At 34.6% G+C, this 72,089-nt stretch overlaps 5 protein-coding genes and 1 non-coding gene across 7 annotated transcripts; 2 read left to right on the top strand and 4 right to left on the bottom strand.

The window, feature by feature from the left end:
* Positions 1-14,687: 14,687 nt before the first annotated feature.
* Positions 14,688-15,143, bottom strand: LOC126704232 (uncharacterized). Its single transcript, XM_050403249.1, has one exon. It carries the CDS (start codon positions 15,141-15,143, stop codon positions 14,688-14,690), a length of 456 nt encoding a protein of 151 aa, XP_050259206.1.
* Positions 15,144-21,109: 5,966 nt separating this feature from the next.
* Positions 21,110-24,663, top strand: LOC126704231 (zinc finger BED domain-containing protein RICESLEEPER 2-like). Its single transcript, XM_050403247.1, has 5 exons — positions 21,110-21,912; positions 22,422-22,493; positions 22,676-24,110; positions 24,303-24,597; positions 24,645-24,663. The coding sequence occupies exons 3-5, from the start codon at positions 22,679-22,681 to the stop codon at positions 24,661-24,663; spliced, it is 1,746 nt and encodes a 581-aa protein (XP_050259204.1). The 5' UTR covers positions 21,110-21,912; positions 22,422-22,493; positions 22,676-22,678.
* Positions 24,664-45,194: 20,531 nt separating this feature from the next.
* On the top strand, positions 45,195-48,309 carry LOC126703264 (pentatricopeptide repeat-containing protein At2g03380, mitochondrial-like). Its single transcript, XM_050402227.1, has one exon. The coding sequence runs from the start codon at positions 45,435-45,437 to the stop codon at positions 47,961-47,963; it is 2,529 nt and encodes an 842-aa protein (XP_050258184.1). The 5' UTR covers positions 45,195-45,434; the 3' UTR covers positions 47,964-48,309.
* Positions 48,310-51,565: 3,256 nt separating this feature from the next.
* Positions 51,566-55,708, bottom strand: LOC126703265 (protein KINESIN LIGHT CHAIN-RELATED 3). Its single transcript, XM_050402228.1, has 3 exons — positions 55,363-55,708; positions 52,665-54,707; positions 51,566-52,054 (listed from the first exon to the last, which is right to left on the bottom strand). The coding sequence occupies exons 2-3, from the start codon at positions 54,659-54,661 to the stop codon at positions 51,841-51,843; spliced, it is 2,211 nt and encodes a 736-aa protein (XP_050258185.1). The 5' UTR covers positions 54,662-54,707; positions 55,363-55,708; the 3' UTR covers positions 51,566-51,840.
* A 5,231-nt stretch (positions 55,709-60,939) lies between these two features.
* On the bottom strand, positions 60,940-61,019 carry TRNAL-UAG (transfer RNA leucine (anticodon UAG)). The gene has a single exon. It is a non-coding gene; the product is annotated as a tRNA-Leu (tRNA).
* An 856-nt stretch (positions 61,020-61,875) lies between these two features.
* On the bottom strand, positions 61,876-67,620 carry LOC126701760 (serine/threonine/tyrosine-protein kinase HT1-like). Of its 2 annotated transcripts, XM_050400111.1 has the most exons (4): positions 66,525-67,620; positions 65,102-65,557; positions 62,781-62,913; positions 62,142-62,287 (listed from the first exon to the last, which is right to left on the bottom strand). In XM_050400111.1, the coding sequence occupies exons 1-3, from the start codon at positions 66,882-66,884 to the stop codon at positions 62,821-62,823; spliced, it is 909 nt and encodes a 302-aa protein (XP_050256068.1). In that variant the 5' UTR covers positions 66,885-67,620; the 3' UTR covers positions 62,142-62,287; positions 62,781-62,820. The 2 variants fall into 2 exon arrangements, with proteins under 2 accessions (XP_050256067.1, XP_050256068.1); XM_050400110.1 differs by lacking the exon at positions 62,781-62,913 and having other exon boundaries at positions 61,876-62,287; positions 66,525-67,611.
* Between the last annotated feature and the right edge of the window lie 4,469 nt (positions 67,621-72,089).

Here is a 72,089-nt window from a genome sequence, read left to right as displayed (position 1 = left end):
AAGACAACAATGGAAGCCTCCCCCACAGAATATGTTCAAGCTGAATTTTGATGCAACCGTGTTCAGGAATCAGCAATGTTTAAGGTTTAGAGCAATAATTCAAAATGCACAAGGGGAAGTGATGGCTGGGATGTCGGTTAAAGGGCCCTATGTGAGAAACAGTGAAGAGGCAGAAGCTTTGGTGTGTCGAAAAGCAGTGATATTTGCCATGGAAGCTGGATTTTCAGAGCTTGTAGTTAAAGGTGATAACGTCACAACGTCACAGTGATGAGAGCTATCTCAGATTTGTCTTGCCATAACTCCTTACTTGGACATATTTATGAGGATATTTGTTGTTACCTTAGTGGGATGCAGCATGCCTCAGTTAGTTGTATTAAAATGAGGGGAGGGGGGGGGGGGGGAATATGGTGGCACATTCATTAGCTAGGTATGCAAAAAATATTAGTGATGAAATGTATTGGTTAGAGGATTCACCACCACCAGCGGTGGAGGCTTTGTACCAAGACTCCTTACATATTATTGAATGAATGAATGCATTGTTTTCAAATAATAATAATAATAAATAAAACGTTTAAGATGATCAAAATACCCCAAACTTCCAATAAAAAAAAATACCCAAACTTATAAAATGACCCCAATGTTCCTAAAATCTAAAAAACTTGACCAAAATACCCCCAAAAATTTCTAAAACAATCAATATCCGCCTAAACCTCTAAAATGACCCAAATTGTCTTGAAAAGTTTAAAACGACCATAATATCCTAAAATCTCTAAAATGACCAAAATATTCCTTAACCTCTAAAATCACAAAAAAATATACTAAAACCTCTCAAATAACCAAAATATCCCAAAAACCTCTAAGATGACCAAAACTACTCCAAAACAATCTATTTTTTGGTCATCTTAGAGGTTTTGGGGGGTATTTTGGCCATTTTAGATGTTTCAAAGCATTTTTGCTCATTCTAGAGGATTTGAGGGCATTTTGGTCATTTTAGCAATTTTAGAGGTATTTAAATTGTTTAGAGGTTTTGGGATATTATGGTTGTTGATGCCCATTTTTTGGCAAAAGAAGCCCAACAATATGAAAAAGGCGAAAAAGAAAACAGCAAAGTAAAGACCATTGGGCCAAAATAGCAGGAATAATGGTCCACAGACCCACCAATAATAAAGTGGCTCCAAAGAAAGCAAACAAACTAAGGAAACCCTAAAGAATGAAGTAGTTAGCACATGGAAATCATGGGGAATAGAAAGAAAGCAAAGATTGGGCCGGAGGAGCCCAAAGAAAGGAATTGGTAAATGAGATTGGTTCGAAGGCCAATAACCCAAAGGAAAAGAATGTGGCAATTGGGCAAGGAAAGCCCAAAGAATTTAGCAAAAGCCCACAGGATTGTAAAAAGTAGGAAAGAACGAAATGGGCTGAGAACACCCAAAGAATGAAATGAGCTGAGGACGCCCGACGAATAAAATGGGCAGGGAAGCTTGAGATATTGTGTAAACTGGCCTAGCAGGAATGTTGGGCAATAGAGACTAAAGGGAGGAATAACACATGAAGTTGGGATGGCAGGCACTTTAGCCCGCAAGCCCAGAAGTAGTAAAGTAAACAAGGTTAAATGATATTATGGCAGAAGCAACGCAATGGCGTGGTAAGAGCACTAACCAGCCCACAGACAAGGGATGAAAGGAGACATAAACCGAATTAAAGAAGAGAAAGCCTACACTCAAGCAATGTCCAACCCGAAGAAGGGATGAGATACAAAGAATAAAGAACCAAGAGCTCACCCACGCCACAAAAGTTAAACAAGCCCTAGAGCGTGTAGCAGGGTCAGACAAACCTGTAGGCAATGAGAAATGCATGAACGCTAGAACAACAATGGACTCATATGGGAGTGGAACACGCACACAAGCTCAGGCATCACCTACTTGTACCCAGCCAATACAAGAAAGGTGGGCCATGGGTCAGAGGTAAGAGAGGGTGTGGTTTGGTAATGAGGAGAAAAGGGAGTCTATTTTAGGGCTCTCGCTCGAGCTTTTTTGGGGGAAATGTCCTGCTGGAATCACTAAGTGCATGTTATAAAGGTTGATAAGAGAGAATCACAGGTCTTATCCAGATGGGAGTACCAAAGGAAGTTAAAAAAAAAAAAAAAAAAAAAAAAAAAAAAAAAAAAAAAAAAAAAAACTACTTTTGTCTGGGTATGAGACATGGCATTGCCAACATAGTGTAGTAGTGGGGGCTGAGCAGTCGGTAGACTAGTGGGCAATCCTGGAAGGATACCCACAACATGCCAAAAGTAGTTGAGGGGTAAAAATGGTAAATCTTGTTACGGTTGGTAGTATAAAAGGCCATAGATGTGTGCAGTAAACAACAACACGGGGGGAATAGCAGAGAGGGATGAGGGATAACAACGGAAAAGAAAGAAAACAAGAAAAACAAGTAAGGAAACAAAGAAAACAAGGAAATTGAGAGTAAGGAAGAAAAATATGAGTGATAGGAGTAAAAGCATGCACCAATATACCACATACTTCTCTCCTTCTCAATAGCCCACTCTCTAGTAAGTCAAGAATTTGAAATCAAGCCACTTAGGTCCATTTTCCAAAGTGAGTAACCTCTACAGTAGGATTCCCCTCTGAGGTTACCCACATTAAAGGTTGGTTCCCTTCTTGGACTTGAATCTACTAGAGGGTCAAACCCATTCTTTTAGCAGACTAATCTTCTTTTCTTTTGCCATGGCTGATTTACTAGCATGACTTCTTTTTGCTATTAATCTATTCTTGCTGTAATCACATTACCATACTCCTCCTTTGTGGAACTGTCCAAGTATTATTGTTGTTAGTAGGAATATGTTAGTTAAAGTATTTTAGTTATCCTGTTATATTGTGTTTTTCTTGCTATAATGCTTTGTAATAGTATTTCCTGCTATGGGCACACGACACGCTCAAGATTCCTGCCAGGGCTTTAACTTGCGCACAAGTTGGTTTAAGGTGTGTTTCTGTTAGGCCAGTCTTGACTCTCCTACCCTAGAATCATAGGGTCGTAGTACGGCAGGAGCGATCTAGCCCAAGATAGAAAAAGGCCCACCACAATGGTCGTATTAGAGGTTTCAAGGTATTTTTAGTCATTTTAGAGGTTTCAAGAGTATTTTAATCATTCTAGTGGTTTCAGGTGTATTTTGGTAATTCTAGTGGTTTTAGCCTTTTAGGAGTATTTTGGTTATTTTAAGGATTTTAGAGGGTTTTGTTGTTGTTGTTGTTGTTTTAGAGTTTTTTGGGGTATTTTTTTTTTCATTTTAGGGTTTCGTGATATTTTGGTCAATTTAGAGTTTTCAATGGTATTTTGGTTATTTGAAAGGTTTTGAGTTTATTTTGGTAATTTTTGAGGTATGTGTGTATTTTGGTCATTTAGATGTTTCATTGCTTTTTTTTTTTTCATTGTAGAGGTTTCAACATATTTTTGCTCATTTTAGAGGTTTCTGGAACATTTTAGTCATTTGAGAAGTTTCTAAACTATTTTAGTCATTTTCAAGGTTTCGAGGTTATTTTAGTAATTTTTTAGGATTGGGGGTATTTTATTAATTTTAGAGGTTTCGTGGAAATTTTGGTATTTTTAGAGTTTCTGGGTATTTTTTGTCATTTTAAAGATTTTGGAGGTATTTTGGTCATTTTTTAGGTTGTGGGTTTTTTACATCATTTTAAAGGCTTTAGGGGTATTGTGGTCATTTTGGAGGTTTTAAGGGTATTTGAGCATTCTTAGTGCATTTTAGTCATTTTTGTGGATTCAAGTGTATTTTGAACAAATTAGAGACTTTGTGGTATTTTAGAGGTTTTTTGAGAAATTCCTAAATGCTCTGGGACTACAAGGTCAGCTACTCGGAACCAATAAAAAAAGAACAACTCACATAAAATGCTGACATCACTTAACAGGAAACCAAATCAGCGACCATGGTTAATGACTTTATTTTAATGTTATTCCGTTAAAGTTTGAATTAAAATCTCAGGCCTTAAGTTAATCTAATAAGGTTAGAGACACATCATTAATTGGTGTGAAATGATAAAACCCCTATTCTCTAATAAAAGTTCAGTCATGCATATGTGGCTTCCCTTTTCAATTTAAGTTGTAACATTGTTTTCTCTTGTAATGTTGTTTCAAAATTTTTTTAAAAAAAATTATAAGAAAAGCATAAATTATTGAACAATGGAAAAATCAATATGATTTTGCAGAAGTTAAGAAAAAAGGACATGAAAATTACAACATATAATACACGCAGTGGTATTTTTTAAAAGCACCTATCACGTTTAGCTTGTATTTTTAGAACTACTAAATGGCTGATGTCCTATCAATAAATAAATAATAATGGTTGATGTTAGTGCTTTAGAGCGTTTCCAGCAGAATCTCCAAAATTTTGTACTATTAGAAGAATGAACAGTGACTTTTACCTTTTAGTTACCCACTTTTTCAAATATATTTTCAATAGATTTTTTATCTCATTCTCTATCTCATTTAAATATTATTTCTTCCTTCATTATTTATTCTTTTTTTAACAACTACACATCTTCCAATATTTTTTTATTCAATACCTAATTATTATAATAAGAAAAAAGCATTTGAAGAGTAAACAGTAGCTCATCAAACTTGATGAGCTACTATTTATGAGACAAAAAAAAAAAGTCTAGGAATAGAGAGTCCATTGGAGTGCTTTTTTTGGGTTTCATTCTCCATTAACGGAACTCTTATTAACCTAAAAGTGAACAAATGTTAAGTAGGAAGTTTGTAGGCAGAGTCCAATCAAGCCTTTCAACCTTAGCTTTCAAATGTTCAAAGAGTTCAAGGTTCATTTGAAAGTTTAATTTAAAAGGCATAACACAAGGTTGAATCTTGTAACACAGATAAAGAATTACTCAAGACAACAATGTGATTTAAAAGAAAAGAACTTTGAGTGAAGATTTATTTTTTTGGGGTGTAGTTTGGGTACGTAGTCTTCTGCTACGATATGAATGTTGCACATTTTCAAATGGAAAATGTGCAAAATCTATTCTTGTAGAATTGGAGAAATGGATAGTTAATGGTATAGAGGAGGTACCTTAGGCTAAAATTCTATTATACAAGTTAATTCTTACTGTGGTAAAATTTTATGCGTCCTGAATCTTTTTGAACTTGAGTATGCATGAACATCTTGGCATGAGCTAAATTATATTTTAGACAAGATATTGAATTTCTGGCATTCTCCAGAATCTAAAATTTCTTGCTTGCGTTCAACTTTTAACTTATCCAAGTTTAATCTTTGTCAATTTTTTTGTTAAATGATAATGGTTTCCTTAACTTTTGTGTCATTCTCTTTATTTAACTATCTTCATTCTTCTCTCTTTGTAGCATTCCCATTCTTTACAAAAGACATAGATATTGTGATTTCTAGTATTGATATTTCAAATATTGAACTTCTTAGCATTCTTGATCAAGTATCCCTGTGCATAGTTTCTCCTTCAGCATCAAAAGTAATTAACTTGTGCTGGCTTCAAACATCAACAAATCTGCAATCAGAATTTAGTGATTAGATCAAGTGAGACTAAGGGTTGGTTTTCTTGGTTCCATGTTGAACATTTCTTTAAATTGATAGGTATTTCCCCATCCTAATGCATTGGGAATTCTTGAGCTTTAGGGAATTCTTGAGGATAAGTTAACTGCTATGTGTCCAATTTATGGTCTTTGCAATAGATTTGTTCATCTTCCACTTGAAAGTTTGCTTGTAGTTTTACTGGAGCAAGAATAGTCTAATCAAGAAAGTATGGGTGCGCCGTTTTGTTCGGCGCACCTGTGTCGAACTCGACAAGACGCGCCATGCGGCTTGGACGCAGCTGCACACGCTTTCCCTAACAATTTTCTTTTTCAATGCGGCCTTATACAGTTCGATTCAGTCCAATTCGGACCGAAATGATCTGATATGAGTCCAATTCAATCCAAAGCAGTCCAAAATAGGACCCGATATGGGCCGAAATATTTTAAAAAAAAAAGTTAATTTCAAACTTTTCATGTAATGGTTATATATGTATTTTATTATCTACTATTACTCTTAAATTGATATATTTACCATTATATGGAAAAATATGCTTAGCAATATATAGAAAATATAAATAAAAATATATTTAATAATTAATTAATAAACGTATTCCACCGCACCCATGTCCTACTTTTTAAAAAATTGCCATGTCGCTGCACTGCACCCACACCCGTACTTCCTAGAGTCTAATCCTATTGGTAGCACGTGCACATGGAGATTGTTCAGTTTGATTAGTCCTCTCAAATAGATCGTATTTGATATTATGTTAGATTGCTGAAAAGCAAATTCATGATCAATGAATTCCCACACCAAGTAAAAGGCAATTAAAAAAGCCTAATTAGTCAATACCCATGTAAACAATTGTGACAATTACAAGGATGTTAACAAATTCGAAATGAGTAAGCAATTGGAACTACTTGCCTTGTTACACTTCAAGACATTTATGTGTGTGTGGTGTGAGTGGGGAACAAACATTGTAATATTTATTTTTGTAATTAGAAAGATTACTTATAGAATAAATATGTTTATTTTGTTATATTAATTATTTTAAGTATAATGAAATTTTCTTTCTCAAAAAAAAAAAAGTATAATGAAATTTTAATATCATTTTCTAAGATTTATATGAGAAACAATTCATTTTTTTTAATTTTTTATGTGAGAAACAATATATTTGAAATATGGTATTCTTACTCAAATTTATTTGTTTTTACAACAATTGATACAATGTCCAACAAGAAGGAAAAGTAAAAATAAATTTAGTAACACACAATCAAGAATGTAAATAATAACAATAACAACAACAACAATAATAATTGAAGGATATTTGCATGTTTTTTGGCCGGCATGAAAAATGCCTATCAATATTAGCCATTATATCATGCAATTTTCAGTTTGTAAACACATATATAGTATGATCAAATTACTACACTACTCTTAATTAATTAATTAATTTTTTTTTTTTTTTTTTTTTGTCTATAAAAACCAAATATTGCAATTTTTTACAAGGAAATTATTGAAATAAATTTTTTTTTATTCATCAATTGTTGGGGGTGAGAATTTAAACCTTGAATGTCTCTGTTGGAAATATTATTAGGTGCAACTAGTTAAACTACAAGATTTTTGGCAATAATTATTGAAATATTGAAGAAAACTAATAATAAATGAGAAATGCTACGTCCACAACAATTTTACAACATTTTTACAACATTTCCTACCTATCACTGCCAAGTCACAAAACACAACTTAAAATAATCTGACTAGGAAAACAAAACAAAGAAAATCAAATAAAATTCAAAACAAGATAAAAATATTAAGAAAACAAAACAAAAGTTCAAAAACACCAGCATATTTTAGTGAAGAGGGAAAGGAAGGGGTTCTGGAGAAGAATCTTGCTCTCACACACCGAAGGCAGAGGCGAAGGTGGAGGCAGAGGCAAGAGGGCAAAGGGCAGAGGCAAAGGCAGAGGCAGAGGTAGAGGCACTCGACATCTTCTCCCTGTCGTCGCCCATCATCACTTCTCTATCTTCCTCAAAACGGTGAGACCCACATCTCTCTACATTTCTCAAATTTTGCTTCTTATTGTAATTACTGAGTTGTGATTGTAATTTTATTGTTTCTTGCTTTGTAACCTTTCATTCTCATTGAAAGAAAGCTTGACTTCTCCGCATTCACACAAATTTTTTTAAAAAAAAAAAAAAAAAAATCAAATTGATGCTTGAGGTGGGAGGATTGGAATTTGAGGTATAAATGATGCTCCCAAAGTGTTTGATACAATGCCTGAAAGAAATCTTGACCATACTATTATACTTACTGTTATACTTGACCATGATTTAATAGAAATCTTGACCATGCTTTAATAGATAAGTATAATACTATTATACTTTGTTTTAAAATATTGTGCATTATATAATTTATATGGCAGACACAAGGAAGAAGAAATCACAAGTGGTTCTAGGCTTGTAGAGTTGAATGAGCACAATAGTGATAATAAAATGGAGGATACAGTGGAATTTCAATGCACTTGGAGGGTCTTGTGTGCTTCTCTCTTCAATCTTTTTAAAACAATAATACCGATTTATGTTTCTAATTGATGAGCTTTCTCTTTTCATTCATAAGTGATTTGGGTCTTGCTTTTGGAGTTGTGTGCATTGTAAAACAATATATAGTGATTATGAATCCATGAGACATTCAAATATTTCCTTAATTGTATTTAAATGACGTAAGTTTTTTTTATTAGTAAGTTGTACATGCAGTTAGTGGGTCCTCCACTCTTCTTGTAGGAGGAAAAAGTGTAATTTGTGTTAAAGCGAATTGGCTTGAGTATTGTGAATTTCTTAATTTTTTTTTCTTCTCCTTTTAGAATCTAGCTATAATAAAACATTGTCAATTATTGAACTTTAAGTGAAATACTTATGATATAGTATTTTGCCAAGTATTGATAATTTTGGACTTTTTACTAGCTTGGACTTTTAATAATGCCAATGTAAATTGGGCTTTTAATATTACCAATTAAAATTGGGCTTTTGAAATATTTCCAAGCATAAGTAACCTTCGGCTTTAGAAAAGAATGTGATGTGTGAATTCGGCTCGTAGGGCCAGTTTTGGGCTTAGCTAAATAATGATACTAAAATTAGATAATATATGAGTTTTTTGGGCTTTTTGTGATAGTTTATATCGTGACCCAATTTAAAAAATAAGATATGAAATATTTGTGGTTAACATAATAACAGGGCAAAAAATATTTTGGAAAGCCCAATAACTTATTAGTGGTGTTTGAAAATAAATAGGTGTTATTTAAATAAAATTAGGTGTAAAAAAATGTACCCTAACAATCATTTTCTTCTAACCATTTTTATTATGCATTATATTTTCATAATTTCTTTTGGTACAATTAAAATTTTTAAGTTTCAGAGTTATTATTCAAATTCTCATTCTCTTCAGGAAATTATTATGATAACCAAAACTTATCATATAATTATAATTGATATTACTCAAATAATTAATAGTACTCTCAACGCAAACTTGTATTTTGCCATTCTTAAGTAGGTACACCGAAGTGGTTTAAAATGGACCGAATAGACCGAAGTGGCCGAATGAACCAAATTTGACCGAATAGACCTAAGTGGACTATATGGACTGAATAGATTAAAGTGGATTGAATTAACTAAGTGGGCCAAATTGGACTGAAGTAGACTGAATTGGACTTAATGAACCAAAATCGACCGAATAAACCGTATTGGACCAAAATTGACGGAAGTGGACTGAAGTAGACTAAACCGTACCGAATTGATGAAGTGGACCGAATGCCGATATGTTATTAGCATAATTGTGTTTTGATATAAACTCAAATTCTTACCTCCAAAATAATCAAGTATTAACTCAAAAAATCAAACTAACCAAAACTATAAAGAGAGAGTTATACTACTTGTAATGGGGAACTAAAAATACAACAGCAAAATGTTTGAACCTAAAATAAAGTTTTAAAAATCATAATGATTCATCAATATAAAGTAGAGTTACAAAAAAGAAAAAAAAAAAAAAAAAAAGTAACTACTTTCCAAGAGAAAATAGTATGGGAATAAAAAAAGTAAAAAAATATATACATATATTATAATAAATACTAAATTATCCAAGCTATGTTATGTCACGTAACTTCAGCTTTTAGATATATAAATATATATATATATATATATATATATGATCGCATTATAAGTAACTCAGCTCCTAGGGGTAGATTCTTCTTTAGCTGCTTGGCACATTCTCTAGCACGCTCTCTAGTACCGGCATTATTATTCTCAGTCTCCCAAGGGGCTCCCAAAACCAATGGAGGACAAGGATTAATAATAATCTTCTGAAGCTTGGTAGAACTTTCGAGTAAGTAAACAAGAAGTTCAATGTCTATCGCACGCCCAACAAATCCCACTATTTCCACCTCTTTGAGGTACTCATTGGGATATTTCATCACCTTCCTTAACTCTTGTTCTATCTTGGGTCCAACCCATATCATCTGCAGTGGGGAAAAAGAAAATAAGAACCATATCATGCATGCAAGGGAACATGTTAAAGTAGATATAATAAGCTAAGTTTATCCAAGTGGATACTGCTTATTGCTGAAAACTGAAAACTTATTATTGAAAACACTGTAGTAAAATAATTTTTAAACTATGAATAGTGCTTGTAGGACCCAGTTTTTAAGTTACATTTGCGTTTTTCCGTACTTGCTAGTCCGTGAAGAGTGCGCGGGACCCACGGAAAAACGCAAAGCATCTGCCACATTTGCTACGCAAACGCACACTAAGTATGCCTAATAATCCTAATGCACAAACCTCCCACTTAATTTGAACCAATTATCTTCTAAGATTGAATCATTATACAATTGCACAAAATTCATAAGTTAAGAGTTTCATATTCTACATAGGCTACTTCAATTTTAAAAAGCATATATATGATTCTCTGGTGCAAGAAACAGCTAAACCTTAAAAGAGTGATCCCCAAAAGGACTAGGCATTTATTTCAACACTTATACTCCACACACACACACACAAATAAGATGATGCCTCCAATAGATCTATGGAAAATAACAAGTCGAGTTCAAACAATATTTAGAAGATGAAAATGTTAGGACATATGCGGAACATGTTAAGAACATATGTCATATAGAATTGGCTAATTCTTTGACAAAATGCACTTTACTTGTAATTTGATACATCTAGAATGTGTTTAATACTTCAAAGAACAAGAGTTCAAGTCCATATGTTGAAGCCATGTAAATCTGTCCAAGAATCAAGTGAGAAGTGTTGTTCATTAAAACTCGACAGATAGCTCAACGAATGTATCTATTGAGATTTAATATTTGAAGCTCGACAAATGTATATATCAAGAATTACAAAATTTAGATTTCCAGATCTACTTTTCACGCATATCCAAGTAATTTGTGTAGGGTTTTTTTTTCCTCACAGCCCTAGACATATATAAAGATTATTTTAAGGGCCATCTCAATTGATGCAAAGGTTGTTGCAATTGTTGTTGTACTCATATTGTGACCGGAGACAAAAATTGCCCTAGTTCATCTTTCTCTTGAAGAAGTTGCTACGTTTGTACACCGTAGGATTTTTTAACCAAGGAGCTTCTTGATCTTCATCGTGTGGATGAACTGAAGAACTTTGCAGCCAACATCCTTCTCAAGTTGGTGTGTTAGTCACGTACTGGAATCCATGCATCGATCAGTTAGTCACGTACTCGGAGCCGTACATTGAAAAGAGAGATTGTCACTACATTACAAGTCCAATTATGTATTAGGGTAAAGATTCAATTGTAGGTTAGTATAAGGTACTAAAATTCCTTTACTTGTAACCACTTGTTTTGATAATAGTAGATTTTCGGGAGTGGTGACCTTAAATTCACTCAGTGGGGTTTTGCTTCGGTGATTTTTTCCATTCATAAACAAATCACCTGTGTCAAATTTAATTTCCGCTGCATTTAATTATTTGGTGATTTGTTTGTGCTATCACGCTTATTGCATGTTAGTTGACTTAATTAATTCACTTGACTAATTAATTGGTTAATTTACCTAAGGAGTCAATACATTCTTGGTCTATTAAAAAAAAAAAAAAATCCCATGATCCAACAGTTAATGTGCAAATTGCATCTCCTAAATTAAAGAATAAAAGCTATTAGTATGCTCAAGTGGCAAGACATGAAAGTGAGAAGTTAGAACAATCACCTCCAAGGTAAATTTATGTAACATTGGTGCCGCTTCTATCATAGATATTAATCCAACGAGGCTTTCTCGATCATGTATAGCAATTCTCCATTTAAGGTATCTAAGATTGGTTAAAGTTTGAAATTTTGGGACTTCTGAGTTATCCTGAAAAGAACAAACTAGCGATGAGAGAACAATGCTTAAAACCATATAAACATAAACACAAGAGATTGCAAAAGAATTGAGAGTGCTTACATAGAGGCAAATGTCGAGACTCAAACTCACTAGCCGAGGAAGGTAACTTAGCAGAGGGCACAATGCAGAACTCAGAGGTACGCTAGAATGTCCACCAATACGTACATCTAGAAGACGGGGGGGTGCATAGTTAATATGCAATTCCAGTCTATGACCAAGATGGCCAAAATACTCAAGATTTGGAGCAGAAATCTCAATACTTTTAAATTTATAACAATGCGATATGTGTAAGTACTTCTACTTCAGTGATGAACCGCAAATCTTCAGATTCCCTAGATCTTCAGAACTATCAACATGCAACCTTTCAAGCAAGGGACAATTGGAAAGGAAGTGCTCGAACTGGTTACATGTACGTATTTTAGAGTGAGGGAAGTCAAGGACTTGATGCTTTTGACGCATATAAACGGTAAACCACTCATGTGGAAATGTATAAGCCATTTTACTTGGGCTTGTCAATGTTGGTGTGAAGTCCAATTCAAGCCTCTTAACTCGCTTTGACATTGCAAGGTCAATCCATCCATAAATGAGACGTTTAGAATGTTTGTTTTAAGTCAAAACAAACTCTCAACTCGTCTATAGGTGAGCCTTGATGTAATTTTAGAATACGATTCACGCTTTTAACAAATTTATTCCTTTCGAATATCAATGTTTTCTTTTCGTCCTCGATGTCCCAAATTGTATTTGGATCTTCAAAGTTCAAACTACCAGTAAAGAATGGCCACAGATGTTTCCATCTATGCGAAAGAACACAAGTTCTGATTGCTTCTTTCAATGTCAAGAAAGACATAATAGAGATGAGCGTGTCATCTGGCAACTCACTTATCGGATCCTCCAAATTCTCATCCTTCCACTTGCACTAGAGATTTCAAACACCATATATGCACAAGAAAAGAAAATAATAATCAGCAAAGCAGAACAAATTAAAGGATTTAACTTCAGAAACTATAGAAACTATATGTTCTAATATTAGAGTGCACAAATTGAAAAGGGTCACTGAGCAAGCTCAGAGGGGATAGTTTTTTACGAGTTTGGAATTTACTAAAGGCATGTTTGGTAGACTGTAATAGATGTTGTAATGTAATGGTTATTCCTATAGTTTAGTTATTCTTTAGTTTGGTTATGTTTTTATTATAATAAATAATCATTTCTTATGAATAACTATTCTTCAAAATGCGGAATAACTATTCTTCTTTAAAATGTTGTATTAGCTATTCCTTAGTAAATGCAATAATTTCAAAACTTAATATATTTCCAAATAAAAAAACTTTCTATATACATCTAACAATTATAAAAATAAAAAATCATAAAAAATAACACATATCTCTCTTAAATTTAAAAATAACAATTTTTAAGGAGATATAATTGTATGAGTAAGAAATTTCCTAAAATAAATGTTAAGTTTCATTCTAATGTTATAACTCACAACCAAACTAATGAATAGGTTTAGTTATTACATTACAACACATTTTATACCTAGTAATAAAAATTACAATTCCTATCGTAATCCTCATTCAGTATACCAAACATACCCTAAAAAAAAGTTTCTTTCTGTCATACTCCTCTTACATTTTTTTTTATTAAATATGAATTTTAAAAATCTAACCATTAAGTTATATGTTCATATTATATAATTCATACTTTCAAAATTTTAAGAAGATTAAAGATTAATAATTATGTCATCAATCAAATATTTGAATTTCAAGCTTTTGTAGTATAAAATTATACGTGAAAATATAAGTTATTGATTGAATAGAAATAACATTCGATTTCAATGAAATTTGACATGCATATATATATATATACATAAAAAATATGCAATCAAATATTTTCAAAATTCATATTCAATAAAAGAATATAGAAGAAATTTGAAAGGTTACCTTGCCCCTAAAATACCACTAAAAAAAAGTGAAAACTAAAAGAGGTAACTTATATTGAGCAACAAAAGAATTCCCTCCCCTTAAAACCGATGATATCATTAGAAAATGATTACAAAAAATATATATTTTTAACTAGATTTACCAAAAGTAGTAACAACTATGGTTTCTGATTTCTTTGAAAAATTAGACACTGTTTGGTAACATTGTTCTAATAACGTTATTTATATTTTTTGAAAATACATGTGGATGAAAAAAATGTATGGAAATACATGTAATATTGTTTAAAAACTGAAAAGTATTACTTAAACTACCATACCAAACGGCCCCTTAATGTCTGAGACAATAAATGGACAACAAAATTTATAAGTGACAAAAAAAAAAAACAAAAAAACAAAAACAAAAACAAAAACGATAGAGCTCTGTGAGTGTTCCAACATGACCACATCCAAGCCTTTTTAATTGATTTGACTTTGATAGATAAGCTAGAGAGTAGTTGATTTTATGAGCCGAAACCAATTGGTCCAAATTCCAATACGACTTCAATTAGTAATAGCCTAATAAGAGTATCCACATCAGTCTGTGGAAATTTGCTATCTATTTTACACGAAAAAACCTACTTTTTCTATTTTACACGTTCATTTTTACAAAACAGCTATATCAGTTTATCTATTCTACACATTTATTCAATAAAATATTCATTATTTTACAATTTTTTATTATTCACTCCCTCACTGCCCCTCTCTCTCATAGACCCACAGCCACCATCACCACCATCATCACCACCCAGCCTCCATCACCACCATCATCAGAAACCAAAATCCATTAAATCAGACAACACTGGTCTTAAAATCCCACAAACCCCACTAGAAAAACCAAACTCCACCACGAAAATCAAGCTTAAACCCACCACCAATTTCACAAACCAAACCTTCCAAACCCACTCTTTTTCGCTCTTCTCCATCCTCTCCATCGGATTTGATCTCACACTCGATTTGAGAACCGGAGAGGCCAAAACAAGGTGAGAACTCGATTTGGGTGTGGACAAAATCGAAGCATTGAAAGAGATGGGAGTGCGTTCGACATCGTTGTTTCGGGCACGAGAAGATGAGAGCTTTGTGAGTGTGGTTTTGTGGACATTGACGGGCATGAGATCAAGCGTGGCATTGATGCTAGCCAAGCAAATCTCACAGTTGCAATTTGCATCTTTTCTACACCCAGGGTAGTAGCAACTGTCTCGAGTTTCAGACCTCTCGTCTTCCATGGCTATGGCTGTGGCTGTGGTGGTGCTTGCTCGACCTCGTTCTCATCGGCAGCAATGGCGATCAGCGGTACCTAGAGGAAGAAAAATGGACGAGATGAGACAAAGGGAGAGCTGTGCGCCTGAGAGAGAGAGAGAGAGAGAGAGAGAGAGAGAGAGAGAGAGAGAGAAAAAAATTATTAAAAAACTAAATACACATGCTACAGTACCCATGTAAATTTACACGGGTACTGTAGCTCATTGAAAATTTTAGATAAGTTTACACATTTTTAAACGAGCTGATGTAGGTGTATTTTTTGCTTAAAAGGTGTAAAATTGGTCAAAATGTGTATTTTACACATTTATAAAACAACTGATGTGGTTGCTCTAAGTACCCTAATTTCAATTCCAATGAAGTTAGGATTAGGAAACCCTAATATCAATCCCAATCCCAATCCTAATCCTAATTCTAATTAAAGTAGGATTAGGAAATCTCAATTTAGCTTAGATTTAGAATATTTCTCAAAAATTCAATTAAATTCTAAATTAAACTCTCTTTTTTTAACTTAAATTAAGGAATTGATTACCTGAAATATTGTTTCTTTCAAAAGGCAATGAAGTAATTTTACTTGATTAAAAATAGTGGGAAAACCAGAAATTCAGTTGAAGGAGGCAAGGTTTAAAGATGATATTAAAAATAAACAACCTAAAAACATTATCAATATGATAACAAAATAAACAAATAATTGTACGTAAATAACTATAATTACCATACAAAATTATAAACATGAACTATAATTTATTTTTTCATATTTGGTCTAATTTTCTCAATAGCCCTTGTTTTTAATAACTGCAAATTATCCGATCCTCCAAATTCTCATCTTTCCACTTGCACTAAAGATTTCAAAACACCAAATACGCACAAGAAAAGCAGAACAAAGGATTTAACTTTAGAAACGACTTGTTCTAATATTAGAATGCACAAATTAAAAAGGGTCATTTAGCAAGCCTAGAATTGTTTTTTACGAGTTTGGAATACCAAAAAACAAAAAGAGGTAACTTTTTTTTTCCTGAAAGATATGATTTACCTTGTTGGAATGGCAGAGGCCAGAACTTTCTTCTCCATGTATCCTAGAATTTGAATTTTCCTCCCGACTCACCGAAGATGAGTAATACAAGTAATTGAATTACAGGGGAGAGAGAGAATATAGAAGAGAAAGGGATAATTAAGATTAGATGAGTTTGGTTAGTATAAATAAAGGGAAAACAACACCGACCTCTTAGGGGAAAGAATTTGTTTTCATTTTCCGAGTAGGAGTAGATTTTATAATATATATATATATATATATATTAAAATACTAAATAATCTAATAATATCATATAAAAACTATTATCAATAGTTTACGCTATATTTTTTTTCTCTAAAAAGAATTTAATTTGTTTTTGAGTAAAAATAGGTTACTCTCTATAAATTTTATTACTTAAATTTCAAGAATTTTAGAATTCTATTTCAACTAAAACAAAGAAATCAAATGGCCAAAGGAAGAAAATGACTCCACCTCACTTCGTAAAGCCGAAATAATCATCTTTGAATCTCACTCGACAATAACAAAGGGTAGATGGAGTTCAAGAGCAAAAGAGATAGCTCTAACAACTGCCATCGCTTCCACTTCATCTGAGGAAGATGGTAACCTGATTTTTTCGGACATGGAGGCCATCACCCTTCCTAGGTGTAGTGGCGGAGCCACATTGGGACCCAAGCGGGCCTTGGCCCCCCCAAAATATTTGAAAAATTAGTATATATATATATATATATATATATAGTAGAGTTATTTTAATAAAGAAATGCTATATTCACAATATTTTTACTATAAATCTTAAGTGACAAGTTATTATTAACTGTTATGTGTACGCAAAAAAGTTATTTAGTTGTGGATTAAAATTAGAACTAATAATAACATACCACTTGAAATTTATTGTGAAATTGTTGTAAAAATATTGTAGAAGTAGCACTTAAATAATTTTCCTCCACTACATAACCATGTGTGTGGTTAAAATACTCCCTGCAAAAGCAATTGTGTAGCTGTGTAGGCTACTCTCACTTTCTCATATTTTTATTTGTTCTTAAAATATTAAAATAATCAATGTATCATAACATCATAAATGTATATGATTAAAATATATTATTTTTATCATTTTATTTATATATAAAATAATATAACATGTATTTGGTTGTAGTTATAACTATTTTTTTTTTATATTGAAATTTGAATGATTGTTTGCCTTTTATTTAAAAATCTTTAAATTATTAGTATTTTTTTTAAATTTTAGTCATCATATTTAATAGGTGATAATTTAATTTGAAAAATCTAGGTTCATGGACAAGTTTAGGAGTTGGTAATTCAGAAATAATACACTTTTGGGTTTTGTTTATTAAATTGTATGTACATTACTATTAGTATGGATATAATTAATTAATATATACACAAAAATAATTAATTGTCTAATTTTATGTTTGGCCCCCCAAATATAAATTTCTGGCTCCGCCACTGCCTAGGTGGTCACGAACAACTATTCCCAGTCCAATTTCGTCTATCTCGCGGAACACGACACGATCAAAGTTGACCTTGAGGATCATCGACGGTGGTGGAGTCCAACTGACTCATTGTTTAGGCAAAGTGCATGACTGCATTTTTGGGATCAATAAGGCTTGGGTAAAATTCTGAAGGGTTTGTGAGGCTGACAAGGCCGCTTGAGAAAGTGGGAATGGCTTATTGCTGGTCCGAAGTGTATTACAACGGGACCAAATAGTCCAGACCAAGGTAGCAAAGAGTTCCAGGTTTTTATTCTCCTCTAACACGTAACTTACCAGCTTTAGGAAATTCGAAAATTTCTTAGTTCTTCAACACAACCATAGCGAGTTAGCCTCCCAAATGGCCGATAGTTCTTGACAATCCCACAATGCATGATGGACATCTTCAGTGGCTACTTGGCAATGGCAGCATACATCCTCGGCAATTACCCTTCGAGCAACCAGGTTCTTCTACACAGGAATCGCTTCTCTACTTGCTTTCCACAGGAAGTTTTTAACCTTATTCGGCATCGAGAGGCTCCAGAGCTTTTTCCATATGCTTCGACCATCACCTTGAGGAAAGGAAACCAACGAAGGCAAGGATTTTTCTTTAGCTAGGAAGTTATACCCAGATTTAACCGAATAGATGCCATTTGCCGTATGGGACCAGAAAATTTTGTCCTTGACATAGTTAGGGCTGAGTGGAATCTTAAGAATGAGGTCTACCTCCAACAGGGCAAAAAAGCCTTTAAGGATATCTACATCCCAAGATCTAGATTGTTGGTCAATAAGGGTGTCCACTGTAGCTTCTTGCATGCCTTCAAGAATAGGTGACAAAATTCTTGGGTGGTTAAGCGAAGGGAGCCACGGGGTATCCCAGATTTTAATTGAATCACCCCACCCTACTCTCCAACGTGCACCTTGTTTGAGGACCTCCCTACCTTGGAGTATACTACTCCATGCATAAGACCCACTGGAGCACTCCGGGCATCCATGAAGGAACATGTAGGGAAAAACCTGCTCTTGAAAATTTTGTGAAAAAGGGATTGCTTATTTTGTAGGAGATGCCAAGCTTGCTTGGCTAAAAGGGCATCATTAAAGAGAGCCAAGTCCTTAAATCCCATACCTCCATTAGCCTTTGGTTGACAAAGCGAGTCCCACTTCACCCAATGAATCTTACGTCTCTCTCCTTGTTGTCCCCACCAAAACTTTCGAATAAGGCTTTCAATATCATTGCACAAACCCAAAGGAAGTTTGAAGCAACTCATCGTATAAATGGGTATTGTTTGAACCACGGCTTTGATTAAAATCTCCCTACCTGCTTGTGATAATAATTTTTCCTCCCACCCTTGCATCTTCCTCCACACTTTTTCCTTTATGAAATTAAAGCTTGCCTTTTTCCTCCTCCCCAAAAAAGATGGTAGGCCCAAGTACTTTTCATATTGCTTTATTTCTGGTACCCCCAAAACCTATTTAATGTGTTCTCTTTTCTCCTCAAAAGTATTCCTGCTAAAGAAGATGGTGGTTTTGTTTCTGTTGATATGTTGTCCGAAACATCCACCATAGACTTCTACGATATCAAGAATTTTTTAACATTCCTGTTCCATGGCCCAATAAAATAAAAGACTATCATCTGGAAAAAGGAGATGCGTTAGTCTTAGGCTATTTCTGCAAAGAGCATAACCCTTAATATCATCCTGGCTAGCTACTTGTGAGATAAGGCCATGAAGCCCTTCAGTGCATAACAAGAAGAGAAAATGAGATAAAGGATCTCCTTGTCTAATACCACGAGATGGTGTGATCATGCCTTTTGGTTCTCCGTTGATTAAGATGGAGTAAGATACTGTTGTAACACAAATCATCATCAATCTCACCCATCGATCATCAAAACCCATCTTCCTCATAACTGCCTCCAGATGGGGCCACTCCACTCTGTCATAAGCTTTATTCATATCAAGCTTAATAGCCATATAATCATCTTTTCCTGTGTGCCTCTACATACTGTGTAAGGATTCAAAAGCTACCAAAATATTATATGAGATTAGGCAACTTTTAGTAAAAGCACTTTGATGTTCAGTAATAATATTTGGAAAAATCCTTTTAAGCCTATTTGCTAACACCTTAGAAAAAATTTTGTACAGCACATTACAAAGGGGTCGGAAATTCATTACAAAATTTTTTGGTAAAATCCTTTTTCTTGTATTTCTTTTTCGCACACCTGTAGGTCAGGCAATTCTCTAGCTCATAATCTAGCTCAATACGCTAGACATATTAATGCACTCACAGTGTGGATGAAGGATGTTCCATCACAACTTCATCATGTTCTTGTAACCGGCTTTGGATGATTTTGAATAAAAAAATTTTTGAGGTTTTGATTCTCAAAAAAAAAAAAACTAATACAAAGAAAAAACCTTATAAAAAGTTTCAATTTTTATTATTTACTAGTATTATGCCTATGCGATGCACGACTTAATCAAAAATCATGTTTATACTAAAGAAAATATTTTATTTATTTAATAAAAATTAAATTAAATTAGTTAATAAAACTAAAGTAAAGTTTTTCTATTAAAAAATCATACATAAGTTCAAAATTAATTTAATGGAAGATGGTAGATAATTATGTAACTAATATAAAAGGAGATGCCAAATCGAAAATAACTTCATTAGCATTTAGATATGAAGAAAATTAAGAAGTGATATTGTAGGGTTAAGGGCCCAAATTATATATTGGGCCTTGGGCCTTGGCTGAGAGCGTGAGTGGTCCGAGGAGGGATGAATGATAATGAACGGTTCAAGCTTAGAATTTAATGAGCAAGATACAAATAGGAAGGTTGTCTAAGGAGGAATATCTCCTCGGATATGATAAGTGCAGCTCAAATATGTATTCCAATGATCAGAGTGACCTCTCATGAAGCTCCAGTAATAGGGACGTGTATCATGAACATACGAGAAGGAGGGGAACCCAAAAATAGCTAAAGGAAAGCTGCTACCATGGCATTGAATGCACTACAGCTACTTTTCTAATCGCATTTATGTGGAGAAGACCTCTGAACAGTGCTACCTTGACTAGGCCTGTCCAGCGACCCGTGTAATCCGACCCGCCCGACCGTATCCGCCCAACCCGAAGGCCCACGGGTGAATCCGAGTGCATATACTGGTCGGATACGGTTTTTATTTTAAGAGAAACCGAATAGTCGGTTCGGGTTTCGGGTTATACAATAAAAATCCGAATAACCCGACCCGACCGAATATTTGAAAACATAAAATAATAAATCACTGTTACTGTTAGTCTGCTGCCACTCAGTTTCGGTCAGCTCCAAGTCTTGTCGTCTGGGACTCCGGGTAGTGGAGTGGGTAACCTGCTGGACTGGGCACAACTTTCCAATTTAAATCCAACCATTCAAATTTTTTTTTTTTTTTTATTAAGAAAGAGCTGTTGATCAACGGTTATAATTTATATTAGGCCTCAATCTACTCTACCGTACAGCTCCTAGCACAGCAGTGACAGCATAGAGAGTCAGATTTCAAAATAACAAAATCAACGGTTGAAATTAAATTACAATCAAAATCTAACGGTCACAATTGATGATGAAGTGATGAACGGCCTGATTTAATCTCATATCCCAACACTCTCTTCACCGAATCAAGATCACTGATCAAGTGATCAACGGCCTAAATCTCTTCATTCTTCACCTAATCACTCTCTCACCCATATCCACGGCTTCAGACCTCAGACCTCAATCACACTCTTTCTCTGCATCTCATATCTCATACCTCTGTCTCTCACTCTCAAAGAACGTTCTCTGCATCTCTCTCTCTTTCTCTATCTCAGATTCTCAATCTCAAATCCTCAAAACCTGGAATCACTTCACGTCTTCACCAAATCCTCTAGTCTCATACAGTCACACGAATGCTCTCTGCCTCTCACTCTCTAATCTCTACAGTACCTTCACCAATTTCATACGAAATCTCAAGACTCAAATCTTCCATCATCATCAGTCTTCAATCTTCACCCTTTAAAAGCTTGCATCTTCGGTCTTCTCAACAATGAACAGACCACACTCTCAAACTCTTAGTTCTCACTTTGCCTCTCTCTACTCCAAGGTCCAAACCCTAGCTTCTCACTGCAAGTTCTTCACACCTAGCCGCCGCCGCCGCCGCCGCCGCCACCACCAGCAGCCACTCCTCTCCCTGCCGCCGATCATATGAGTTGAACCTAGGGTATGTGTTCTCCTTTTCTCATCTCTCTTTTTTTCAGTCTCTCATTAATTATATATGTTATGAAAATCTACTATTAAAATCAAATAAACCCTAAGTTTTATAATTTGAAAGTTTGAAACCCTAACTAGAAATAGTTGAAACCTTAAGCATTTACTTTTGTTCTTTGTTCAGTAACTTAAGTTGTTTGATTAATTTTGTTCCTATTTAAATTTTATTCAGGAATTGAAAGTTGTACATGTGGGGTTTTCATTGTCTTCAAACTTGAAATTAACACCCACGGTTTTTTAAGGTTTCCCTTTGTTTTTTGTGTTCAAAGTTGGGATTTTGTTCTTTTTTTGTTAGAGACGTAGAGTTGATTCATGTAACTTAAGCTGTTGTGGATGTGTTCAATGTTTCAGCTTTTATTATATAGTAAAATTTATACTGTTAAAAATCAAATAAACTCCCAAGTTTTTTTGTTCTTTGTTTATTTGTTTGATTAATTCTGTTCCTATTTTAATTTTACTCAGGAATTGAAAGTTGTCCAAGTGGGGTTTTCAGTCTTCAAATTCATAACTCCAACACCCCCTAGTTTCTTTAAGGTATGATTTTTGTTTCCCTTTGTGTTTTGTGTTAAAAGTTGGGATCTTGTTCTTTTTTTTGTTGTTAGAGTTTTATGTAGAATGCTGTTATCTAGATTCAAGTATCAAAGATTTTTCTTTTTGGTTTGTTTGATTATTATTATTAATTGTTAGTTAGCTAATTTCTATGTTTGATTTTTTAGGTCATGGATTCCTCCATTTCTACACAAGCGGATGGTGCTGCTGCCACCCAAGCGGATGGTGCTGCTGCCTCCCAAGCAGATGGTGCTACTGCCACTGCCACTGCCACCCAAGAGGCTGCTGCTGCAACCCAAGCTGAAGCTATTGATGGTGAGTTGCCCCTAGTTCCACCTAGTGTAGTGAGTAAGACTGGTACTGGTAGTGGTAGGAAAAAGTCTTTAGCTTGGAATCATTTTGAAAAAGTAAAGGTAGATGATGGTGTCACTATGGCTGTATGTAATTATTGTAAAAAATCATATCTGGCTGATAGTAAGAGTTGTGGTACTAGTAATTTATTAGCTCATGTGACAATCTGTCCTAAGAACCCTAATAGAGAAGATAAAGGGCAGAAAACCTTGGCTTTTGAACCCAAAAATGATGGAGATGAAGGGTTCAAACTTGTGTCAACAACTTTTTCTGTTGAGGCGTCTAGAAAGGCACTAGCTGAAATGATAATAATTGATGAGTTGCCTTTTAGGTGTGTTGAGGGTTATGGGTTTAAGAAATATGTAACTACGTTACAACCTAAGCTTCGTGTAAAAGATATTCCATCTCGACAAACTGTGGCTAGAGATGTAATTGGAATTTATAATAGTGAGAGAGAGAAGCTGAGGAAATCCTTGATGGGTTGTAGGGTCTGTCTTACTATGGACACATGGACTTCTTTACAAAATTTGAATTATATGTGTCTCACATGTCACTTTATTGATGATACTTGGAAGTTGCATAAAAGAATTTTAAATTTTTGTCAAGTTGAAGATCATAAGGGGGAGACTATAGGTAGGAAGATTGAGATGTCTTTGCGTGAGTGGGGTATTGATGGCATATTCACTTTGACAGTGGATAATGCTAGTTCCAATTTAACCACAGTTAAATTTTTACAAAGGGTAACAAAAGATTGGAATGGGACAGTTTTAGGAAATGAGTTAATGCACATGAGGTGTTGTGCCCATATCCTAAATCTAATTGTTGGGGAGGGTTTGAAAGAAATTGATGCATCTGTTGGTAGGGTGCGTGAAGCTGTGAGGTATGTGAAGTCCTCGCCTAATAGAAATCAAACCTTTAGGAATTTTATGGAGAGGTTAGGTATGGAGTCCAAGAGTCTTCTTTGTTTAGATGTACCTACTAGGTGGAACTCAACTTACCTTATGTTAGAAACAGCTAAAAAATTCGAGAAAGTATTCCTTAGGATGGACTTTGAAGATGATGGTTATTCATCATATTTTAGGAGCAAGGAAGATAGTGGTGGTTTGGGATCTCCTTGTATGAGTGATTTCCAAAATTGTAGGGCATTTGTGACTTTTTTGAGGCTTTTTTACAATGCAACAAAAAAAATTTCTGGCTCTTTGTATGTGACCTCAAATGCCTTTTTTGATGAAATCTTTGTTATTCAGGAGAGTATTTCTCATTTAGTTAAATCCCAAAACACCCTCTTGAAAAACACAGCCACAAACATGCAAACTAAATTTGAGAAGTATTAGGGGGAAGGTGATAAGATTAATCCTCTTTTGTATGTGGCTGTTGTTCTTGATCCACGAAAAAAATTGAGGTTTTTGAAGTTCTCTTTTTCTGAAATTTATGGGAATGAAGTGGGGAGTGTGATGGTTGATAAGGTGAAAGCTCTTTTGATGAAGTTGTATAATTTTTTCTGTTCTGTTAATTCCCCAAATGTGGAAGAACCAAGTGGGGGTGAGAGGACACCAATGGTGGTGGGTGATGCAAGTGATCCATATGTGATGGTTCACTCTCGGTATGAGCTTTTCTTAGAAGCTGAGCAATCTATAGGTTGTAGTAATGAGGTTGACAAGTATTTAGCTGAAAATTGTGATGGTAGAAGGGATGGGAATTTTGAGGTGTTGGGGTGGTGGAAGGACAATTCTAATAGGTACCCAATGTTGTCCAAAGTGGCTAAGGATGTGCTGGCTGTACCAGTTTCAACTGTTGCATCTGAGTCAGCATTCAGCACCGGAGGCCGCATTGTTGATCCATTTCGAAGTTCTCTCTCTCCTCTCATGGTTCAAAACCTTGTATGTGCACAAAATTAGCTTCAAGCCACGATACCAATTACTCATCGCCAATCAAGGGATGAGGTTGAGGCATTGGAGGAGGAATTTCATGATTTAGGTAATATGCTAATATGTTTAAATTCTAGAACCTATAGTCTATGTCTCATGTTCAAACAAAATTTAATATGTTGTATGCATTTCCTTTTCTTTTCTAGTTTTAAATCAACAGTCATCATCAAGTGCATCAGCAAGTACCAGCTCCAAATTGGGTTCTAGCTTAGGCAAACGACCCATAATTAGTGTTGAAGATTGATAACTAAGTTGGTATGTTACTGCCTTTGGCCTCTTACTGTTTTAGCTTGCTGCCCTTTATATTTGGTCTTATATTTGGTAGTAAATGTATTATTTGTTAAATATTTTTTTGTCTTTTGTAGGCGGAATCACTTATTTTGTGAAGAAGGCAGAACCTTTTGGAAGCTTTTTTGTAAATTGCTCTTCTAACAATACTAGTCTTAATGCTTATAGGAAAGAAATCCTAGGAATCATATAGGTTTTCTTTTCTATTAGTTATAAGCTTGAGAATTTGCCATTTAATGTTTAGGAAAAGCTATTTGTTTTTGGGAAATACCTATGGTATTTTATAATTTGTAATTAATTATATTGCTGGGAACATTGTATAGCCAGCAAGGTTGCTGCCTTATGACTTACTGCCTTGTGGAAACATTGATTTTACTGCCTTATAATTAATCACTTGTTGTGTGGTTGTTGGAATGGAAATACACATTTTGTGTATTGTTTTGCTATTATGTCCAGGTTATTTGTTGTGGTGATTTTTGGGTAGTCAATGTGGCTGTTTAACAAGTCACAGGTGGTGAAAATGGGATTTTGTGTCAATGTGGTTGTTTAGACAATTTGTAGTCAATGTGGCTGTTTAATTTGTAGTCAATGTGGCTGTTTAGTTTTTGTGGTCCATGTGTGGAGGCTGTGGAGGCTGAACAGATGTAAAAATAGGTTTATTTTGTGTTGTTGTGGAGTATTTTGTCCAGGATATTTAATGCTTAACAGGGGGTAGAAATTGGCTTATTTTGTGACCTTTGGTGAGGTTGTTTTTCCAGGAAGATTTTGTTCTGATGACCCAATATATTTGGAAGCAAAGTTGCTTCATTTTAGTTTAGTTGAAAGTCCCATTTTTTAAAAAAAAATTAGGGAAAACAGAGGCCCAATCTGTTTTATATGGAAAGTTATAAAAAATTAGGGAAAACAGAGGCCCAATCTGTTTTATATGGAAAGTTAAAAAATTATGACACCCAAATAATTTTTAGAACTGCCAACTTCTAAATTTGGGCTAAAAGTGGGCTAAAAGGGCTGATAAACTTTCACCTACAAAAATTTCATGTAAGTTCAAAAACTGGGCCCATATTAATGGCCCAACCCGCCTAATCGACAGCTCCGACCCGCCCATCCGATGACCCGATTCACTGAATCCGACCCGACTGTTCGGACGGATACGGGTCTAAAATTTGTCCACCCGATTCAAACGGGTCGAGTTCGGTTCAGGCCCAAACCCGAACCGACCCGACCCATGGACAGGCCTAACCTTGACTACCACAACTCACAGAAAGCCAAAGAGGGTATCTGATGGGACAGGTACTCAGATAAGAGCTCAGATGACCAACAAGTGTAGAATCAAAATGGTCTAAAGAGAGCTATATAATGTAAGAGACCCTCCATGAGGAAGTGATTGGAAAAATAAAGAGAAAGAATACTGTAGCAATCAAAATTGCACTTGTACTCTATTTAGTTGATTTATATGAACACTTGCCTCCTCAGACAAGAAGTTCATTCATATTAGTACTTCTTATTTGTGCATGATTGTCATCCAATTCCATATTAGCCGTTGTCCAGTTCATTATGGCCTAGTTCTTTGACCCACTCTCTACAAATTCATTATTTTGGGCTTTTTGGGCCTAAGTCCATTCATCCTAGACTGAGCCACGAATTTGGTCCTTACAGATACCTTCTGGCAAGGTCCTACACACCCATATATATATATATATATATATATATAAACGGTTGAGTCTCCAACTTGCTAGGAAAAAGCTATAGAGTATAAATCATATATTAGGACATCCATACCCACCAATATGAATCAACATATATCATAGCTAACATATACTAAATTTGCAAGACATTAAAATTTAAGATTCAAAATATAATGGGAAAGTACTTATAGACACAAAAAATAATATTGGAAAAAATAATATACATAAAAAAAAGACCTAATTACTTGATGCATACTAAAAATTTTAAAAAGTAAAATTTTCTCATACAATGGAAATAGAATGGTAGAACATATAATTTTTAATTAAAAGTGAGATGTACAGATATATTAGCAATATATATGTAAATCATGAAGATTTTAATCCAAAAAATTCTTTAATTATTCATGTGAGGTCGACAACAACAATCATCTTCCTATTGATAAGACATGTAGCATTAATACAATATAATATTTCATCCAACTTGCAACTACATATTTAGCACAAACTTTGATCATAATACAATATTTACAAATGCAATCAACAAAAAACTTTTAAACAAACCACGAAGATAGGATGTAATTGTGCAAATCGTCCAAATCAAAACATAATGGTAAGCCAAAAAAAAAAAAAAACCTTCAATCAACTATGTTTTCATATGGTTTGAATTTTATAATTAAAAACCGCAAGAAGCTCGAGTGAAGAGAAATACATAGCGTCTATGTCTCGGGGATTCAGGGATTTATTTATTGGTGTGAGTTTCTCTTCTCCAAAATAATAGATGATATATCAACTTAAAAGATGTCTAACTAATATAGAATTATAAATTATAATGGAATTAAGATTTTTAATTAAGTTAAAAATAATAAGATAAAGAGAAGGTATGTAAATAAAGAATTTGGAAGTGAAGAGAAACCTAAGGTTAGTAAAATACTAATAGTGTAAAAACATAGGTGTGTACAATGTACTAATTAGAAAAAAAAAATTATTGATAATAAATAAATGAAAAACCGTGTATATAATAAACATAGGTGGATCCGTGGATAGATAAAGAAGTGAATTAATTGATAAGAAGAATTTTTATCAAAAAAGATAAGAAGACTTAACTGTTACTGCATTATATCTAGGCTTGCAGCGTGTTGCTGCTAGTGGTCTTCCTTTTCCTTTTGGCATTAGAACTTCTGGCTCTTTTGCACAATACAATATCTATCTTCTACCTCAAAAAAAACGTAGTACATATGGCAAATTGATAAGTACTAAGATTTTTTTTTTTATCAATTAAGAATTTTTATCAACTTCTAAATTATAAGAATTTGGATTATAATCAAATTAAGATTTTCATTAATCAAAGAAATTATATATAGGAGAAGAAGATTAAAAAAAAAAATTATATCTATTTTTTAAAAAAATTTTGCAATTTAGTGAAGTTACTTGGCATAACCACAGCTTCTAAACCCAAGTTTTATTATATAGTATATGATTTATTAAGACAATTTAGGATTGCTTGAATTCTATTATCAATTTCTAGCTTTTTAATCGTTTCTCAAAAAAATATTTCTATCTTTTAATTAAAAAAAAGTTATTATCAATAATTTACTCTACTTAAAATTACGAAATTTGAAAACGTTCAAAATTTTATTATAGTGTTCATTGGCCGGTTTTTTTTATTATAATTAATTTTTTTTTTTTTTTTAAAGAAGCCGGCTAGTGATTTTATTAGGAAGAAATATCATAAAATAAAACAGGAACAATGTACAGTGATATATCATGATATCAAACGGTCAAGTTCCTAGAGGCTGTTTGGTGCAAGTGAAAATGGGGTTTTTTTTTTTTTTTTTTTTTTTTTTTGAAAATGGGGTGTATTTTGGGCCAAAATGACCATACACCACTGTTTGGAAAAATATTTAGCAATATACCATTATTTGTGAAATATTTAGTAATCTACCATCTTTCTGAAACTCGAGTTTGCCGTGTAACTCGAGTTTTTTGAAAAAATAGTCTTCAAATTTGCCGTACCATTTTTTATGGAACTCGAGTTCCATCAAAAAATTTTCATAAAACTTGAGTTTTAAAAAAGTGGTAAATCCCTAATTATTTCACAAACAGTGGTAGATCCATATATATTTTGTTAAACAGTAGTATTTAACCATTTTAGTTGTGTATTTTGTATCAAAGAAAAGTACCATTTATTGGTAATTTGGATGGTACTTCTAGAAAATACTAGTTTGTAACTTTGAATTATCTTGGACGACATCATACTAAAAATATTTGATTTAAAAGAAAGTATGAGTAATTAACAAACGAAAATTTAAAAAGTCACATGGTTTCAAAAAAAAATATTAAAAATTAAAAAGTCACATGTAGAAAAAAAGCAAACACGCGTGTAAAATATGGAAAGATATCAAGAAAATATTAGGCTAAAATACATTATTATCCATCCAAAAAGCGTCAACCATATACTATTTTACAAATTAAAAAAAAAAAAAATGATAAGAAGATGGCACTTTTATTAAGAAAAGGAGAAACTCATTACACCTTGAGCCAACGAGAACTCAATCATAAACGAGTTTTCCTTTATCCAAACTACAAAACTATCAATACCCTTCGCAAACTAGGCCAAGATATGAGCAAACTTATTTTCCTGTCTTTTTACATATATATGAAACTTGTGCTATTCGAAACACCTTCAATTGCTGTTGGATCCCCCATAATAACGTTAGCAATGGCTATAGGTGGAGCTGTATTGCCTAAAACTGCATTTGAGGCTATTTTGGAATCGCTCTCAAACACTACATCACTGTCATCACATATGACCACCTCCCAGGCAAAACGAACTCCTTCTGCCAACACCACAGCTTCCATCTCCAGGGGTCCCAATGACACGTTTGGATTTTTACTCAATGCCGCTACAACCCTTCCGGCCGAATCCCTAATAACCGCTACCACACCTGATGTGTTTAGTTGAGCAAAGACAGCCCCATCAACATTGATCTTGTAAAACAGTTCCTGTGGAGGTGTCCTCGGTCACTAACTGCCGTGTTGGAGTAGAGTTTGCTAACTGGAACTCTGCAAACAAGCTCCTGCATTTGTGCAGCACAAATGATGCATGTTGCCATGGGCTCTCTTTGTCTAACAGCATTTCGGATGAACCACATGCTCCATGAAATGGTAACTATAAAGCTCAAAAGTTCATTGTCCACATGCTGAACAAATTTTAGGTGCCACAGTAGGTCTTCAAACTCATGGTAGTAAGCCCCACGGGTATCAACTGAAATCCAGATAGCTGCCATATCTCCTGTGCCTTTTCACTATGCCAAAACACATGGGCGCTAGTCTCAACCTCCAAACCGCAAGCTTTGCAAGTAGGATTGTCAAGGATCCTCCAATGGCAGAGGTTAACCTTAGTGCATGGGCAGTAATACGGAAAGGGGGAAAAAAACGATATATTGCATCTCCTAAAATAAATTTATATATATATATATATATATATATATGTTGGTGCAAACACAATAATAATGGAAATAACACAATGAGAAACTGAATAGTACTTCTGAATATTATTAATTCAATGAGAAAAATTACACAACACTATTTGGACTGAGGCGCGGCACTCGCTCTCTTTAAGGAGATTCAAGCCCTTGGTTGGCTAATCTTTGTAACCGGTACAGACCTTCTCTGACTTGTCTCCCTCATGATACAACAGCCCAACAAATGTTGTATGGCTAGAATAGTTTCTGCACAAAGTGTTCAAGCCCAAAGCTCCACCAGAAAAACACCTTTCTTTGGCCCGAAATTTCTTAAGTATTTAGGAATATTATAGAATTCACTCTCTCACACAATGCACTTTGCTTTTAACTATTTTCTTCATTCACTTTTGATGTGAAATTAGTCCATAGCATAGCCGTATATATAGTCTTCCAACCCTTCATATAACCTACATGTTGTTTATTAATTTAGAAAACTTCTCTTAATTTTATTAATCTAACTTACATACAAGTAACTCTTTCTTTAACAACTCTTTCTTTAACAACTTTTATTATAACTCATCTCTTTATTCATCATCAGTTATTTTGAGTTTTAACATATTTAATTTAAAATGCACTAACATTCCCCCACTCATTTTAATATTAAATTTGGAAAATGAGAGATTACCGGGCAAAGAGGGATTATTATGCATCATGAAGGTGTGCTCTGCATTGAACCTTCACTTAGTGAAACAACAATCTCTACTCCAGAGTCAGTAGTGGTCTCCGACTTGAACTATGACTGCTTAAGGGAAATAAAGCATTGATGCTCACACATAATGATCTAGGTGTTGACATGAGCTTTTATAACTAGCACTTTACGGCCGTGTGCTGATCCCAGTTTCATGAGTGTATTTGAGATTAAGTCCAAATCTCATAGGGAGCGGCCCCACCCCCACACTTACATAGGTGAAATTTTGTCAAGGGTGCTCCTGTAATTCTGACACCCCACTCATACGAGCTACAAATTTCATTAAGAGTTTTTTTCTCAACCTCTCCACATTACAGGATAAATGCACTTACATCATAGGGATGAACAATTAAAAAATTATTTACAGAATAAATAATTATCAAAAAAAGATGAATAGTGCATTTCTTACGACCATCGTATGATTCGTTTTTCCCATTGAACCCAATTCTCAGGATCTCTGGTCCTTGGGTTGGGTATCCTCATACATGGCTCATGATTCTATGGACTTTAGTTCCATCCCCCTCGATGTATTCCAGACTCTATCTTTTGCCAAGGCCTTGGTAAATGGATCTACTAGATTATCATTAGATTTAATATAATCCACAGTTATGATGCCACTACTCAAATAAGATCGCACGATACTGTGCTGCAGTGCTATCACAATGAATTAATATAGGTGGAATTGGCTTTTCCCAAAGTGGAATTTCATATAACAAATCTCTAAGCCAATTTGCCTCTTCACTAGCTGAAGCTAATGCTATTAATTCAGCTTCCATTGTTGAATTAGCAATTATTGTTTGCTTTTTAGATTTCCAACAAATAGCACCACTACCTAAGGTAAAAAAATAACCAGTAGTAGAGAGAGAATCTCCTGACAAAGTATTCCAATCGGCATCACTAAAAGCTTCAATCACAGCAGGGTACTTTTTATAAAATATGCCATAGTTTTTGGTACCAATTAAATATCTCATGACTCGCTCAATAGCTAGCCAATGATCTTTACTAGGCTTGCTAGTAAATCTACTAAGCACTCCTACTGCATATGCAATGTTAGGTCTAGTACAATCAGTAGCATAACGCAAACTACCAATGATACTAGCATAATCCTTTTGATTAAAAATCTCATCATCATTATTCACAGGAAATAAATGAACACTAGAATCAAAAGGAGTAGCTACACTTTTGTGATTATGAAAATTATATTTTCTCAATATTTTCTCAACATAATGTGATTGATCAAGATATATTCCATCACATGTTTTTGTAATTTTCATACCCAAAATAAAATTAGCCTCACCAAGATCTTTCATATCAAAATGGCTTTTAAGCATATTTTTTGTCTCATTTATAACATGCATATTTGAGCCAAAAATCATCATATCATCCACATAGAGGCTAATAATAACATGTAGATTATTCCATGATTTAGAATAAATACATTTATCACATTCATTTGATTTATAACCATTCTCAATCATGCAGGAATCAAACTTTTCATGCCACTACTCAGGTGCTTGTTTTAAGCCATATAGGGATTTAGTTAGCTTACATACCTTGCTTTCTTGTTCAGGCTCTACAAAGCCTTCAAGTTGGTCCATATAAATCTCTTCCTCTAGGTCCCCATTTAGAAAAGCAGTTTTTACATCCATTTGATGAATTTTCAAATCAAAAATTGCAGCAATAGCAATTAACAATCTAATAGATGTAATTCTTGTTACCGGAGAAAATGTATCAAAGAAATCAAGATCAGCTTTTTGTTTAAAGCCTTTTGCAACAAGTCTAGCTTTAAACTTATCTATTGATCCATCCGGTTTCAACTTTTTTCTAAGGACCCATTTACAACCTGTAAGGTTGAATTTATTCAACCATCTAATTGGCTTTATTCCGTGCCAAATTTGCTTGTAATTCAGCATTTAGTAACCCTGTATTTAGGTGGGATTGTTGTAAGGGTAGTGAGTGAGATAGTGTGAAGATTGCTCAAGAGTGTGCAAGAAAACAGAGTGTCGCGGCTGGGACTCGCGACTGGTCTCGCGGCTTCAACCCGCCAGAAGATGCACACGTGCCAAGCATGCTGGAAGATGAACAGTCATGCTAGCTGGAGCACTACAGGACAAAACAGGACAACTGGCCATACGGTTAACTCGCGACTGGAACTCGCGACTTAGTCAAGCCGCGAGGTCAAGCCGCGAGCCACCCCTGTTTTGGAAAAACCTGACGTTTCGCATTCCACTCCTCTCCAGTATAAATACCCTTTTAACCCACGTTTGAAAGAGAGCTTCCAGAGAGAATTTTGAGAGAGAAACCCTAAAGAAAAACCAGATTGTTTCACCCACAATCTCTACCTTAGAGTCTCATCAAAATCCCTCACTCTCTTCCTCTCCATTGTCAAATCCTTGAGAGGCCATTATACCAAACCTGGTTCTCACCATTATCATCTCTGTGAGACAGACGTTTGGAGTTCTGGGAAGCAGTTAGGAAGGAGCCAATATTCATTGGTTGATGCTACGGTGTAGTAGCGGAATCCGGAAAGCTAGAAAAGAAAAAGGTTCGGCGCAACCTCGTTGGAGCAAGAAGCTTGGAGGGCTTAGGTGCATTGGGTAGATTAGGCTTGGAGGGTCTATTGCTGTCCTTGTATCCCAACTATATTTTCTAGTGGATTGATTACCGCTTGGAGGGCGGCGGAGAGGTTTTTCGCCGAGGTCTTCGGTTTCCTCTTCGATAACATATCTGGTGTTATCGCTGTGTTTGCATCTTCCTTCCTCTCTATCTCTGCCTTTACATTATCTGCTGTGGTTTATTTTGTTGTGGCTTAGATAGTTGTTTAATCAATACCATGTTATAGCATATGTTAAGTTTCCGCACATTATTGTTTAACATATTGCGTGTGTTGATTAAATTGGTTTTTGGGGGTCTAAACGTTCAAAAGTGTTTTTGTACACGTTTTTGAACTTTCAATTGGTATCAGAGCGGGTACACATCTGTTTGGTTTTATTACCATTGTGTGATCCTTGACTCCCTTTCTTTTTGAGATGGATAGGTCTCAATCCCTTAATGCACCTCCATATTTTGATGGAAGTAACTATGCATTTTGGAAGGTTCGTATGAGAGCTTTTTTATGCTCTATTGATGAATCCGTGTGGGATGCTGTTGAGATAGGTTGGACCAAACCTGAGGCAGCCAAATCCACATGGGATAAGGCAGCTCTTGCTGCATCTAATGCTAACAGTAAAGCACTAAATGCTATCTTCTGTGGTGTGTCTCCAGATGAATTTCACAGGATTTCTCACATTACCATTGCCAAAGTTGCATGGGAGATTCTGGAAACAACTTATGAAGGCACGAAGAAGGTGAAAGATACCAAGTTACAAATGCTGACCACTCGGTTTGAGGAACTCAAGATGAGTGAGGATGAGTCTTTCGACTCGTTCTATGGGAAGTTAAATGAAGTGGTTGTCAGTAAGTTTAACTTGGGGGAGAAGATGGAGGACTCTAAGATTGTAAGGAAGATCCTTCGATCATTGCCGGAAAGCTTCCGTGCCAAAGTAACAGCCATTGAAGAGAGCAAGGATCTTGACGACATCAAGGTGCAGGAGCTGGTTGGTTCTCTACAGACCTATGAAATGTCGCTGCCAAATCAACGGAAGGGTAAATCCATTGCTCTAAAGACCGTTAATGAGAAGGTGGAAGATCAAGGCTCGTCAGGAGAAGATATGGTTGACAAGGATGTAGCCTATCTTGTTAAAAATTTCAAGAAGTTTTTGAAATTCAAAAACAATGGAAAATTTGATGATAAGAGAAATTTCCAAAATTCTGGAAGGGATTTCAAGAGGAAAGATGGAAAAGAATCCCAATCCACACAAGGTGTTACTTGTTTTGAATGCAACGGGCATGGACACTTCAAGAGGGAATGCCCTAATTATTTGAAATCAAAAGGCAAGGTGTATGCCACGACCTTGAGTGATTCAGACTCATCCGACTCAGAATCTGAAGAGAGCTGTGATGGAGAAGGGAACTATTCAGCCTTCATGACTATTGCTCATGTTGAGTCTTCGGATGAATTGAATTTGCTTGTTCAAGACCTTGGAGAACATAGTGAGGATGACTCACTAGGAATTGTTGAAGAATCGGAAGTTGAAGAAGAAGAAAGCACAGCTACCCTTCAAGAAAATTACAACTCACTTTTGGAGAAATCTGGTGAATACACAAGGGTGGCCAAGGCTGCTGTGAGAAAGATGAAGAAGGCTGAGGAGGACTACAAAAGTCTCCTAATCCGGTATAGGGAGGCCAAATGCGAGATTGAAACTCTTAATGGTGAGCTGTCCGAAGCCTACACTAAAGTGAGATTTCTTGAAAGTGAGGTTGTTCAAGCAAATGCAAAAATAGAGAGGGTCACCACCAAGAAGCTTGACGATGTTATATCTTCTCAAAAGAGCTTCTCAGACAAATCCGGACTGGGATATAGCGGAGGAAGTAGTTCAACTGGAAATGTCACCAAAGAAGTGAAGTTTGTCAAAGCCAAAGATCCAGTTGCAGCTGATCCTATTGGTGTGAAGCTTGAGGTGGAGGAGAAGAAGAATGTGGTGGACCAACGGATGCTGAATCATCGTAATCAGTATGTGGGCAGGTCTGAGTCTCGTGCCAAGTCACGTCCTCGACCACAAAGAGGTCCTAGAGGAATGTATGTGTGCCATTATTGCGGACTTCAAGGGCACACTCGACCGAATTGCCAAAAGCTGAGAGCAAAGAACAGTGCTACTCCTCAAAGGTCAGGAGGACCAAGAATTGATAGGAGAACTTGGGCAGGGGATCAACCTAGAGAGCAAAATGGAGATCCCGGAATGATGGACGTGATGAAGATGATTGGTGCTTTCACCAACTGCTTGGAAAGCTTCTCACGAAGGTTTGAAAGCCCTAACTCCCGTACCCAATCCTTTAAGGAAATCACCCCAAACGCAAGTGACGTGTGGGTGAAAAGGGGTACTCATGCATAAGCATTACAACATGTCCATGCATTAATACTTCCTATGCTTTGTGACTATGTTTGTTTGGTATGCTTGCTGTTTTTGTTTGATTTTGGTTGTTTGTTTGTGTATATTTCTTAATTGTGTTTTATCAATCTTTTTGTTTCTTGAGTCAAAAATCCAAAAATTACATAAAGAATTTGAAAATCAAAACACTTGATTGACTTTGTTGAGTTTTGTCTTAAAACTCGTTTTGCCTTGTACCTTTGTGCTAATGGCTGTGTGCATTCTCGAACATTACTTGTTTTCATGCACTAATATCACTATGGGAAAAATCTTGAAATCTATGTGATTGTTGTAAATAGATCTTCAAGCTTGTCATGAATGATTAGTGAATGGTTATGTCGATCTTGAAACATGCATAGATTTGTGTCTATATCTCTTCCCATTTTTTATTTTTTTTGCTAAAAAGAGCTCACTAAATGTAAATCTCCAAATGAAAAGAGATATTGAGCTGCAAAAGCCTGTCGCACATTCTAGTATTTGACTAGGAAAAAGGGTAAGCGACTTTATATTAAAAGTGAAATTTCTTTCAAAAAGGGCCAAAGGCCTGTTCTTCTAAGAAAAATGTTATATATCCCTCTTACAATGAGAGATGATTGCCTCAAAAGATCAATTGTTATGGCTGAAAGTGGAGTCAAATGAAAGGCTCCTAGTTATGTTATCAAGATGTGTGGGAAGTCATATATTCATATTTCTGTAATTGAGATTGGTCACATGATCTAGTGCTAATTGTGTATGCCTTGGTTGAATTGATCATTGAAGCTTCTCATTAGACAAAGGACTATTTCATTTTTGTTATCCACACACAACACACAAGTTTATGTTTGATAAATGCCATATTCATTTGTGTGATTGTACTTGATAAAATGTGTTTTCACATACTCAATCTTTGTTAATTCAAGCACAAAAAGATTTTTGAGTGTTTTAGGTGTTTTTGGAAAGTGTTTTGCTGAAAAAAAAAAAAAATCTGAAAAATTTCAAAAATACAGTTTTGCCCTGTTTTGGCGGCTCAGTCGCGGGTGTGTCAAGTCGCGAGACTCAGTCGCATCTTCGCTGGTCAATTTTGGCGACTTGTTCGCGAGTGGAAGGTCCAGTCGCGAGATTCACTCAGAGATTTTCGCGGCTCAGCTCGCGACTCACTCGCGGGTAGACCTTCCAGTCGCGAAAAACACTTAGACAAATTTTTCAAAATTTTCCTCTTGAGTGTTTTGGCGGCTTGATCTGGCGACTGTGTGGCGACTTAAACCAGTCGCGAAAATCGCGTGTTTTGCAGAAACAGGAGCAGTTTTTAAACCTCTTTCAGTTTTCCCTCGAACTTTTGTAACTGTTCATTCCCTTTTAAAACTGTTGTTTCCTCACAAAACTCTTCGTGAATCCATTTTTCAAAACCCTTTGGTGCTTCATTTCTTCTCCAAATCATCAAGAAAAGGTATGGGTTTTGTCTTCTCTATCTCATTTTCTGTTTCCTGCATATTTCTGTTGCTGTTTGGACTGGTATTGCATTCGTTTTACTTATCTCTATGTGTAATGGGTATGGAGTGTCTTGTTTTGACTTTGTTCTCACCTGTTTTCATGCTGTGCTATCACTATTTTTTTTGTTGTTCTGATTATTTGCTTTTTATTGAATCTGAGAATCTGTTCTGAAATGGGTTTGGTGTCTATGTGACTTACTCATTACATTTGCCTGATTATTGATGTTGGTGTTTGGTTTTGGTTTCTGGGTTGACATGTTAACTTACTGTTTGTCTCTCAAACACGTGCTCCTGTGTGGTTGTTTGGTTTCTTCATGGTTGAAGTATTTTCCCATGTTCATGACTCTGATGGAGTGATTTATGTTATCTGTTCTAATTGTTCCTGTGATGTTTCTCATTGCATATCGTGGTCATGTTAATGTGTCTCAATGACATTTGTGATGTCTTTCTTTGTCTTGGTGCACTTTCACCAAGTTTGATGCACGTATTAGTTTGTGTATCTTTTGTTGGAAGGATTGGTTGGGTCTGCACTTTATTCAGTCTGGGTGTTTATATTGCAATATTGTTTATACTGACTCTTGTTGACAATCTTTTGTGGGGTATTGTTGCTTGGTTCTTTTCTGTTTGGCCTGTTCTCTTGCAGATGTCTCGTCGATCTTCCAGGGGTAAAGACATTGTTTCTGACGAACCAGCAACCCCAGTTGCTAAAAGGACTCGTCTTTCATCTCAAGCATCTCAAGATCCCAATGAGGATAGATTCAGAGTTCCCCTTAACTCACACGCCTACTCAAATGTGTTTGACAAGTCAACAACTATAGTGGAGCGGGTAGTAGAGTTCAACACCTTAGGGACTACTTTCATTCCTCGAATCTTTGAGAAACGAGACTGGGCAAACTTGTTCGGAAACTTTGATGATCCAATGGATGAGCTGGTCAAGGAATGCTTCTCCAATGCATCTGATCTTGGACCTATCCTCATTTTCTGGGTCAGAGGAACAGAGTTTAGTGTTACCCCAGACTCCATTGCAGATCTTCTCGGCATCACCAGACCTCAGAATGTGAACTTAACTCCCTATGATGAACGAAATCCAGAGGTTGGGGAAATTCTACAAATCCTAGGACATGATCATGAGGTGTCTAGTGCAGGAACTTCCATCAGCACCGCAAAGTTTGCACCTGAGTTGACCACCCTGAAGTTGATCATGTTCACCAATCTCTACCCACTGTCCAACACTACATTCATCAATCTTGGGAGAGCTATATTTCTGTGTGATCTCATTACCGGAGCCCCCATTGATATATGTGCTCACATCTACTACAACTTGAGGAAGACCGCTTGTCGATCTACAGCTCGAGGAATCATTCCATTTTGCAGTCTCGTCATGAAACTCATCCTTAGTGCCGGCATTACTCCTCCTGCAGATGGTAAAATGTTGACTCGTCAACGTCCCATTTCTTTGCTCACTCTTCAAGCAAGCAGAAGTCACTCCTCCAAATCACCAAGACATGCTCACATGTCTCCGGGTCCTTCATTTGCCCCTGACTCAGAGACACCAGCACATACCACATCTGCATCTCGTGATGTTCCTGAAGCTTCACCGGCTGGTATTCCGCACGCACAAACTGCTTCTCCTACTGACAGAGTTGGCAGTGTTCTTGAGCATATTCAGAAACGGGTTGATGAGCTTGTGGCACTTCTTTACTCCACCAACAACCATGTCCAGATGCGACTCGAGACTATGGAGAATCAGCTAGATGAGATTCAACGAAAGCTGGACGAGAGTCTTTAGCTATTCGTGACAAAAAGGGGGAGAGCATTCAGTAAGGGGGAGAAAAGTTCAAGGGGAGAAAAGTTCAAAGGGAAGTGTGCATAGTGATAGGGGGAGTACACACACACACATAATTTTTTTTCTTTCGTCTTATCTTCAAAACTTATGGTTATTTTGGTTTTGATACACTGTGTTTTGGTGTATAACTGTTTCTAACTTTCTTCATATACTCTTGGATAAAACTTTTATATATGTTTGATGATGTTTTTCAGGTTCTTGTTGTATTTGTACCCATATGCTTTTGTAAGCTTTGAGGGTTTATGTTTTATGCATAGCTTTGTAGGCCTTGTGGTATGTACCATGCTTAAGTGCAGCCTTTATGCTATGTGAAATCAGTATTTTAAATCCAAATGTTCTGCATTGTGGTTTATGTACTGTCACTCTTGTGCCCTTGTAGGATTGTTCCTAGATGCATATGCCCTGTGTGCTATGCATTGGTTGAGTGTTGTACATACAAGTGTCTTGCCTTGTGCTTGTTAACTTGTATGTCCTTGTGTTCATTCCAAGTGTGAATGAACACTGTGATCACTACCTTGTGGTGTTCACCTGGTTGATCAAGCCATGGTTTGTTTATTAACTTCATCTTATGCTTGATCTCATATTGCCTGTTTCATATGCATTTATAATTTTCTGCTTACAATGATCATGGTGTATTGTTGTGTTTCAGGAGTTTTTTTGTTCATATGATTCAAGTGCTTCACAGCTTCTAGAATTAGGTGTGAGTGAGTTTTGATCAACTGTTCCCAACTCACATGTTAAGTCTAGAGTCTGTTTTAGGGTTTTGTCACGGAATAGCCAAAGGGGGAGATTGTAAGGTTGAATTTATTCAACCATCTAATTGGCTTTATTCCGTGCCAAATTTGCTTGTAATTCAGCATTTAGTAACCCTGTATTTAGGTGGGATTGTTGTAAGGGTAGTGAGTGAGATAGTGTGAAGATTGCTCAAGAGTGTGCAAGAAAACAGAGTGTCGCGGCTGGGACTCGCGACTGGTCTCGCGGCTTCAACCCGCCAGAAGATGCACACGTGCCAAGCATGCTGGAAGATGAACAGTCATGCTAGCTGGAGCACTACAGGACAAAACAGGACAACTGGCCATACGGTTAACTCGCGACTGGAACTCGCGACTTAGTCAAGCCGCGAGGTCAAGCCGCGAGCCACCCCTGTTTTGGAAAAACCTGACGTTTCGCATTCCACTCCTCTCCAGTATAAATACCCTTTTAACCCACGTTTGAAAGAGAGCTTCCAGAGAGAATTTTGAGAGAGAAACCCTAAAGAAAAACCAGATTGTTTCACCCACAATCTCTACCTTAGAGTCTCATCAAAATCCCTCACTCTCTTCCTCTCCATTGTCAAATCCTTGAGAGGCCATTATACCAAACCTGGTTCTCACCATTATCATCTCTGTGAGACAGACGTTTGGAGTTCTGGGAAGCAGTTAGGAAGGAGCCAATATTCATTGGTTGATGCTACGGTGTAGTAGCGGAATCCGGAAAGCTAGAAAAGAAAAAGGTTCGGCGCAACCTCGTTGGAGCAAGAAGCTTGGAGGGCTTAGGTGCATTGGGTAGATTAGGCTTGGAGGGTCTATTGCTGTCCTTGTATCCCAACTATATTTTCTAGTGGATTGATTACCGCTTGGAGGGCGGCGGAGAGGTTTTTCGCCGAGGTCTTCGGTTTCCTCTTCGATAACATATCTGGTGTTATCGCTGTGTTTGCATCTTCCTTCCTCTCTATCTCTGCCTTTACATTATCTGCTGTGGTTTATTTTGTTGTGGCTTAGATAGTTGTTTAATCAATACCATGTTATAGCATATGTTAAGTTTCCGCACATTATTGTTTAACATATTGCGTGTGTTGATTAAATTGGTTTTTGGGGGTCTAAACGTTCAAAAGTGTTTTTGTACACGTTTTTGAACTTTCACAACCTATGGTCTTACAACCCGGTGGAAGATCTACTAATTTCCAAGTTCTATTAGAAATTAGAGATTCCATCTCATCATTTACAGCCTCTTTCCAAAATATAGCATCAGGTGATGTTAAAGTCTCTTTTAAATTTTGGAGATTTTCCTCAATGTTAAAAACATAATAATCAGGACCAAAATCCTTTTCAACTCTAGCTCTTTTACTTCTTCTAGGTTCCATTTCAAAATTTTCTTGATTTTGTAAATGTGATGTAGAAGAACTAGGTTGTGACAAAATATTTTCTTCACCCCCACTATTTTTCAATTTAAAATGAAATTTTTCTTCATGAAAAATTGCATCACCAGATTAAAAAATTATTGTGTTTTCAAGATCAAAAAATCTATAGGTTGCACTATTAATCGCATAACCAAGAAAAGTACAGGTAGTAGCTCTTATACCTAATTTAGGTATTTTAGGGTCAGTAAGCCTTACATAAGCAAGACAACCCCATACTCTCAAATATCCCAAATTTGGCTTATGTCCTTTCCACATCTCAAAAGGTGTGGTATGTGACTTTTTATGTGGCACCCTATTCAAAACATGACATGCAGTTAAAATAGCTTCACCCCAAAAATGTAAAGGTGCACTAGATTCAATTAACATAGCATTTGTTAACTCAATTAAAGTTCTATTTTTTCTTTCAGCCACACCATTAGAAGCAGGTGAATATGGTGCAGTAGTTTCATGGATAATTCCCAAAAACTGAACAAATGAGTTGAATGCACTTGATTCATACTCACGACCTCTATCACTTCTTATTTTTTTTATTTTTCTACTGAATTGATTTTCAACTTCTTTTAAAAAATCTTGAAATTTTTCAAAAGCATCACTTTTATTTTTCAACAAATAAATAGTTGTATATTTTGAGAAATCATTAATAAAAGTGATAATATATCTATTTCCTCCACGAGTTAAAATTCCCTCAAATTCACATAAATCGGAATGAATTAACTCAAGCAATTCGGTATTTCTTACAACATTTTTATGAGGACTTTTTGTAATCTTAGCTTGACTACAAGTTTCACATTTTTCAAAATCTTTTGACAGTCTTGGAATTAATCCTAAACTACTCATGATTCCCACATATCTACTATTTATATGACACAAACGAGCATGCCAAAAATTAATAGAAGAAAGCATATAAACTGAACTAGTGGATGCTTCATTATTCTCAACATTCAATTTAAACATTCCATCACAAGCATAACCCTTGCCCACAAATAATCCTTTTTTAGTGATTACATAATTATCAGATTCCATAGTTTGCTTGAAGCCAGCCTTGTTAAGCAAAAAACTTGACATCAAATTCTTCCTCATAGACGGAGTGTAAAGAACATCTTTCAATGTTAGCACACGTCCAGAAGTGAATTTCAATTCAACCTCACCACTCCCAAGAACCTTGGTTTTGCTAGAATCACCAAGCATAACAGTTTTTTCTTCTTCAAAAGGAGTGTACAATTTGAACCAATTCTTGTCATAGCAGACGTGCCTATTAGCACCAGAATCTGCCCACCACCCTTCAACATATTGCACCATATTGATGTCTGTAATCATAGCCACTAAAGGCTCTTCGATTACGTTAGCCTGCGGGACAGACTCACGTTTCCGAAATTTGCAAAATCGAGCAATATGCCCACTCTTGCCACAGACAAAACAGGATCTATTAAATTGATCTTGTGAAGGGGGTCCTTGGTTCTTATTGTAATTTTTGTTTGGGTTTCCCCTTCCTTGAGGTCTATTATTATTTTTAAAGGCTCTTTTTTTAGGCTTCAATTGAACATTTCTAGGAAAATTATTTTTGGGCATATTATTATTGGATGAAATAAGGTTTACCTTTGTGGTGGAATTACCATTGCTCTCTTGTGTCATGAGTGCATCTTGTCCTCTAGCCTCCTCCTCCACACGAAAGTGTGTGATCAAAGTCTCTAAGGATGTCTCCTTTTGTTTGTGCTGCAAAGTCTTTTAGAACTCCCTCCAAGATTGTGGTAGTTTATCAATTATGCCAACTACCACCAAATTGTCTCCAATCTTTATGCCTTCGGATCTCAATTCTGCTACAATCATTTGGAAGTCTTGTGCTTGATCCACCACCGATTTTCCATCCATCATTTGGTAACGGAAAAATCTACTAGCAACATACTTTTTGCACCAGCCTCCTCGGTATCATACTTGCTTTGTAAAGCTTTCCAAATTTTCTTGGCAGAATTGTAAGTTGTATCATAATAATCATAGAAATGATCGGCAAGACAATTCAATAGATAAGAGCGACAATTATATTCATCTTTTGTATACTTATCTATTTTTTCTTGATGGAGAATATATTCTTCCTCACTCATCTCATCGGTAGGAACTTTTGATGGATTCTTGTCAGTGAGGATGTAGGCGACTTTGAGAAGACTCAAGTAGAAGAGGACCTTTCCTTTCCACCTCTTGAAGTGGGCTCCCTTAAAGCGAAAGGGCTTGTTGAGATCTCTAACAGGCTCATTTGGTTTCTCTTGTGTAGGCTCCATATGTTGAATCTCCTTAAAATTGTTGGTGCAAACACAATAATAATGGAAATAACATAATGAGAAACTGAATAGTACTTCTGAATATTATTAATTCAATGAGAAAAATTACACAACACTATTTGGACTGAGGCGCGACACTCGCTCTCTTTAAGGAGATTCAAGCCCTTGGTTGGCTAATCTTTGTAACCGGTGCAGACATTCTCTGACTTGTCTCCCCCATGATACAACAGCCCAACAAATGTTGTATGGCTAGAACAGTTTCTGCACAAAGTGTTCAAGCCCAAAGCTCCACCAGAAAAACACCTTTCTTTGGCCTGAAATTTCTTAAGTATTTAGGAATATTATAGAATTCACTCTCTCACACAATGCACTTTGCTTTTAACTATTTTCTTCATTCACTTTTGATGTGAAATTAGTCCAAAGCATAGTCGTATATATAGTCTTCCAACCCTTCACATAACCTACATGTTATTTATTAATTTAGAAAACTTCTCTTAATTTTATTAATCTAACTTACATACAAGTAACTCTTTCTTTAACAACTCTTTCTTTAACAACTTTTATTATAACTCATCTCTTTATTCATCATCAGTTATTTTGAGTTTTAACATATTTAATTTAAAATGCACTAACAATATATATCTTCTCTCTTTTGAGGTTAGGGCTATAAACAAACCAAGTCGTTCATAAACAACTTAAGCTCGACTCAATAAAAAGTTTTTTTTACGTTCATTTGTTTATAAATAAGTCAAGTTTGAGCCTTAGTTTTAGGCTTATTTATCAAACAAGCCAAACTCAAGAAAAAAAAAATTGTTCATGAACAATAAGGCTCGATACAAAACATGCCAAGTTTAGGCTTATTTATAGCTTGATATATGATTATTAAATAAACTCATTATTATGACATTACACATATGTTTTGGAATGTTAATTTATAGCTTATATATTCATATATTTTTTGGAATGTTAATTTATTTAGATTTGTGAATATTATAGTTGTACAGATGAAAAATGTGGATGTAAAAATTGTATTTTGAACAATTACTCAAACTATAAACAATGAATGATAAATAAATGGATTTAATTATGTAAAGTTATAATTTAAATAATTTCTAATCACGGGTGGAATTAAGAGACCATAAAATGAGTATATTATTTTATTTTGTTTTTATTTTTTATTTTTACTTTATTTTTGGTGATATAAGCATTTGATAATGCAATTTTTTTGAATCTCAAGCTAAAAAGCTTGACTTGGGCTCGAGTTTAAGCTATATATTAAATTCGAGCTTGACTTGACTAATTAATCAAGCCGAGCTTAAATTTTTTGGCATTCTCATGAGTTCAAGTTTAAATATTATTTTTAAACTTGTCTCAAACTTGAACCAAAATTGAATATTTGATTTTTATTAACAAGTCAAGCTCGATCAGCCACTACTCGGTAAAACACGTTTACGCCATAGTTGCGGTATAGAAGAAGGCTGGGTACTTTAGTATTTTCAAACAAAACTGCAAAAACGACACCATTTTATAAGTTACTCTACGAAAATCAAAGAATAGTCGTTTCTGCTGGATGTGTTTGTGCCTCTGTTCTATCGACAGTGTTTTCCATGTACTTGACCGACCAAGATCAGATGGGTTTTGGTTTGTGAGGATTCTGACTTTGCAACAATGGCAATCTTGACACCACTGGGCTCACTTAACGGTCACTGCACGGAACAAAGCTACACTCTAAGACCATTTAAGGTAACCCACTACTCACTCAGCCATGCCCTTTATAGCAAAAGAGCTTCTTCACTGTGTTATAGCACAAAGTTTCAGAATTGTAGCACTTCCATACAGTTCCAAGAAAACCCATCTCAGAAATCAATTGTTAAGACTCACCTTTTGCATAACCAGCCTTCTAATAGTGTTTCTTCAGCTAGTAAATTGATTAAGGAGTGTGTAGATGATGGATTGTTTGAAAATGCAATCAGGGTTTATCTTAAGATGTTTGAATGTGATGGTTTTCAGGCTGAGAAATTTAGGTTCTTTCCATGTTTAATTAAGGCTTTTGGTGGGCTTGGTGATGTAGACAAGGTTAAACAAGTTCATGGGCATGTGTTGAATTTAGGAGTTTTGAATGATGTTTCTGTTGGGAATTCGCTTTTGAGTGTGTATTTGAAATGCGGTGCAGTTGAGGATGCAGTGCAGATGTTTGAGGAAATGGGTGAGAGGGATCCGGTTTCTTGGAACTCGATGATATCTGGGTTTTACCAATCTGGGGATTACATGGGTGCATTGATAACTTTTAGCATGATGATTTGGGAATATGGTGTGTACCCAAATCGGGTAGCTTGCCTTTCAGCTCTCTCTTCATGTTCTTCAATTAAGTCTTTGATTCGTGGGCGAGAGATTCATGGGTTTGTTGTGAAAAGTGGGTTGAATGTTGAAGAGTTTTTGGTCAGCGGATTGATTGAAATGTACATGAAATGTGGAGACGTAAGGACTGCAGAACATGTATTCAAGGGAATTCTTGACAATGAATCAAGCCGAGGAAATGCGGTGATATGGAATGTGATGATTTTGGGCTATGTCTCGAATGGGTGTTTATTGCAAGCATTGGACTTGTTCCTTGATATGTTGGCAATGGGGACTAAACCAGATTCTTCTACTTTGGTGGCTGTTTTAGTTTTGTGCTCCCAGTTGTCAGATTTAGCAGTAGGAAAGCAAATGCATGGATGCATTGTCAGCTTTGGGCTAGATTACAATGTAAGAGTTGAAACAGCTCTCATAGACATGTACTTTAAATGTGGTGATCCTGAAACTGGTTTGAAAATTTTCAGGAGTTCTCAAAATCGTAACTTGGTCATGTGGGGTGCAGTAATTTCAAATTGTGCTCAGGGTGGTTGTGCTGCTGAGGCATTGGAATTATTCTATACATTCTTATCAAAGTATGGCTTTGCTGACTCTGTCATGCTTCTGGCTGTGTTGCGAGCATGTTCATTCTTGACTCTTAATTCTAGAGGCATGGAAATCCATGGCTTGGCAATAAAAACGGGGTTTGATGACGATATGTTTATTGGTGGTGCACTTGTTGATATGTATGCAAAATGCCAAGATATTGAATCTGCTCAAAAGGTTTTCCAGAGATTACCAGCAAGGGATTTGGTATTGTGGAATTCCTTAATATCTGGTTATGCCCAGAATGAGTGTGCAGATAAAGCATTGAAGGCTTTTTGTGAAATGCAATCTGAACAAATTGCACCCAATAGTGTCACAGCCTCATGTATTCTCTCTGTATGTGCTAGGTTTTCAGTCATGATCCTATGCAAGGAAATACATTGTTACTTATTACGGCGTGGGATTGAGTCTAATGTTTCAGTGAGCAATTCTCTAATAGCTACCTATGCCAAATGTGGAGACATAGACAGCTCAACAACTCTATTTGAGAAAATGCTCGAAAGAGATAAAGTATCCTGGAACTCAATTATTTTAGGATTTGGAATGCATGGCCATACAGATGAAATGTTTGTTTTGTTCAAAAAGATGACAGAAACAGGCATGAAGCCCGACCATGCAACTTTTACAGCTCTTCTTTCTGCATGCAGTCACACAGGCAGGGTTGATATGGGATTGAAATGTTTTAAAAGCATGGTTGAAGATCACAAACTTGAGCCTCGAGTTGAGCAGTATACTTGCATTGTTGATCTTTTGGGCCGAGCTGGCCATCTAAAGCAGGCTTATGATCTGATAATGACCATGCCTTGTGTCCCAGATGATCTCATATGGGGTTCATTGCTTGGATCATGCAAAACTCATGGCAATGAAAAGCTGGCAGAACTTGTGTCTAAACACATTTTCGAACTTGATCCTACGTGCATAAGTTACCGTGTCCTCCTTTCAAACATATATGAAGGCTTTGGGAAACAGAATGAAGTTACTAGAGTTAGATCAGAAATTAAAGATCTGAGACTCAAAAAGCAGCCTGGATGCAGTTGGATTGAAGTTGATCACAAAATTCATTCATTTATTTCAGGTGATCATTCACACCATCAGTCTAAAGAAATCTATGGTGCAATAGAAAGTTTAACTACAGAGATGAAAAGGGTAGGTTATAACCCTCGAACACAAAATGTTATTGGATCTGATGAGTCTAATGTGGAAGGTATAAATTCAAGTAAAGACATTGATTTGCTATATAACAAGAGTGTCTGTTAATGCTGGCTGCTGTTATCATCCGTAGGGCTATCTCTTTACTCTTTAGTGATTTGAGAAATGAGATAATACTTGGTCAACAATTTGGATGCCAATGGGGGGATTATTTATGACGCATATGTTGCGCTTATTAACATATCTTGATTCTCCTCTTCGAGAATTTATGGAATAAGTTTAAGCATGACTTTCTAACATTTGTTTTTGTTGGGACTTTTTTTTCCCTTTTTTACTTAATCACTTGTTAATAGATATTTATTGAGACCTTGTAAATGTCTATTAGGGACACAAATTGCCATACATTTGGAGATAAGTATGAGAAGTTTGAATAAATATTTGAACTTTAACCGCAGCTAGGAAAGTTTCAGGTGATTCATTTTAAGTTGTCTTCTTATTGTCCATTTTTTCTATATATAGGAGACCATTCTTTTGTAAAGATCAACGAATAATAGAACTCCATATTTCCATAGCTTTCTCTATAGTTTTCAGTTTGTGTTTGTGGATGAAGATTTTCTTCCTAAGCCGAAGAAGAATGGAGTTTGAGAAAACTAAAACAACATATTTATGTATAGAATGGGATCATGGGAGTAGGGGTGGCTCAACTATTAGGCCATTTAGGCAATGACCCAAGGTCCTAAATACGACTAACATACTATTTGTCTTGTAGTTTTGTAATAATAAAACGTAATGTCTTGTTTATTTGTCTTACAATATAAAAATTTAAATAAAACCTAAAATTTTTATAAATAAAAATTATTTTTAAAAACATTATTACTTAGTACATAAGTTTAGCTCATGAAACCCAAGAATGAGGAAAATCATAGTTCTAAACTTAATACAACTTTGTATTGTGAATTTGTGATTAACCAAAACTTATCTATTCAGTCATTTCTGTATAATGATTGCAGAGATTGAAAAAGATGCGGTCATTGACAGTCTGAGACTCTTATATTAATTAGAGTTTTTGAAGATTGAAAGTTGCGGTGAAAAAAAATCAGCAAATGTCAAAGAGTATTAGGGCAAGTGATGGATTCAATATATTGGATGCCTTTAATTTAATTTTATCTTGTGAGAATGGATTGTTGAATGTTAGTTTTGAAGCAATTTTTAAAGGTGAAAATTGTTAAGTAGTAGAGTGTTTTGGTTTGTTTCTTTCGAAAATTAGCTATATCCATACAATATCCATAATTTCACACACGATAAACACATTTTCTATTAATGTCTATATTTTAAATATGAAATGAGTGATGCGTACGAACAATCCACGCTAACAAGTTCGAGAGAATTAATGCCTTTTTCCAAGCCTCTTTTGTTCAAGCACTGATAAATTTAAATTCTTGTGGATATCGCATTTAGGCCAAAGCTCTCTCTCTCTCTCTCTCTCTCTCTCTTTGGTCTAGTCTTGCAATTCTTCCCAGAAAGAATCTCATTTCAGATTTTTCTGCTGTTGCATAATGACAATTCAGCAAACAATCACCTCTGGGTTGGTTCTTGATGTTTTCTTAATTTGACGACTGACAAGGTAGGTAACACTTCAACACTTCTTCAAGTGTCGGTGATGTCCTCATAATCATAAACAGACCATTGCATCCCATCATGATTAAGACGCCATTTGGACAGTTGGGGTGTTGTACTTGTAAGTGTCCAATGTTTACATGGGACCTATGTTAGGTAAATCTGGTTCTATACGGGACTAAGAAGCAAAGTTTCAAAATGCAATAAGTTCACCGACATAATATAATTCACAATAAATTTCACTATTATTAAAGTTACAAGTTATTAACGGTTCAATAACAAACTGCCAACTTAGTATTTGTAAAATTTGTTATAAAAATTGTTACGTTTGTACCATTACTCTTTAAAATGTTCCATTTAATTTGTCCGTGTAAAATAAATAAATACTTCGACCAAATATGAGAAAAGGTTAACATTATATATAAAGGACCATTTAACTTGTACACCTTGTGTTGGAGTTTTTATACTAATTTTGGAAGTACGACTGTGAATGAATTAAGTTGTTTATAAATAGCTTGAGTTTGGCTTGAGAAAAAACTTGTTTATGTTAGTTTATTTAGTAAACAAGTCAAGCTCAAATCCAATTTTAGGCTTAATTATTAAACAAGTCAAGTTCAAACATAATAATGTGTTCATGAATAAGCTTGTAAACGTGAGAGTTTGAATAAACTATATAGATTATAGAGTACTATATTTTTATATGTATACTCATCTAAAAATTATTTATATAGACTTGAAATTGAATTGTATAATAAATTGGTTCATTTGATATAAAATTATTATTTGTAATTTATTTATAACATAAACAATCCATTTGTGATAATAATAAAAATAAAAAATTCATAAATTTGTGAATAAGTAAAACATTTTAATCATAGTTTTACCATACATAGGGGGGAAAAAAGTTGATCAAGTAGCTCGAGCTTGTTCAACAAGAAATAAACCGAACTTAAACATGTAATTTTGTTTGGTGACTTGAACTCTATTCATATTCAAAATAAAGTTAACAAGTCTGAATTTTTAATTCTCGACTCAATATCAACATTACAAGACTATTTTATTATCCAATATTGATTTTGGTAGTAGTACGAAAAATACCAACTGTACTAGACAATACTACGGAATGGAAGGGCATTTAAAATAGCAAAAATGTGTTCTTCGTCATTAATAGGTTTGCTCACAGTAATTGTGGCCTTTCGGGAGAATCAATGACTGCATCAAAGATGCACTTGCTATTACTAGTACATCTGAGAATTCTTAATTGGCTAGTTGTAAATAGCCCCAGACTGCGGAACAACCTTGGGAAGTCCTGAGTTGTTACCAACTCTTTCAAATAACGAAATATAAAACTAAAGTAATGTTGCGGCTTTCAATTGCAATGTGATCCTCTTGTGGCCTCTTTCTATGGTAGATAGGGTTGCAGTTGGCAGTTCTTCACTTCAAGTAAATCAATATTCAAATCATCATTAGCATATACATTAATAAATGGTCATATAAATGTTCAGGTGTAAAGTTTGAACCATCCTTCCTACTTCGACCTGTCAATAAATAAATTATCCTCAAGATTGCTATGACATTGACTTTTTAGGTGACACCTAAAACCCACATATAGAAGTGGACTACCAAACTAAACCACCCAATAAAAAGTGGATTACTTGCAAGTTTCAAATTTTCAGAGTACAAAATAAGGTTGGTCACAATGAGATTTGAGCACAGCTACAGTTTGGATTTGAGCAATTAAAATCAAAGAATAAGAAGACCAATTGTTAGCTTAAATACATGATGACATAAACTTTAAAGATTTTACTTAAACAAAACATTGCAAATTTGTAATACCATTATGGATTTGAAATGATATTTTACAACTATTTATTTCAATACACATTAATAAAATTCATATCCTTCAATTTCAACAATAGACAAAAATGTGTCCTTTCATACTATTCAAATCATTTAAGCTAAAAATTGCACTCCAAATCACTCTCTTTCAATACCTCTACACAAACGAACCATAATGGACTTTAGTTTCCAAATATCCTGATATTATAAACAAAGCTAGGCAGAGAGTAGGCAAACCTATAATTCTTGAATAATGAAAAACAAATGATGAAAATGTTATTGAAGCTTTAACATAATTACGTCAACAGAATATTACAAAATAAAATATCCTTCAACCAATATAATCATATAAATTAATAGAACAACCAATCCCGCCCGGCAATTATTTCATTGACCCCCGCAACAAAAAACTAATCAACACCCTCCTCCCCCATTTTATCTGTCTTCTTCTTTATCTTTCTTTCCTTTCCTTTTTACATAAATATGTCCTATAATACATCAGACTCGTTCCTGAATCTATAAAACATCCTTATAATACCTGGATGCCATCATTGTTTATACTATGAGAGTTGGCGTCAAGGAGATTCTCTAGTGATCTGTTTTTTCTGTTACGAGCTCTGCCCGCTTCTTTTAATAACTCAGACAACCTATTCTTCTCATCATTTACATCAGGATTTGCTGTCCCAAGCTTTTCCTCCCTCACTCCAACAACATGCTCCAGAATTTGAATCGCATCATCCAACCTGCATAACAAAACAAAAGGCATGACTGTAAAAATGAATAATTCATTTCCCAGCATTCACAACTAGCATTAACATTAAGGTCCTACTAATCCTTTCCTAAGATGCAATTATTAACCAAAAAAAATTTTATCAGACAATTCATTTCCTGATTTCAGTTTTTTTTTTTTTCCCCTGGTCAGCAGAATTCACAGTTCAAACCTAATTAGTCACCTCTTGATCTCATCCAAGACATTTTTTAACAAAGCAATGGATAGAAATACTAAATTTAATATATATAACAACAAAAGGTTAAGCGAGGGATCAAAAAATGTGCATATCTAGCCCTTGTCCAGCATTGATATTTCATTTGCCACGAGTTTCAATGTTAAAGGAAGAAAGTAAAGAAATCCCAGCCACTTCTTTCGCATTCGTTTCTGTGCTACATAACATGGCCTCATCAATTACAACTCAGATGCACTTTGCAAAAAGGGAAAACAAAAAGAAGAGGACTATTTTTTTTTTATATATATATAAGTAAAAAAGAAGAAGAAAATTATGCAAGGGTAAAGTTTTCTAGGTAAAGTTTTCTAACAAGGAAACGAAGAATACAAGAATGATAAAGGGTCCATACCTGCCAACTGCATCATAGGTTCCAGCAAGATTGCTATACACCCCAAGTGTGTCAGGGTGATATGGTCCACACTCTTGTTCCAAAACACTCCTAGCTTCTTCAAATAGTGCTAAAGCCTCATTTATAGCATAACGCTGCACACAAGCAAGGCCCATTTGATTAAGAGCAATTCCAAAAAAGGCAGATTTCTTCTCTCCACTTGCACGGAGCTTTGAGATGGCATTATTTAAGGAATTGTAAGATTCCGAATAATCCCCCAACATGTAATACAAGACCCCCATCTGGGCTTCAATTCCAGCTATTGTGCTTTGCTGACCAGGGGCATCATTATATATCTTTAATGCCTTCTGGAGCAATTTGATTGCCTGCTCAAACTCATTCATTGATTCATAGATAACAGAAACATCAGTGAGTCCACTTGCAATCTCCTCTGGTTGGACCCCAGGCATAGGCTTTTCATACATCCGAAGGGCATTTTCACAGTATGATTTTGATTCCTTTAATTTACCTGTCTTGTTATACAAATCAGCCAGACGGACAAAGACTGAACCAACGGCTGGATGATTCTCTCCTTTGGTGGTCTTGAAAACTGTGAGTGCTTTCTGATAAGCAAAAACAGCTTCATCGTATCTAGACAAAGATAAGTATGTATCGCCAATGCCGCAATCAACAGAAGCCACCTCCACTTCCTGGCCATTTGCCACCATAGCCATGCTGGCTAAAACAAGGTGCTCAAGGGCAGCTTCATGATCTCCTTTTGTTTCACATATAAGACCCATGAGCCTCCTATCCGCTGCCTCTTCAAGAGACGCAGGTGAACCATTCTCTTTATGAATGTCTAGTGCCATCTGACAAAGCTTTTCAGCCTCATCAAATTGCAATGCTTGAACTTGAGCTTCAGCCAAATACCTACAAGTCTCACCAACTCTTGGGTCAGTGTCTCCCAGAACTTGTCTTTGGATCTCCAATCCTGTTGTATAACACCTTATTGAATTCTCAAGCTGGCCCAGCATAGCATAAGAATCGCCCAGTTGCATGTGTCCGGCAAATTTAGCAAGGGCATGCTCTTGACCTTCCTCAATAGATGGAATCTCAATCGAACGATTAAGAATTGGAATTGCCTCACTGTATTGGCCTAAGCTGCAGTATAACGCTGCTATAACATGCAAACACATGACCAGTTCTAAACTGGGCTTCCCATTTGCACATATTTCAAATGATTTTGCTGCTCGGAGAGCTAATTCAAGTGCTTTCTGAGAATTATCCCCAGAAGAAATCAAATCCCTTGCTTGCTTAAGTAAAAAGGGTCCTAGATCTGGATTGGCTAACTCTGATTCGGCAGGATCCTGAGATCCGTCCTGTAACTTAGACCCTCCCAAAGGAGAATTTTTATGCTTCTTCACAAGAGAGGCACCAGAGTTTTGTTTTTTCAAACTCTTATCATTTCGCCTACCCATAGAAGGCTTCTCAGGAGGACTTTTGCCCTTAGGACTTGATTTCAATGATGCTTCAGAGTCCAACTGCAAGTGAGAAGGTTTCTTTGATTTTCTTGGAGAAACAGATTGAGTCTTGTCCACCTTCACTGACTTCTTATTAGTGGATGAACTTCCCTTCTTAGAGCTTGAGTCACTACGAGAGTCATATACAGGCTTATCAACCACTTCTTCTTCCATTATCTCCACCTCCTTCATCTCCCCTCCTACAAGATGGCGCAACTCTGAATCAATCCTAGACTCTTCACCATCAGATCCAAAGCTACGCCTAGAGGGAGACTGATCTGAACTTTGCAAGTCACAAACATTTTCATAAAGCTGCTCAATTGAGGTATCAACAACCTCATTAGCAGGAGAATCAGCAGCCGCAATCCCAGGGCTTTGTGGACTTGTTTTCTTCGGCGACTTATTTTCAACTAAATTTTCCTTGATAGGTGTAGAATTCCCATTCAGTTCATTCACAACCCCTTCTTCATGAATTTCATCCATAACAATGCCGGGCATTTTAATGTACCCAAAACGATAAAAACTCCGGTACCAAATAAATTATCTACAACAAACGTTCCAACATAAAGAACACATTTTATCAACAGGAGTCACAGCAGATCCAACCAAGAAAAACATATACTTTTACAAAACTCTCCATTTGAGAATGCAAACTCTTCAATAAATTCCAAATATTCAATCAACATTTAACTTAACATATGTTAGAAAAAGACAAAAAGTGAATTAAACACAAAGCACTAATGCAACACAACATCAAAGACTTCAACTTGCAAACAAGCCGCTGGTGAAACTTCTAGTTCTATGTCCACCCCGACATATATAAGAACCAAAAATCAAGCAACTATAACAAAATTCAAACTTTCTTTTTTCTATTTTTGTTTTGTTTTTACAATCCACCAAAATTTCCTCATCAGATCTTCACAAAACCAGTACAAACTTATCAAAATATCAACTCATAACAATTACAAAAAACCCATGAAACAAAATCACTAAAAAAACACAAAACCATAAACAAAATCACAAAGCATTAACACATCACATTAAAAAAACAAAATCCCAAAAAACATAAACCAGAGAAACAGAATATGCAGTTGAGTCAACTATAAATGGAAAAGGGTACAAGAAACCAAATAAATAACACAAGAAGAACAAGGAAATTGGGTTCAACTATAAATGAACATAGAAATGAAAAGACATACCTTAAAAATTGAAACTTGGGTGGTGCTGTATGGGGTGTTACACAAAGACAGAGATACCTTACACACAGAAAAAATCTGAACTTTTGCTGGTGGAATATATATAAGCCCGGGATGTTGAAAGGAGACAAAGAATGAGGGATTTTGACAAAAGGGTAGGGACAAAATAGGTAAGTAAAGATGAAATAATATTAAACAAAAAGCTTGAGATTTAGAGAATAAATGGTTGAAAATAGAAAAAAAGAAAAAGTGGGTATTTTGCAGAGTTGGAATGTCAGGAGAAGGAAAAGAAAGAAAGGTCAGAAGGTGACTTCGCTTCTCTTCTTTTCTTCTCTCTCTCCCAACCCAACCCACCCGCGCGGCTTTTACAACTCCTGATTTGTCTTGTCTTTTTGTTTCACTTTTGTAATTTGTTGTTTTTTTTTCTCTTTTTTGCTGTATCTGTAATTTGCCACCTGGCATTGTATTTGAGATTATGGGTTGTAATTTTTAGATAACATGAAATGGCATCAATATTTTTACGATATTTTCACAACAAATTTTAAGTGACAGATTGTTACTAGTGGTTAGTAATGAGTAAAACAATATTTTTCAGTTGCGGTTTTGAATTAAAACCAGTAACAGTTTAGCAATTCTCTATATATATATATATATATATATATTTTTTTTTTTTTTTGCTTTTTCTTCTTTCTTTTTCTTTTTCTTTCTCGATTCATCTAGGATATATCACAACTTAATGACACGTGCGATTGTAATTAGTAAATCACCACTTTCATATAAATCTATCATGTCTTTTCTTTAAAAATCTACGTCTACAATATTATCACTACAAATTTTAGGTGATAAGTTTTTACTAGCTATTACTAGTTGGCAAAAAAAAAATTTTTATTAATAGACTCAAATTAGAATCAGTGATAACTTATCACCTAAGATTTGTTATGAAATATGTTGTAGACATAACATTAGATTTCACAAACTTTCTCATTTTTTAAAAAGCAATGCCACTACATATACAATAATTTCCATAATAGTTGAGTTGACATATTTTTACTTGATTTTATATAAATTTACAACTAATATCACTTTCTTATTTACCATTAATATCTTGTCATCTCGACAGCTGTTAAATATTTTATGAAAATAGTTGTGACTTTAGAGTTATTGTTTTTTAAAACAATATATTAGGTGATACCCAAAATTCAACATAAATGTTGACGTGTCATGTTGTAATTAGTGTATAACAAAATTGTTAGAGATAGATCCATATTAAGTAATGCTCTAGTCACAACTTGCCAACTTAACAAATTCTAAAAAAATTTGTGAAATTTTTTGTCTTACATTGCTCTTGTTGTTGGAAAAAGTATGGCACATTCCATAAATTGAAAATGAAGCAATCAATTATATTGATATGAAATCCAAATTCAAAAGATGCGTGTAATCTCTTGGGTTTTGGTTTTGTGGACTTAGGTCATTTGGTGGCCACCATATGTTGATCTATTCCAATCTTCATTTCTCATATTTTCTTTATTTTTCTAACATTTTAAAATCTAACATTTTAAAAAAATGACAAATATGGCCTTGGGATATTTATTTTTCTATTAATAACATTTTATATATGCGGGTCTTTTTCATTGTTGGAGTTGTATACTTGATTTTAGTTTTACTTCGACTCTTTGGTGGGATTGTTAGGTTTTATGGACGAAGGGTCCAAGTCTTGAAGTTACTTTCCTTCTGTTAGTCTTCTTTATTAAGCTTGATTACTTTCCTTCTTGTTATGTTAAGCACACGACAAGCTTGGACTATAGTCTATACAGCGTTTGTTAGTAATAGGCTAATAGCTAGGATATAGTATGAATACAACACACACACACACACACAGATTATATTTACTTGTTTCTACTTTCTACGCAACATGTGGATGAATAGTAATAGAATAGTAATACACATTCATTGATAAAATTTCTTGACTTTATTATAAAGATTTGAGAGAGAGAGAGAGAGAGTGAGAGATTATCCTATTGTGTAAAGTTATTTCATATATCCAATATGCTATACTAGTATACCATTATACCAATCTTTCACACAAATTCAGACCTCATGTGTCGATCTACACGTGTAACTCATTTTTTTTATATATAAAAGAAATGTATAAAACATCTAGTATGTTGGATAATTTCATAAATTTCATGACACGTAGAATTTATTTTTATGTATTAGAAAAGTGTAGTACACAAATTAGAGCATTTTACCAAACTAAAATTTTTTGCGGTAGAATACTCAACATCAGTGGTTTTATTTTAGCATTCAACATAATAAAATAATATAAATAACACAATAAAATAATATATCTACTACAATAAACAACAACCACAACCACCACAAAAATGAATCCCTAATTCAAAACCAAACAAAACTCAAATCCAAAGAGAGAAGAGAGGGCGAGATGGGTCGGCAATGGAGGCAGAGATGGGTCGGCTTGGAGCATGGGGCTTGGGTCAATGGCAAGTGGAGGAAGAAAGATGGTTCGGCATTTGGGTACAGAAGTTGGGCTGGCGAGGAATGGAGGAAGAAAGAAAAAAAAATGAAATAGAGAAGAGAAGGGCAGTGGCTTGGGTCGGCGATGAGTGGAGAAAGAAGTGGATCGAAGCTGGGCAAGAGAGATGGGTTGGTCAGCGACTAGGTATGCGATATGGGTTGGCAAGGTGGAGGAAGAGAGAAAAATATCTAAGCGGAGAGGGTGAGAGAAGTGAAGAGTGATAAGAATAGAGAGGAGGTACACTGAAAAAAAATAAATAAATAATAATCATTTAATAATTTGAGCAACAGTAGAGGAACTAATAAAATATATATATATATATATTTTTTTTATATACGTGGATTCCAGTTAGCTCAACTGATAAAGTCTTTGATAGTTGTATAAGAGATCTGTGGTTTAATCCCCGCCTACACCAAAAACTAATTGGTGTCTTGGTCTGATAATAAAGAGCTATTATCAGGAGCGGACGCCATAGGTTAAAACTCTCTAAAAAAAAAAATATATATATATATATATTTTGCTTAACATATGAGTTATAATGCACACGCAAAGATAGTTATGCACTGTACAATTCACTTTTGTTATATTAATTATTAAATTTAGTATTTTAGCAATTTATCTCCACCAATACTAACACTTCTACACAAATAATTTCCTAAACTAATATTCCAAAACATTAGCATCATAAAAAGCGTTGGTTCCTTTGCATTTAATAGACACAGCAAAGGCACATGAAGAAATAATTATATTGCATTCCCTTATCCACCTTTACATCAATCTATTTATTGAAAATTCCGTGCCTCTTGCCTTCCCTAGTCTCTGCCAATGAATAAAAATTGGTTCAGACTTCACCAACTACGATCGTACGATGGGCCCTAAAAGTTAAATTGCCTGAAGATGGAAGGGAGGGAAAAAACGAAAAAGGTAACCCTTTTTTGATAATATGAACAAAGGAAACTTTATTGTACAATTTGTACTAGTACCTACATTTTCAAAAAAAAAAAGTGCACATACAACCATCAATAACTTTTAAACTTTTTCCCAAAAAAAAAAAAAATTTAACATGGTTAAAGTGATCCAACAAGTTCGGATTTCAAAAATAATTTTAACTAAATTGCAGTGAGTGAAAGCATGGTGGTTTATGGAATTTAAGATATACCAATTTTTTTTTTAATGATTCTATAGTTGAAAAGGGGGAATTTCAACTTTAAATGTTTTTTTTGAAAATATAAAAATGTGTGAATCAGTTAAGCTACATAGTTCTTAACGGCTAAAATTAATTTAATTAATGAAAAAGGTTAACAGATGCCGTAATAGTATTTGTTTAAGAAATATTTTTATAAAATTTTTATGGGGAAAAAAATAACTGATTTCTTTGACAAATTTTAATATTTCTCCTGAAAGTGGTATCAAAATTTTCATAAAATAGTTTATTAACAAATGCTCTGTGTGAATACATTAACCATACTTTAAGTAGATGGAAGTAAAGTAAAGATGTCTAACTTTTTTTTGAAGGAAAAGATTAACGGATGTTTTAATGACATTAGTTTAGAAGCTATTTTATAAAACTTTTTATGGGAAAATAAAGAAGAAACTAATTTTTTTGACAATTCTTTATATTAATAAGTTCAAATTAGAACCAATAACAACTTATTATCTATGGTTTGTTATGAAAATATTATAAAATATTTTGGACGTAGCACTCATCTTCATAAAATGGTCCATTTACAAATGTACTAAAGACATTCGTATCAAAACCTTTTTTTTTTTTTTTTTTGAATAATTATAGAGACATCCGTTTGAAGTCCTTTTTTGAATAATTATTGGAGTAAGTGAGTTTTTGCATTGCAATGATCAAGGTCGTGGTATCCAATGATATTGGTACTTAGAAAATGATAATACTAAAATCTATAATTAAATGAACGAGGATCCTCCATTTGATAGCTCTAGGCTCAAAAATGAATAAAATAACACCACCACGTACAATACCTTCTACAAGAGGCAAAGACACTCATTCCCAATGTAAGCACTATTCTTATTATTCTTAATTATTATTTTGGGCTAAGTTGTAAGCACCACTCCTTTTATTTATTTATTTCAGCAACTATTCAACTATTAGGAATAGTTGTATGCGAATCTTTTCCTTATGTTATAATTTTGGTCACCAACCTTAGTTGTTTATGACCATGTAATGCAATAGTGTGGTACAACGAAGAAAAGGAACATCTAGCAACTCATTAAAAAAAAAAAAAAATTTAAGTCCCATCGGTGCAAAGCAGCTTGTGCAGTGGATTTTAAGCAATTTTAGTTTGTTAACTTTGTTGTCTGGTTGGACTACATTGAGACCAAAGTTGTAATATTCATGCTGACTTAAATTTAAAAAAAAAATTAAATAGTTAAAATCGTGGGTTAAGTTGATATTTTCTAAAATGTATAATAGGTTAAACTATAATTAAATTGCCCTATGAAAAGAGCAAGATTCAATTGACAAACAGTTTACTAAAATGGAGATTGTTAAAAGGTAAATTCACATAATATCAACCACATGACATGAAATCAATAATATATAAAAGGTAGATTCACATAATATCTAAGGTAAATTATATTTTTCTGGTCTAAACTACAAGGTGATTCCCCTTAACTTTAAAATGTCTATATCACCATTAATAATTACATGTTAAAAAGTCTCAAATTGAACATCAAGTTTCAACAATAACAGCTATACTTTAAAGTCAAATAACCCAATAATTTAGAGTGTAAAAATATCTTTTACTTGTAATATATATGAATCAACCACTTTAACTTAAAATCTATAACTACAAAAATACATAAGGAGATAAATGACCCCAATTAAGAAAAAACATGGGTTGGGTTCAAAGTTTCAGAACCATGTGCCCAAAAATAAACAGAAAATCAATGGGCTCCAATAATAAAACCATGTGCCCAAAAAAACAAAAAAACAAAAATTCAATGGGCTCCAATAATTGCGTATAAGGCCCATAGCCCCATACTGATAGCGCAGAAGAAAAAAGAAAACAAAATATTGACAGCTGTGGGATTTGAACCCACGCCCTTTCGGACCAGAGCCTAAATCTGGCGCCTTAGACCACTCGGCCAAACTGTCGCCTTGTTGCTTATGTGCTTTTAATTAATTTATTTAAAGCAAAATACACAAACTTCACACGGAGCTTCCGGAAGGGGGCCTAATCCATCTTCCAATGGTCACTCCTAATCCCACTCTTTATCTTACTCAACACAAATAATAGTGTTGCAATAGATATAGTGGTTTTTCTTTGCACCTAGATTGCACCATCGACTGAATTATGGGTAGTTCTACATGTACTCTCCATGGTCTAGAATTTGGACTAAAGGAATGTAATCCTTAAGTCAGATTCCACTATGATTTTTAAAATTGACCACAACATTGTTCGCCTTTTTCTACTCTTGTTCTAGATTTGATAACAATTGTTTACATTCAATTCGTTATGAACAATTGTCAACAAATAACAAAACAAAATCATTACTATTGGAATATTCACGTGTGAGTAGTGTGGTTGGTTAAGTAGTAAAGTCTCGCATTGAGTAGTTAATATAATATAGTTGAACTCATACATATTAGACATAGGCCTTTTAGGTTAAGTGCATTGCTATATATTATATTAAATACTTAATTGAAGTCTCCCCAAGGTGTTTCGCTCCCCAACAATTACATTATGTTTAACTTTGAAATGATGCATTAACTTCTTATTCATCCCGTTGGAAATGAGGCCTATAAACCTTCTTCATTGTCCCCTCTTCTACAATACATGAAAGATCAGTGTTTTCTTATGCTCCAGCCAGTATTGTCCCAAGCTCTAGTAGCCATGTTTATTAAGTCTTTCTAGCGGATGCTCAGAGCATTTGTGGTGCTGGGAGAGAATGGGTCCCAATTCTTTGTTTCATATTAAGATGATCTTTGGGGACAATTGAGACGGAAAGTATAGATAGAAGTACTATAATACCATTGAAAGGAACTGCATTAAGTTCCAAAATATTGAACACTAAAACAAAAGGCTTTAAAATGTTCATAATAAAAATTGAACGTTACAAGCCTAGACAAATATATGGTACATTCTTGCATCATAGGTAGTTATAGAGGAGAATCTAGGCTTTTATAGAAGCAGATCTATGGCGAGCAATACATTTTGGGAAGCATAGCAAAAAAGTGTGATCAGAGGGAGGTTTGAAGGATGAGAAAAATTCTGGATCCCGCTCAATTGACTCAGCGTAACTCTCCAACAATGAAACTATCTCGTCAAAATGTGGCCGTTTATCTGGATTGCTTGACCAGCATCTGTTGATGAGATGACTAAGTGCCATAGGACATGCAGGTGGCAATGGCGGCCTTGCATTCTGCAAAACACCAAGTAGATTCAATGCATAAGAAACTAAAGAAGTTTGCATACTTGAAAGATACCTCTTCTTGATTAATTGAATTCAAGTTTCAAACAATCCAATGCATAAATACTTCCCCGAAACTTCAGGACATAAAAGGAAACCACAGAGACTCAAGGACAAAAAAAGAAACAAAGGCATTAATACAGTTATGATCAACTAAAAAAAGTGTTCAACTTCCATGATATGCTAAATCTGTAGCTCAACTACAAACTTTTTAAATGCAAAGCCAGAAAAGAGGCAAAGGTTTTCAGATAATAATAGTACTTTCATGTAGTTGGTAATTACCTCCAGGCAAACACAGAGTACATGACCCCAAAAAATTACTCAGGAGAGTATGGCCAGCAAAAGGAAAACATCCTCATTAAAATGAAACCTATAATATTTTCTAGCAGAGATGCCTTTGGACCACAAGGCAAGTGGTCCAGACTTCAAAACAAGGAGCACTTACGGATCAATAAAACTCTGAAGCTTTCTGATAAATAGTATTTCTAACCATAGAACCGGTTTTTATGGCTTGTTGGAGTCATAATCTGCCTTTGCTCCATAGACACTTGTAAAGTTGTAATCAGTGCAAGAGGGAACTAGCAAAGCTAAAACAGATATGTAAGATGTTACCATGTCTTTGTTTTGATTTAGGAAGATGATAAGGACATGCTTATAATTTCTACAATTGCAAGTTATTATCAGATAAACATTAAATTCAATTATCTATGCCATCTGCCAGATATGTGTGTGGGCATGTGTATGTGGGACAGAGAGAGGTATCCATTGAATTTATGATAAGAAGAAAGGAATTGCCTTCAGACCTTCACAGCTAAAAGTGCAAGGATCATACTTATGCTTCTAGAATGTGGATAACATTATATCATATTATATTATTCTTACTACAATTTGGAGATGTCATGTCCGGCATGGATAAGAATGGCTCAAACAGACAGTCCCACATGACTAGACAAAACTCAAGGGCAAGCATATGACAACCCATCATGCATGTGTTTGTGGATGCATCTTGAAGATAAAACCTATGAAGGCCGTAATCAATCATAATGATCCAATCAGATTTTTATAATTGTTTAATATCTTGTGTGTTTATATAAAACTTCACGAATATTATCTCTTCATTTAATATTTGGATTGTAATAACAAGAATCGCAATAACTGAAATGAAAACTAGATGACTAAAAGTATGTGAGCATATAGCAAGAATAGCAGAAAATTGTTGTACTTGAGCTATCCAACTTAGAGTGGGTTTGGATAGCAACACGTTTACGTTGTATCCGCGTCGGCGTTTCCTTGGGTGAGTCTCATGCACTATTCACGGGACCCACAATTACCTCTTTCAGCAAATATAACTTCTAACCTAGGTCCCACGGCACTATTCACACATTTAAAAATTATTTTACTACAGTATTTTCAGTTTTCAACAATAAGCAGTATTCAAACAGACCCTTAATTAACGTGCAACACACCTTCTTAACTAAATGTCTTAAGTCTGTATAATTTGTTAGAATATTCCTGTGTGAGTGATGAGGTTAGTTAATAGTGGTTCCCTCTTGCCGATGCATTGAGGAAACTCAAAAAATCTGGCAGCAAAGTCTCCCATTCATTGCTTTCATGCTTTTGTGTAAATGTATTAAAACTCAACAGTGCATAGGATAATGGTTGCTTTAGTTAGTAGCCCTATCTTGTGATATTATCTTCTTCTCAGCTCAGCATCCCAACTCTATATCTGTATATATGTAAGCAACTTCAATATGAATACAATCGAATTTCATATTATCAATTACCAGCCAATGAGACAAAACCACTCTAAGAATGGTTAAATGAAAAGTAAATAAAGAAGAATGACACAAGTAATAATTTTTTTTTTAGTAGAGCGCTTCTAATGAAATAAATGGTACATGGAAAATACAAAGATGCACAACCCATTTCAGAACGAATGAAATGCATGCTTACAACACACACACGCACAGAGGGGGAGAGAGAGAGAGAGGAGCTATCGAAGAAACTAGAACTCTCAATAACTCTTTGGTTCTAATACCTGACATCAACTTCTGACTTATTTTCATAGGTGTAATTGATCACACAACTGGCCAAAAACACGTCTCCAAACCAGTATCTTGCTCAAATTATATTGTCCTCTTCCATCATTCCAAGAAAAAATCAATCAAAGATAATAAGAAAATAAATGATCAGTCTTCCCCCTCAAACACTTTCATTGTGCCCATATTTCACTCATTCATACCTATAAAATGTTACATTCCATACAATTTTAATCCTCTTCATCATAAAAATCATTTCTAACATGGAGTTCCCTCATTTGTTTTATCAACTAGAACAATATTGTCAACTGTTGACAATGTGGGGTCTCAAGAATATACCAAGTCTATCTATTCATGAAAGATTTACTAGCCTTTCGAATAGCAGACGATTTTGGAAAAATAAAAATGTATTTCTACCAAATTTTCCAAAATGACAAGTGCATAATGATTTCAGTAAAAAACATATATGATTTCTCTGTATGTGATTTAATCCTGATCTGCAGCACAGGCTGGGTGATATAATCAATGGTACCATTATTCCTGTTCTTTATTTTTTTTTAAATAATCTTTTGATGCATATATGAGATACAGCCTTCACATATAGTTTCATGAAATTTTCACAACCTAGGTTCCAATCACGAATATGGATGTTTAAATTCCTTTCATTTATCTCAGGCCTCACTGGTATATATATGATAATAAAGAAATGAATTCACCATGTACATACCTTCTGGGAGACTGCAAACGCAGCCTGTTCTGGAGTCATGTTGTCAAATGGTATCAATGCAGTTAAAAGCTCCCACAGAACAATGCCAAAACTGTAAACATCAACTTTCTTTGTATGGTGTTTTTCTTTGATCATTTCAGGAGCCATCCAACGGTACGTGCCTGTGAAACCCTTTGTACTACCACACTGAGACTCTAAGCATGAAATACCAAAATCTGCTACCTTCACACACATATCTTCCCCTAGCAATAGATTTTCTGATTTCAGATCCCTGTGAAGTATCCCTTGAGAATGAAGATATTGCATCCCGCGGGCAATGTCAAGGGCTAATTTCAGAACTAGGTTGAGTGGAACAGAATGTGGTTCCTGATGATGGAGGTACTTCCTTAATGAACCCCCAGCCAAATACTCGGTGATGATACAGAACACAGGAGCTTTCTTACAAGCTGCAAAAAACTGCATTAAGAAAGCAGAAAAGATATAAATGGTCAGAAAGAGTGATAAAATCCTACCAAGATTCAGCTGTTTAAAAATTCATGACCAACTAGTTGCTTGTCTCCAACAACAGAATCCAATAATGTAAAGTGTATTGGTTGATTATACCATTTGGATGAAGCTACAAATAGCTTCACCACCTAAATGAACCGCACCCAAAATCCAATAAGACATGCCCGATCTACTATAGTATTTCATTAGATAATGAATAAAACTCTCACAAGGAATTAGTATTCAAATCCCTATCCAGACTGCAGTATTAAAACATTTCACTGCACACATAGTTTACTTAATTAAAGATTCTTGATTACTGCAAAGGTTCCACCTTGTTTGCCTTACTCTTAGTTACTGATTCAGAGAAAAGTATGGAAGGATGCTGAAACTTGCTGTTATGAGCTCGGGTTAAATCTCCTTCCTTACTGGCATAAATTTGAAGTGATTTAAGTAAATACTGATTTTAGCTCAACATCCTGCTGCTAAGAAAACAACAGCCAAAATATAAATGATAGAGCGTATAAGGAAAGGAACAATAATAAGCAAGTGGGTATAGGATTGAAATTTGCCTTTTCCTTGCACAAAAACCTCATTCTTGACACCATATAAGAAAAGTTGGGATATGAAATCCAGCAAGAAGTGCATATCAGTGTTGTTGAATTCAAAAAAAAAAAAAAAAAAAAAAAAAAAGAAAAGTTTACAAGGGAACATTATCAATGGGACCATGACAATAACACTACAAATTAGATACTATAGCACTAAATCTCGGGTTCATACCATAATATTCCATTCAAAAGCCAAACAGAGTAGCAGCAATGTAAAAAGTTCATATCACAAATTACATTGGTGCAGGACCACAACCTGAGTTATTCCATAGAACTTAGAATACAGGCAAGTAAGAAAAACAATTTATTCAAAAAAAAAAAAGACTTACGGTAATGATATTCGGATGCCTCAACCGAAAAAGCAAAGCAACTTCTGAAATAAACTGATTCTCAAGCATAGAAGCCAAGTTCTCATCCTCCTCAGGCTGGCTTATTAGCTTAATAGCCACATCCCTTTGCTTATATATCCCTCTATAGATCCTACTATGCCTTCCTGATGCAAATTTGTTCCCAATGAATAACTGTGACATATCTGCGCTCCACTCCTCCTCTCCCTCTCCCTTTATCTCTGCCCCTGAAGACACCAAGTACTTGGACCATGAAACTGCTCGCTCGTACTCTCCAAGAGAGAGCCTCCTCTCGGATTTCCCATTGTTTGCAATCTGCTTAAACCAGTAGAAAGTCTTCATGGGTCTGAGCCAAAACTCATCAAAATCATCAAATCTGCACACCCTTTAGCCTCTTGAACCCAATGTAGATTCCAAAAACAAGCAAATCTCTTCTAAACACTTGATTTGAAAGAGACCCAGATGGGAAAAATTTGAACTTGATGACTTTAAACAGTCCCTACTCCCGCTACATTCCGAAATTTCCTACTGACAAAGTGAATTCAAGCTAGCACATCCTCTATGAAACCCAGAACTCGAAATTTTCAATCATTAAAAGCGCACGAAGATCAAAGCAAACCAAAAAAAAAAAGCGCACTTTTTTTGTAAATTAAAGCAAAGAAACTTGGAGTAAAATACGTATGGAGTACTTAACTTTCATTTTCTCAGTACAAAAAACTTGTTTCTAAAGGAAAGTGTGACACTTTGTTCAAATCTGGAATCTAAAGCAGACTAAGAAAGAAACAGAATGGATAAACAAAGCTGGAAAAAACATAGTTTCTGATCTTCACAAGCCAAAGCTATAAATGACAAAATAATCACAGAGGTTAAAAGCTTGTGAGGACTTAAAGCTAAGATTAATGAAAACAAAGGAGAGAAAGAGAGTTGGTAGGGATGTTGTAGAAGGTGTTTTCTGGTAAGCAGTGAAAGCAGCAAATGCAAAAGAGCTGGCGGTTTTGCTCTCTTTTCATTCTTATTTAGACAGACACAGACTCTTTCTATAAACACTAACAAAAAACACACAAGCTCTGCTCTATACACTCATAACGTGCGAAGAACCACTTCTGAGGAGACAAACCGGGTCTTCTTTGATAATGACCGCTACCTTTTTCTTTCCCCTTTTTTTATTTTATTTTAATATTCATAATAATAAATTATCATTAGAGCATTATCTTGAATATAGAGCATTCGCATCCATCCATGTATAACAATATAGAATGTAAATTTTGTGCATTTATCAGTCAAATTTGTGTAAATTTATATTGTTGCTGCATGATTACTATTCACATGGAATTCTATTTTTTGATACTTCTTTACTAATACACAAAAAGAGAGAGATGATTTGAAAGAGTAATAAAAATTTGATAAATAAATAATATTTTAATAAAATGTTGTCTAAAATAAATAATCTGGTCTTGATGTTTTTAAAAATTTATTGTGTAAAATAAATAAATAAATTATTCATGTGCTAAAATAGACAAAAAAAAATTACATGAGTTGATACGAATGCTCTAAATAATTACCTATCTTCATATTATGATAAATTAATATTTATTTCGAAAACTTTTTTTAGAGAGAGTTTCAGTCTATAGCATTCACTCTTAGTTTTAGCTATTTATCATTAAATCAAGACATCAATCGGTTTTTGATATAGGAAAAGATTGAACCCCAGATTAGATTTCTTATTCAACCATCAGATACTTTACCAGTTGAACTAACTGAAACTCAATTTTCAAAAACTTAAATGGTTACAAAATTATGAATTTTTTTCATTTCACCATTATTCTTACTCTTCCAACTAAAGTAGTGTTATAAGGAGAGGCTTAATGAACTAAATATTGGAATGCAAGCTGTGAAAGAAGCCACTATGAACAATGTCCTTGTTTTAATAATTAAGTCATAACAATAATACGGTTGATGCTTTGATATTGATGAGAATTAGGTTTGAATTAAATGTAGTTAGGTTTTATTATACTTTTAGAGTTAGGGTCTTGTTACAATGGTAATTTCCTTTTATAAAAAAAGCCATAAGTTATACGTTTGAGTTCATGAATTAGTAGCTTATCAAAAAAAAAAAAAAAGTGTTCATGAATTAGTCACTCCAAATAAAAATTCACTATAAAACTATTTATCAATCACCTATACTACATCCCACAAAATTGAGAGATGAATACAATCTTTTGGGTTTTTATTGAACTTTTTTGCCCATAATTATTTGTGGTATGCATTGGATAACATTAAGAAGACTGTAAAATAACTTTTCAACTTTTAAAAGGCAGTAGCTTTTTGGGGGTACAATCACTATGGATTTCACACTTTCCTTCAGAGATACTTCAGCGTACATTACAATCATATGATTCATATTAATGCTTTAGCTCATATTCTCAATACTGTGCATAACACGCATGGTTAATTATATCACTAGTTACTAGTTGGCTTTCACTTCCAACAACCATACTTTATCTACACTATGAAAGCTGCCTTCTAGCTAGAATTACAGAGCCCACATACAGAAGTCTTAAAAAGACAAAAAAAATTCCTCAAAAAAAAATAATAAAGACAATAAATTTCACAACTTCTGTAAGTGATAAATTGTGATTGGACACCATTGTTAGTGTATGACAAGTATGGCCAAAATGGCCAAATAATCCTGTCGGTCAAAATATTTGGCAATTTGCCACTATTTTGAAATTATATATAGATGTATCACTATTTTGAAACTTGAGTTTGCCGCGTAATTCGATTTCTATGAAAAATAACCTTCAAGTTTACCGTGCTATTTTTTATAAAATTCTAGCTCTAGGAACTCAAGTTATACAACAAATTCAATGGCCAAATACCACTTTTTTTGCAGAACTCGACTTTCCAGAACTCGACTTTCAGTATACACTTGCTAGGAACTCGAGTTTCTGAAACTCGAGTTCTGAAAAAAGTCGTAGTTTGCTATTTATTTCCGAAACAATGTTTTTTTGCTAAAAATTTTCAAAAACGATGATATTTGGCCATTTTGACCTTCTGATCACTACCAATTATATGGTCCTACCACTTTTTGACAATCGTTAGAGGGGTATTTGAGTCCAAGAGAGAAAAGTTGGGGGAGTAAAGATTTTTTTTTTTTTTTTATTTTGGTAAAAGGGAAAGTAAAGTTAAAAACTTTAAAAAGCAGCCATGTTCATTTGAAGCGTTACAACAGAAAACAGAAGTGAAGAAGAGAAAAGAGAAAAGAGAGCTAGCGAGGTTGTTGGGTATTGTCGTTATTTGTTGGTAACCGTGGTGTTTAAGAAGAACAAAAACACGTGGGTTCCACGTTGCTGTAGTAGGGGTATCCGTGAGTGTGACGGACATGCCGTATGGTCCTCTTCCGTATACGGTCACTTTGATATTTCTCTCTCTCTCTCTCTCTCTTTCTTCTTTTTACTATTTCCGATGGCCTTCTTTTATTTTCACCTCTGTACTCAAATTAAAACTTTACCAATAATCTCGTACACGGACTTAAAAAGCAGTGAAACTTGTGGGACAACACACCGATGTCGATGCCCACCCGCGGGTAAGGTGCGTGTGTCAATGCTCCGGCCACATGCCTTCTCTAGTTGTCGAGATTCGAGAAGGAATGGGTTGTGCACTGAGTTGGTGAGAAACAAAAATAATGCTAGGAAGATGCCCTTTCTCACACCTTTGTATATATATATCAATTGCCGACTAATACTATCTATTGGACTTTATTACCTTAAATTGCATGTGGTGGACTCATGTGACACACAAGCTGTGTGTCTTTAGTATTACTCTTATATATTAGTCTGTAATTAGTACGTAAGTGCATATGAAAATGTTAAAATTCAATCATGAGTTGATACATAAGTAAAATGTAAATTTGGGTGTGGGATTTGAAGTTACAAAAAAATGAGTGGAGGGATTTGAAGTTTGAACCCTCTAAAATGCCAAGATATACCAATTCAATTACAAAGTACTTCGCAAACCTAGATTAAATTGTCTAGTTAACAATTATTGTAGTGTATTGGTTAAGGTTGAGTATTATATTACAATTGATCATTTTTTTTTTTTTTGAAGATGTTATTTCCCGATATGGTAGAACCTACTTTTTTTTTTTTTTTAATGAACGGTAGAACCTACTTAATTCCCCTTTAATGAGTGCAATATTGTTTTGGAGCATTGCACTTGTTTGATTTCTCTTTAACGAATGCAATATTATTTTAGAGCATTGATTATAGTATAAAGTTGTTTCTAGTTTTGCTTTTTTAAGGTATGATTATATTTTTATTCATTTTAGCAAATAAGTCAAATCAAAGGCACAAAAAAATAATTTAATTCCTAGCATATTAGACTTAGAAAAGTGCTTATTAACATTGAATTCATAGCAACAAATGTCAATGTACAAAGCAAAAGCAATTATAATAAAGAAATCATTTATTATGGATTTAACAATCTCCAAAATTAATATTATATACATTTTTTTTTCCTAAATAAATTCTATAGACACTTATATACATCAAGGGAAAAAAAAAAAAAAACAAAAGAAGCATCTCCATTTATGAATGTGGTTTGATTCCCAGTACTATATTATCTGTTTCAAGGATTTAATATTCCATTTAAATGGTGGTCCAAGAATCATGATTTAAAGTTAAACCCTTTTTTAATTACGTAATTAGCTGCCAACCTGGATTCTTAAAACAATGGATAATGGATGTGACAAAACTAGAGAGTGTCCCATGAAATCCCATGGGAGAACTGATAAGGTACAGCATTTTGGCTTTTCTTAATGTCGTCCGTACATTCATTCATTCAGTCTTAAGTCACACTTAAGTTAAAGTTTAATTAAACTAGTGTTATCTAAAGTACACTTTAAAGGAGCTTTAACCTTAATTATAAGAAACTCAACAGTCGACTTGATATGCTATGCAGGGGCCAACTTAACTTTCATTTGTATATTTTAGAAAGATATTCACATTCGAAGAAAAATACATATCGAATCTTGGATGAAGAATAGGATTGAAACGTTACCTTAATATATTATAAATAAATATGTGATATACTTATATTTTAAACTCTAGAATTTAGGTTCCATGATAAAGTGTTCGATTGTATATTTCACAATTTTTGATAACTTATTTGTATAGCGTTAATTAAAATATATAATTTTTTATAATGTTTATGTTAAACGTGTGTAAAAAAAATACTAGTTTATTTTCAAAAAAATCTAAATGTTAAATTATTTCAAAAAAAAAAAAAAAGTTGTCACAAAAAGCAAAAAACAAATAACCTTTTTTCCCAAAAGTTTAATTTGTTAGGTCCCTAAACTTTAAAGTTTAAAAATGTATTTTTTTAAAGGTAACAGCAAGAGACAACCACATAGATTGGATTGGTCAAAAATTTTGTGGTTAAGTGTCTGTTTATGAATAGTTTATCTAACTTTTTGCTGAAATTTTTTTGCTAAAAGTGTGCCAAAATATACTTGCACCTTTAAAATTTTTGAAAAAAAATAAGAAAAGA

This window comes from Quercus robur, chromosome 10 (assembly GCF_932294415.1).
Source record: "Quercus robur chromosome 10, dhQueRobu3.1, whole genome shotgun sequence".
NCBI classification, from domain to species: domain Eukaryota; kingdom Viridiplantae; phylum Streptophyta; class Magnoliopsida; order Fagales; family Fagaceae; genus Quercus; species Quercus robur.
This window is presented reverse-complemented; position numbering and strand designations above follow the sequence as displayed.

Bases quoted from the DNA above. Each gene is read 5' to 3' on its own strand.
- LOC126703265 (XM_050402228.1), bottom strand. From the start codon at position 54,661: ATGCCCGGCATTGTTATGGATGAAATTCATGAAGAAGGGGTTGTGAAT. The intron at 52,055-52,664 runs GTATGGACCCTT...TTTGTTATGCAG, and splicing joins ACCTATGATGCAGTTGGCAG to GTTGGATGATGCGATTCAAA.
- LOC126701760 (XM_050400110.1), bottom strand. From the start codon at position 66,884: ATGAAGACTTTCTACTGGTTTAAGCAGATTGCAAACAATGGGAAATCC. The intron at 65,558-66,524 runs GTAAGTCTTTTT...TTCTTAATGCAG, and splicing joins GGCATCCGAATATCATTACC to TTTTTTGCAGCTTGTAAGAA. The intron at 62,288-65,101 runs GTATGTACATGG...GGTGTTTTGCAG, and splicing joins CGTTTGCAGTCTCCCAGAAG to AATGCAAGGCCGCCATTGCC.
- LOC126704231 (XM_050403247.1), top strand. From the start codon at position 22,679: ATGGATTCCTCCATTTCTACACAAGCGGATGGTGCTGCTGCCACCCAA. The intron at 24,111-24,302 runs GTATTTCTCATT...ATGGGAATGAAG, and splicing joins AATCTTTGTTATTCAGGAGA to TGGGGAGTGTGATGGTTGAT.
- LOC126704232 (XM_050403249.1), bottom strand. From the start codon at position 15,143: ATGGAAGACGAGAGGTCTGAAACTCGAGACAGTTGCTACTACCCTGGG.
- LOC126703264 (XM_050402227.1), top strand. From the start codon at position 45,435: ATGGCAATCTTGACACCACTGGGCTCACTTAACGGTCACTGCACGGAA.